The sequence below is a fragment of the Coregonus clupeaformis genome, unplaced genomic scaffold (assembly GCF_020615455.1).
Source record: "Coregonus clupeaformis isolate EN_2021a unplaced genomic scaffold, ASM2061545v1 scaf0421, whole genome shotgun sequence".
Lineage (NCBI taxonomy): Eukaryota > Metazoa > Chordata > Actinopteri > Salmoniformes > Salmonidae > Coregonus > Coregonus clupeaformis.
In genome coordinates this window covers 281,341-353,429 of record NW_025533876.1, presented here as the reverse complement: position 1 = coordinate 353,429, position 72,089 = coordinate 281,341, and the positions used below count along the sequence as shown (strand labels likewise).

Below are 72,089 nucleotides of genomic sequence, written 5' to 3'. Positions count from 1 at the left end.
CCAGAGCGCTCAGGACCTCAGACTGGGGCGAACGTTCACCTTCCAACAGGACAATGACCCTAAGCACACAGCCAAGACGACGCAGGAGTGGCTTCGGGATAAGTCTCTGAATGTCCTTGAGTGGCCCAGCCAGAGCCCAGACTTGAACCCGATCGAACATCTCTGGAGAGACCTGAAAATAACTGTGCAGCAACGCTCCCCAACACCTGACAGAGCTTGAGAGGATCTGCAGAGAAGAATGGGAGAAACTCCCCAAATACAGGCATGCCAAGCTTCATACCCAAGAAGACTCTAGGCTGTAATCACTGCCAAAGGTGCTTCAACAAAGTACTGAGTAAAGGGTCTGAATACTTGTGTAAATGTAATATTTCAGTGCAAACATTTCTAAAAACCTGCTTTTGCTTTGTCATTATGGGGATTTATTTATCCATTTAAGAATAAGGCTGTAACAACAAAATTTTGAAAAAGTCAAGGGGTCTGAATACTTTCTGAATGCACTGTACCTCATGTACTAGTGTTTCCTTTTATTTGGGCAGTTACCTGTGCGCGTCCTAAATATACCTACACACACATACACACACACACTAACAAACACTGTCGGGTTTGTCTGATGATGACTATTGACTTATCATAGCTGACTCATATTTACCCACAACATCATTTATGTCCACCATGATGGGTTTAACAACAATGAAGTCATTGTGTAACTACAGTATAGGACTCAAACGTAGTGGGGATGGTTAAACACTCCATGTTGAAAGTGTGTTTATTATCTGTGTGTGTACGTACCCGAGGGGGTGTATGTCTGTGTAATCTGTATCACCTGTCTCTTCCAGGAGGAGGAGGTTCCAGAGGTGCTGCTGGTGAAGGAGGAGGGGTGTGAGGGGGGTCTGGGGAACCCTGAGGGGACCATGGTCATGGAGGACAACCAGACTACACCTCCTCCTGAACCCACAGAGGAACCAGCTGAGCAGCACAGGACCACACACAGTCTCACTGAGGTGAGTCCACTGTAAACTACTGTCTGAATGGGATTAGGTCAGGGCCCGTATCAACAATGCCTCTCAGAGCAGGAGTGCTGATCTAGGAACTGTTTTGCCTTTTAGATAATGAATAAGATTATGTAGACAGGTGGGGACCTGATCCTCTTTGTGGAAACGGGCCCAGGTCTTGATTCATTTTGTCTTAAGTGTGAGACCATGCCTTTCAATTATCAAACCATTAAAGAGTGTCAAGTAATCAAATCAACTAACATGTTTTCATAGAACCTGTAGTTACAGAATGACTTCCACTCGTGGGAAATTGGCCTATATGGATAGGGCCAAATTGAAATGTTTTTAAGATAAGAATTATAAAACGCATATGCAAATTTACAATAACGCTAATCAAGCTAATGAATGACCATAGTAGCAATTGAAAGATAACAATTTAGAGATTATGGGGAAATTATCAGACCAAAGATGAGGACACAACAGTTCACCTGACACAAGACTGAATCCAAACATTACACTGTTGATTTTATGTGCATTTAACATTTACTGTACTTTTCTCAGCATTTTGCAATTGAGGAACTGAAGCAAGCACACTCGTAGTTTGTTGTTGTTTGGAACACAGCCCTGCGTCCCCACCATCACACAATTACTGCTGTTGTTTACGCAATCCAAAAACGTTCCATTATAAATCGCAATCTGGGTCAGGTGGGCATCATTTGAAAGCTTATTCTATTGCCAACATGGCTAGCTAAGTTGTAACATATGATCATACAGTGTTAGGCTTTCAAAAGGTACTTCAGACAAACAGATTGTAATTTTGGTGCACATAGAATGGAGTCATGAGTACATTCAAGTAAGTGCGTGTTCCACAGCTAATTTTCTTCACAATACGACAAACATATGCTCATTCTGTTCAGGACAACCCAGGGTATAACGGGAGGGATGGGGGAATCTTGTCGCGCATGGTGCTCAAATTTATACCGTCTGTCAGTCAAAACCCATACAGTGATGGGAAGCAGAGAAACTGAGCTCTGAAGTCATGTACAGCATGTTACTGTACAGCCACTGTGTTCTAATTTAGGCGCTTATCAATGACAGAATCTGCCATTTTCAATCAGTATATGGGATGACAGGGGCTGTGAGTGGAAAGGGCTACACGTATCATCATTAAACCCATCATGGTGGACATAAATACGATGTTGTGGGTAAATATAAGTCAGCTATGATAAGTCAAGTCATCATCAGACAAACCTGACTAAACTATTGTGACGTGTACAGTAGGTGTTTGTTAGTGTGTGGGTATGTGTAGATATATTTAGTAAGTGTATATTTGTTATAAAGCGCCGTCAGGTGTTGTCATGTGAATTTCTATCTCTAATTCAACCTAAGCTTGAATCATTACCAGAGGTTGTAAGGCTCTGGTTTTAATCATCAATGATTCAAGGTCCACAACCAACAAGTATTATCTGTATATTTATTCATGGAGAGAGCTCTCCCGCCAAAAACACAAACATACTGTTTTTATACCCCTTGACAAACAAAGGCACTATGCTCCTCCCACCTTTAGGTGGCTTTTTTAACAGTTCCCGCCTTCCCCCTTGAATGGTTAGTACCGCCCCCTCTGTTAGTGGGTTGACACTACATGATAATTCTAACATTTATACTGTGTTTGGGGTGAAATCCTTTAGTCATTATTCTTAAAATCCAAATTAATCTAACAATCCACCCCTTTGACTAAATATTCCCACATTCAGGATAAATGTATTTTACAAGCATGATTAATCTCAGAGATCACATCAGAACTAATAAACATTTCATCCAATTGCGGTCTTTCAGGGTCCAAATCCTCGTCATCCACCAAGCCTGGAGGATCGTTTTTCACATTCCCCTGGTCAGAGTCCAGAATCAGTCCATCTCTCATCATTGTTTAGATACTGCATTTCACCAACGCCTGACTCACCAATCCTCGGACACAGGGAACAAGACAACAACCACATAATACAAGAATACCCATACAAACACTGATCGCTCCTAAGATGGTGGCTGCTAGGGTTTTCCATTTACCAAATATTTCATCAAACCACCCTATCCACAATGTACTAACTTCTGAGTTCAGTTCATCCTTCACTTAGTGCAGTTAATTCTGTAAGAGCTCTGGTGACTGTCCCATCCAGTGTGGTGTTGTTAGGGATAAATGTGCAACAATGGCTTATCTTTCTATAGACACCGGCCCTTTCTGCCTGATCTAGAACCAACCTCTACTAAGTTATGAGCGGGATGGCGGATAATCGCTCAGAGATCCCCTTTACTGCATCTCTAGTCTGGTCAATAAATCGTTGTTGGTTGTAATAGATATAATTTATCCAATCCATATTTTTGTTTATTGTCACCCACCAGAAAAATGTTGTAGTAAAACTCTCCCATATTTGATTTATAGCTTTGTATTCGTCTGGAACACCCCTGGGGATGCCTATACCATCTATCCAAATTGGGCTATTTCCTTCCTGACTTATTTCTTTTTCTCCTAATTATTCTTCCTGTCACTGGTCTTTGATGACCAATTCTTACATGTTGGACCAACAATACTGGTGCACAAGTACCCACCCATCCCTCTGGTACTGTCTGCCGAATGCTCCCTTTGTTAGTGCATGCCCACCACACATTAGTCTAGGGGATGGTTAGCTCCTAATTTTTTCCCTCCCTTCCTTATCTAAATCAGTCACATTAATTATCTCCTTACAGCCATCAAAATCACCCAAGTTACGGGTGCCATTTCTATGTCTGTAACACTGTTATTCGCCAGGAGTTAAAGTGAATCTAGGTGGGCTGGCCCAGTATGTCAATTTTGCCAGCCCAATCCCTGTGCAATTTGGCTCTTTTTGATTGGACCCCAGGTCTAATACACAGGGAAACATTGCCTTTGGCATTGGGGCGGTCAACATTGTCGGTCGCCCAATGGAGCATGCATAACAATTGGTCTCCCCCAAGGCCCTAGCGGTGTATTTCATCCACTTTAACCAGAGATTCTCATCAGGGACCCCTTCCATTTCCCCTTGGTTCCATTCTTGGAGGAGAAAATCTTTCATAGTGGACGGGTTAGTCGAATTGACTCCGTCATCCCTTGACTGATCTACTCGGTCTATTGCTGTTAGTGGATTAATGACAGTACCTGTGCTTTCCATATCTTTTGACTCCATCAAATGTAATCTTAGACAAGTATCCCATCCGTATTTGTCCGCGCAAGCCCAGTAAGTTGAATCTTACTCCCCACCCTTCTCTGACTCCTATTTTGTAGATCACTCGCCCTTGACGGTCAGTATGTCGGGTCGCTTCCCTTTTATTTCTTAATAATGGTAAGGCCATAGCGTAATTGGTGCGAGGTGGTGGTGGATCTTGACCTACCATGACTATTGCCGAGACTATGATGCAGCTCAGGGTCACCCATATTCCCAAAAACCGCCAACCCTCTCCTGTCTTGAGTCCTTCTGCTCGGTACCACCCCATACTCACACCCTAGGAACACACTACAGTGATGATAGGTCTGGGTAGGAGATCTTCGTTGACAGAGGTGAACCCCGGACCCTGTGGCCCAGTTCTGCTCGTCAACTCTTCGTGTGCTAAGCGGTGCTTGTATGTGGTCTTACCTTCTTGCAGTGGGTAACATGGACCCAGGTTCCTCTCTCTGCTATTCTAATGGCCAAGGTGGTGACCAACATAACCTGATAGGGCCCTTCCCAACAGGCCTGCTTCCAGTTTTCCTTCTAGTGACTGGATGCTCACCAGTCACCTGGTTAGATAGTGGGTCACCTTCTCCTTTAGTTCACCTGTGGGACACAAAACCTCTGACATACGGGTGTGGTTAATAAACTATCTTCACACATGTTCAGATTAATCTAACAATTTCTGACTGCATTCTCTTTTTAGACTGTATCTAAAAAATAAAAATAAAAAATATATATATTTTGTCCTCTCCTTCGTATATTATTTAATCCTACAATTAGCCTCTTCCCCCCTCTTGACACATAGTTCTGCTTATGTGTCAATTTGTACCACCTTCCTAAACATTCCCTTCGGTTATTTATCAACCAATTGCCATGCCTTTCATTTTTGAGATTGTCTTTTGCTTCTTTATTGCTCCTCCCACTTTCTTTGTCTTTATGGCGGCTAAATTCGACTTTCATTCAGTTCAGAATCAATTAGTAATCCAATCAAACAATCTCTTATCTTGTAAAAACACTTATGTTGAGTTCAAACTCTGTTCTACCATTTCCGCTCATGATGGATTGCATATCTCTTGACCTCGGCTAACGAAGTAGTTCCCCATCCCACTAAAGTCCTCTTAATATTCCAGCTTATTTCTGGTCTCATTCCACTAAGGAATGCTATTTTTTAGCTGCTGATGGTACGGAGTATCATTTCTCTGTCCCTGGGGAGGCTCAGGTATGCCACTTGGCTGATGGTCTCACTGTCTTCCTGTTTACATTCACGTACTTTGGAGAAGTCAGCATGTCGATGGTAAGGTTCCCTTAAATTATTACACAACTCAGTTATTTTCCCAACATATTGCCCATCATTTGCCCATGGTAGGACTGCTCCATTGGCATCCCCTGAAACCCACTGCCCCCGAACAGCTGCCCAATCTTTCCCAACTAGGGTTCTAACTGTCCTCTCAATTTCCCCTGTGTTTAGCTTAAAGCTTGCTGCTAAACTCTCCAAATTCCTCCTGAACCCCTCTGTTCCTGTCTTAGGGTGCACTACACCCTCTATAGCTCTTACTACCTCTTTCTCTCTATCTAACTCTACCCTTAACCTGCCTCTCTGGCTTATTGTAGTTTTCTAATCTTTTTAACTCCCTGTTTTTAAACTCTCTGTGTTTACTCTCTCTAGCTTTTATTCTCTCCCTCTCTAACTTCCTCTCTCTAAGTCTGTCTCTGCCTCTCCTTTTTCCCGCCAACCAGAGCCACAAATCATTCTCCTTGTCCTCAACTCAACCCTCACAGCTCTATCGCTACTTCCCTCCTATCATTACTGAATCAATGATAATACATTTATATTCTAGTCACCCAGCAGACGCTCCTATCCAGAGCGACCTACAGTTAGTGAATACATTTTTATTTTTGTTATTTTTTTTACTGGCCCCCCCTGTGGGAATCGAACCCACAATCCTGGCATTGCAAACACCATGCTCTATCAACTGAGCTACATCCCTGCCGGCCATACCCCCCTCCCCTGGACGACGCTGGGCCAATTGTGCGCCGCCCATGAGTCTCCCGGTCGTGGCCGGCTGCGACAGAGCCTGGATCCGAACCAGGATCTCTAGTGGCACAGTTAGCACTGCGATGCAGTTCCTTAGACCACTGCGCCACTCAGGATAATAATAACTGCAATAATCATCAATAATAATTATAATAACTATTACGAATTATATTGTCCTTTTTCTGATGTTATAATTGTAGTCTCTTCCATCACTTTAGTTTAAAATATAAAGTTATTTATAACAAATCCAGAACCCACCACAGGCTGGCGCTATTCCCCCAGCACAACATCCAATGCCACTCGCTTCCCTGTAACGAAAATAAATTATCTATTTGTATTTTCCCGCTAACCCATTTCAGTTCGCTATTCAATATCTTTAACAGTTCTCTCTGATTCGGCCCCAATCAATAAAACAAATGCTTGATATCGTTGATCAGCATATATGACATTCCTACCATCTGAACTTATTTACTGTCTCTCACCCCCCCCCCCCCACCTCTCAAATAATCGCTTTGTGGTGTTTTTAGCCAATTCTTAATTGACACGAATCATTTTTTCAAACATTTTACCCGTTGAACCAAAAAATTGACTGTCCTATTCCTTTTCCCCTGCAGTCACGATGGTTAAATATTCCTTTGTTCCCGTTAAAGCACTTTCGCGCTTAAAAAAAAACACTCGCTGTCTCTAGCCCCTCCTTTCGCTGTTTTTTTCAAATTAGTTCCACAGTGTACATGCATCTGTTTGATCATAAATTCTAATTTTTCTACTTCGAGATGCCCAATAAATTCATACCTCTTCTCCCAAATGGATCCATAAAACATATTTCTTCGATCTCTTTCTAACATATATCTTTCATCCCCCGTTAATTCTCGGACTTGTTTAGAAGATGTCTTTCCCATGGTGGAACAATAAGAAATCCCCCCCCCCTTTTTGTTTTTTTTATAATTCACTCCCGAATTATTTTCGTAGGAGCTAATATCTTAGTGCGCCTCTTGCTTTTGTAATTAACCATTTAAAATTATTTAACCCCTAACCCAGAGTTTCTATTTAAAACTCCGGTTTCGTGAAAAGAGTAAGTTACCCAATTTTTCTCACGCGACCTATTTTTTCCTCCTTCCTTGAAATAATGATCACGTCTCCCGATGGATTAAGTCTCACACATATACGACCTTATACAATCATTTGCTAAACTTGTTTGCAAAGTTCTAGAAAATCCCCAGTCGTATATGCTACTCCCGACACATCCATCTCACACGATGATAATTATTTCCCTGTTTATACTGTCATACTGCAATTCGTACAATGACAATATTAACTAGTTTACATTTGTGATTGCAATTCACTCCATGTCATTTCGGACTAGTTTATTTTTGTAATAGCTATTTACCTAGAATCAATTTCGGACCCTCCCCAGTCGTAATAATTATTACCTTCTTTGAGATTTTGGTAACCTGTCTGCCCTTTACAAGAATTCCTATTCTTATACAAGTTCAAATCATTTCACCAAAAATCCATGAATAAAATTACTGACCTTTTCCTTGTAGTTTGGATTCAAATAATTTTTCAAACTCGTTAACGTCTTTATCGTTCATAAAGAGTAATCACCGGCCTGTTTATAACCTTAACGTCGAAGGCCAGGACTCTCTCACGGATGCTATCACCCGCCCGTGCACGGGTTTCGGTGTCTTCAGAACGATAAAGATGTATTTAAGCTCCGCTCAGAAGGACCAATCTGTCATGTGAATTTCTATCTCTAATTCAACCTAAGCTTGAATCATTACCAGAGGTTGTAAGGCTCTGGTTTTAATCATCAATGATTCAAGGTCCACAACCAACAAGTATTATCTGTATATTTATTCATGGAGAGAGCTCTCCCGCCAAAAACACAAACATACTGTTTTTATACCCCTTGACAAACAAAGGCACTATGCTCCTCCCACCTTTAGGTGGCTTTTTTAACAGTTCCCGCCTTCCCCCTTGAATGGTTAGTACCGCCCCCTCTGTTAGTGGGTTGACACTACATGATAATTCTAACATTTATACTGTGTTTGGGGTGAAATCCTTTAGTCATTATTCTTAAAATCCAAATTAATCTAACAGGTGTATGGAGAATAGGGTGAGATCAGAAGTGATATATCCTAAAGAGAGTCTGAATGAAAGTCTTAGAATGAAAAGTCCCATTTTGTGTTTATTACACATAAACAAGTTTTAAATAAACCATATGAAAACCACACATACACATGTCTCAACTATAAATCTGCATGAACTTGATAAACTGCATTATCTTTCTCATTAAGAGTGTCTTGGGGAAAAAAGTAGTTGAACAGAAGTAATGAAATAGGCATTTGTGAACATCATATAGCCTACACAGTACAAACACAATATGTAACTTTTTAGGCTTATATGCCTTATACATCACATAATGTCTTGATGCAATATTCTACCCAGGAATATTCAACACTGAAATCTGTTACTCTCGTTATTCCAAATGCATCTGTGGATCTTTTATATTGACAACAAAGAAAATGCATCTTTGTCTTTAATGCAGGGTCTTTAATGCAGGGTCAGAATACCTTTCTCCAATGTGGACCTTCAGGTGCATCTTAAGGTTGCCAGCCTGGGCGAAGCGCATGTGACACTGGGTACAGCTGTAAGGTTTCTCCCCTGTGTGGACCCTCTGGTGCCTCTTCAGGGTGCCAGCCTGGGCGAAGCGCATGTGACACTGTTTACAGCTGAAGGGTTTCTCCCCTGTGTGGACCCTCTGGTGGATCTCCACCTTCTGTGGGCAGCTGAAGCCTTTGTTACAGAACATGCAGAGGAACCGTTTCTCTTTACTATTGCCTGATGTGTCTCCCCCTCCCCGAGCCTGGGCTCTAGCCCTGTTGTTTGAGTTCAATACCTGATCGAAAAGGATGCGGCCGTGTGAATCGGAAGGTGCCATCGACGGGGACACTGGGTCACGATCCTTGAGCACGTGTAAAGGGGAGTGGGTTGCAACATTTGGATTTGTCTCGAAGCTTTCCCTGTAGTCTAAGAAGTCACTGGTGTTGCCCTGCAAGTGTCCTTCTGTTAAGTGAGTCTCGTCTGCATTCCATGTCAGAGGAGCATCGCCCTCCACTTTCACAGTCACCTCATCTACGACCAGACCCTCCCCTTTCTTATCTAGGCACCCTTCAGAGTATACACTACTACTGTACTGGTTCCAGTCCCCTCTCATTGGATTAGTCTGTGTATCTAAGCCCACAGGCACGTCACCAGGTATCATCTCTGTCTCTGTAGCGTATGAACAGGACAGATCATTGCCAGTCTGTAACGTGTCACCTGAGTCCCGATGGGACAGAACCGTCCTCGGGCTACTGTAAAGTAAATACTCTGAGCGGGGAGCAGGAGAACAGCCCAGTCTCTCTGTGTGTAAAAGCCTTTGTGTTACAGTTAAAGTCTCTGTGTCTGTCTCCGACTTGAGGGCGGCGTTCGGCGTTCCACTGACCTCCGTCATGCTGCGTCGGGTCCTGGGCGACGCTGGGGCGGCGGTGGGGTCCTCCGTGGCTACAGGGGGCGCTCCAGTCACTCCAGTCTGGATGTCTCTGCTGTGCCGTGGGTCCTCCTCTCCTTCAGACCTCTCCAGCTTGACCCCAGGACCTGCAGCCTCTGCATCTGCAGACTGACACAAGAAGAGAGGAGGTTATTGGATAACAACGTTGTAGGGAAGTCTCACAAGCTCCCCTATGGCAGATAAATGAAGATGTACAGTACCAGTCAAAAGTTTGGACACACCTACTCATTCAAGGGTTTTTCATAATTTTTTACTATTTTCTACATTGTACAATATTAGTGTATAAATAAACTATGAAATAACACATATGGACTCATGTAGTAACCACAAAAAATATATATTTTCTATTTGAGATTCTTCAAATAGCCACCCTTTGCCTTGATGACAGCTTTGCACACTCTTGGCATTCTCTCAACCAGCTTGACCAGCAAACCATCTCAATTGTGTTGAGGTCGGGGGATTGTGGAGGCCAGGTCATCTGATGCAGCACTCCATCACTCTCCTTCTTGGTAAAATAGCCCTTACACAGCCTTGGAGGTGTGTTGGGTCATTCTCCTGTTGAAAAACAAATGCCGGCCACGACCGGGAGACCCATAGGCCGGCACATAATTGGCCCAGCGTCGTCCAGGGTAGGGAAGGGAATGGCCAGCAGCGATGTAGCTCAGTTGGTAGAGCATGGCGTTTGCAACGCCAGGGTTGTGGGTTCGATGCCCACGGGGGGCCAGTATGAAAAATATATTTTAAAAATAGTAATGTATGCACTCACTAACTGTAAGTCGCTCTGGATAAGAGCATCTGCTAAATGACTAAAATGTAGTCCCACTAAGCCCAAACCAGATGGGATAGCGTATCGCTGCAGAATGCTGTGGTAGCCATGCTGGTTAAGTGTCCATTGAATTCTAAATAAATCACAGACCGTGTCACCAGCAAAGCACCCCTACACCATAACACCACCTCCTCCATGCTTTACAGTGGGAACTACACATGCAGAGCTCATCCGTTCACCCACACCGCGTCACACAAAGACACGGCGGTTGGAACCAAAAATCTCACATTTGGACTCCAGACCAAAAGGACAAATTTCCACCGATCTAATGTCCATTGCTTGTGTTTCTTGGCCCAAGCCGGTCTCTTCTTCGTCCTTTAGTAGTGGTTTCTTTGCAGCAATTCAACCATGAAGGCCTGATTCACGCAGTCTCCTCTGAACAGTTGATGTTGAGATGTGTCTGTGACTTGAACTCTGTGAAGCATTTAATTGGGTTGCAATTTCTGAGGCTGGTAACTCTAACGAACTTATCCTCTGCAGCAGAGGTAGCTCTGGGTCTTCCATTCCTGTGGCGGTCCTCATGAGAGCCAGTTTCATCATAGCGCTTGATGGTTTTTGCGACTGCACTTGAAGATTATCCGTATTGACTGACCTTCATGTCTTAAAGTAATGATGGACTGTCTTTTCTCTTTGCTTATTTGAGCTGTTCTTGCCATAATATGGACTTGGCCTTTTACCAAATAGGGCTATCTTTTGTATACCCCCCTACCTTGTCACAACACAACTGATTGGCTCAAACGCATTAAGAAGGAAATAAATTCCACTAATTAACTTAAGAAGGCACACCTGTTAATTGAAATGCATTCCTGGTGACTACCTCATGAAGCTGGTTGAGAGAATGCCAAGAGTGTGCAAAGCTGTCATCAAGGCAAAGGGTGGCTATTTGAATAATCTCAAATATAAAATATTTTTTGATTTGTTTAACACTTTTTTGGATACTACATGATTCCATATGTGTTATTTCATAGTTTTGATGTCTTTACTATTATTCTACAATGTAAAAAATAGTACAAATAAAGAAAAACCCTTGAATGAGTAGGTGTGTCCAAACTTTTGACTGGTAGTGTACATTTAAGCAAATTAACAGCTGAGGGGAGCCTTTCTGAAACTGGCCACATTTGATGTACTGTAATTTTTATGTAATTTTTATTTTTTATTTTTTTATTTCACCTTTATTTAACCAGGTAAGCCAGTTGAGAACAGGTTCTCATTTACAACTGCGACCTGGCCAAGATAAAGCAAAGTAGTGCAATAAAAACAACACAGAGTTACATATGGGGTAAAGAAAAAAAAACATAAAGTCAGAAAATACAACAGAAAATATATATACAGTGTGTGCAAATGTAGCAAGTTATGGAGGTAAGGCAATAAATGGGCTATAGTGCAGAATAATTACAATAGTATTAACACTGGAATGCTAGATGTGCAAGAGATTATGTGCAAATAGAGATACTGGGGTGCAAAAGAGCAAATTAAATAACAATATAGGGATGAGGTAGTTGGGTGGGCTAATTTCAGATGGGCTGTGTACAGGTGCAGTGATCGGTAAGGTGCTCTGACAACTGATGCTTAAAGTTATTGGGGGAGATAAGAGTCTCCAGCTTCAGAGATTTTTGCAATTTGTTCCAGTCATTGGCAGCAGAGAACTGGAAGGAATGGCGGCCAAAGGAGGTGTTGGCTTTGGGAATGACCAGTGAGATATACCTGCTGGAGCGCAGACTACGGGTGGGTGCTGCTATGGTGACCAATGAGCTAAGATAGGGCGGGGATTTGCCTAGCAGTGATTTATAGATGGCCTGGAGCCAGTGGGTTTGACTGACGAACATGTAGTGAGGACCAGCCAACAAGAGCGTACAGGTCACAGTGGTGGGTAGTGTATGGGGCTTTGGAGACAAAACGGATGGCACTGTGATAGACTACATCCAATTTGCTGAGTAGAGTGTTGGAGGCTATTTTGTAAATGACATCGCCGAAGTCAAGGATCGGTAGGATAGTCAGTTTTACGAGGGCATGTTTGGCAGCATGAGTGAAGGAGGCTTTGTTGCGAAATAGGAAGCCGATTCTAGATTTAACTTTGGATTGGAGATTCTTTATGTGAGTCTGGAAGTTGAGTTTACAGTCTAACCAGACACCTAGATATTTGTAGTTGTCCACATACTCTAGGTCAGACCCGTCGAGAGTGGTGATTCTAGTCGGGTGGGCGGGTGCTAGCAGCGTTCGATTGAAAAGCATGCATTTAGTTTTACTAGTGTTTAAGAGCAGTTGAAGGCTACTGAAGGATTGTTGTATGGCATTGAAGCTCGTTTGGAGGTTTGTTAACACAGTGTCCAATGAAGGGCCAGATGTATACAAAATGGTGTCGTCTGCGTAGAGGTGGATCTGAGAGTCACCAGCAGCAAGAGCGACATCATTGATATACACGGAGAAAAGTGTCGGCCCAAGAATTAAACCCTGTGGCACCCCCATAGAGACTGCCATAGGTCCAGACAACAGGCCCTCCGATTTGACACACTGAACTCTATCTGAGAAGTAGTTGGTGAACCAGGCGAGGCAGTCATTTGAGAAACCAAGGCTATTTAGTCTGCCAATAAGAATGCGGTGGTTGACAGAGTCGAAAGCCTTGGCCAGGTCGATGAAGACGGCTGCACAGTACTGTCTATTATCAATCGCGGTTATAATATCGTTTAACTCCAAAAAGTTTTGGGACACTGTAAAGTCCATGGAGAATAAGAGCACTTCCTCCCAGCTGCCCACTGCACTGAGGCTAGGAAACACTATCACCACCGATAAATCTACAATAATCGAGAATTTCAACAAGCATGTGTTAACAAACCTCCAAACGAGCTTCAATGCCATACAACAATCCTTCAGTAGCCTTCAACTGCTCTTAAACACTAGTAAAACTAAATGCATGCTTTTCAATCGAACGCTGCTAGCACCCGCCCACCCGACTAGAATCACCACTCTCGACGGGTCTGACCTAGAGTATGTGGACAACTACAAATATCTAGGTGTCTGGTTAGACTGTAAACTCAACTTCCAGACTCACATAAGAATCTCCAATCCAAAGTTAAATCTAGAATCGGCTTCCTATTTCGCAACAAAGCCTCCTTCACTCATGCTGCCAAACATGCCCTCGTAAAACTGACTATCCTACCGATCCTTGACTTCGGCGATGTCATTTATAAAATAGCCTCCAACACTCTACTCAGCAAATTGGATGTAGTCTATCACAGTGCCATCCGTTTTGTCTCCAAAGCCCCATACACTACCCACCACTGTGACCTGTACGCTCTTGTTGGCTGGTCCTCACTACATGTTCGCCAAACCCACTGCTCCAGGCTCTAAACTGCTAGGCAAATCCCCGCCTTATCTTAGCTCATTGGTCACCATAGCAGCACCCACCCGTAGTCTGCGCTCCAGCAGGTATATCTCACTGGTCATTCCCAAAGCCAACACCTCCTTTGGCCGCCATTCCTTCCAGTTCTCTGCTGCCAATGACTGGACGAATTGCAAAAATCTCTGAAGCTGGAGACTCTTATCTCCCTCAATAACTTTAAGCATCAGTTGTCAGAGCACCTTACCGATCACTGCACCTGTACACAGCCCATCTGAAATTAGCCCACCCAACTACCTCATCCCTATATTGTTATTTAATTTGCTCTTTTGCACCCCAGTATCTCTATTTGCACATAATCTCTTGCACATCTAGCATTCCAGTGTTAATACTATTGTAATTATTCTGCACTATAGCCTATTTATTGCCTTACCTCCATAACTTGCTACATTTGCACACACTGTATATATATTTTCTGTTGTATTTCTGACTTTGTTTTTTTTACCCCATATGTAACTCTGTGTTGTTTTTGTTGCACTACTTTGCTTTGTCTTGGCCAGGTCGCAGTTGTAAATGAGAACCTGTTCTCAACTGGCTTACCTGGTTAAATAAAGGTGAAATAAAAAATAAAAATAAAAATAAAAAGTGGCTATAAATGCTACAAAATCCACCTTATTCACAATAAGTGTATCCAGATCACTTGATGGACGTATAACATTTGCAACTGGTTGAGGTGCATCCACCGCCATATCTTCTTCAGAACTGTGGCCTCTTTCCCCTTCAACTCTCTTCACTGCATCCACATAGGAGATTTGCTGTACAGCCCTGATCCTTGACACCTCAAACTCTTTCACCCTAACAGGGCACTCAGAGAATTCTGAAATTTTATCCCCACCACAGTTGCAACATTTTACATTCACAGACTCTTCAAAAACATATTCCTTCGGTCTGCAAACACTTGACACATGGCCAAACTTTTTACACTTCTTGCATTGCATCCGGTTTTGCACTAATGCTCTTATGGCATATCTTATATATCCCAACTTTACATAGGGTGGTAAATACTCTTCATCAAACATCAATAATACAGATCAACTTTGCTCCTTTTTCCCATTCTCCATACGGGTGAAGCGACGTACATTAACTACTCCTGGAATTGTTTGCCTAAGATATTGATTATCAATGTCCAACGGGACACAAGAGATAACACCTTTGCCGGTGCCCTGCTCCGAAAATCAAAGCTGTCCACTTCATGCGTCCATAATTTCGCGAGCCACAATGCACGCTCCTTTTCCTCTTTAGATACACACGATATCAACACCATACCACTCCTGGTTACTTTGACTGCATCCACTTTTCCCAATACCGCTTTCACCATCCTCGTGACTTCAAAAGGGTTTCCCAAATAAACATCCTTATCCAAAAAACGTACTCCAACAAGCAACGATTCATCAGACTCATTTTCCACAACAATTTTAGCCATTCTTGGACTTCCCTGTTGTCCACTCATCTTTCTCGCTAACTGTACTCGACACGCTTTCAGCTCTCAGCTTCAAACGACACTTCTGCTTCCTCCATCTCACGGTCCTTCACCCCTCATTGACCGGTCATTGTTTACTTCCGTTTACACTGAAGATAAGTTGTTATTGGTTGGCGTCATAGCTCAAAGGGTGTGGCTAAATTAAAAGGGTATTCGCGCTGTTCTTTAAAATATGCAGTGGTGGAAAAAGTAAAGATACCTCCCGGCTCTCTTCACTTGTTTGTTCTTCTTCTGTGGGTTAATGACAGACTACAACCCAAAAAGGTGAATTGCCGCCACCAACTGGACAGGTTGAAAAAACAAGTTAAAAAGAAAATCCATATGTGATAGGGAAAACTAACTTAATCCACCCAAATAAAAAAGAGTACATTCACAAATCCAAAACTGCGATTATGGCTTGTCTGCATCCATCCTAACACCAGAGGCGGTAGAAGCAGGAGCCACCACCCTCAGGTGGTTAGTCTTTGAGCTCCCTTCTTGACCTCTAGCCATTGTTTGGGTGTTGTTGGCATTGTGTGCTGTGTTATAGGCTAGGTACCTTGTGGTGAACGCCCATCCTGACCCTGTCTGTATTGGTGGGGTAACCATGAGGTAACTGAGGAAGTCTAGACCCAGGTCCAGAACTTCTATGAACCCATTTACCAGGCATTAGACGAGATCCTGAAAGACTACCACCAGGGGGGTCTCCCACCACTCTCTGTGAAGGCTGAAGCCCAGGGTGACCTGCTCTGTTCATCATGGATACTGTGGTGTTTGTATCATAGGAACAGGAGGGTCTATCTCTATCAGCCCCAGGCCCTGCTTCATCCCTGCACTGAGACTGTGAAGAGAAGTGTCTGGGCTGCAGACTGGATCACTGACTGGAGTCTCTGTCTCTCTGATGACCACCAGGACTGAAGTACAGTGCTTTTATTGCACAAAACAATAGAACACATTTTCTCAGTGTGGTAACACTACCTTTTCTGTAATTCTGGTACCCTCGCTTTGATAACATTAATTTTAGAATACTTTGGAAAAGGTTGAACATTACATTACACACAGCTTCACTATTTCATGTCAAGTAAACATGAATTAAGGCACTATCCTTATCTCACTATAAAACATTATCAACCTAAAGGGACAAAGCATTTTTACAGACACCATCACCATATCATCTACTCCTCATCATATTCATTCTTTCCTCAGTTCACCTCATCCAGTTCCCTATACATCCTAAATCAAAATAATTAACTACAAACAATCTAACTAGTTCTACATTACATGTTACTTACTATACACGGCCTGTGTGCATTTTCTGAATGTTCAGTGCGTACAGGCAAACGGCCTCTCTCTTGTGTGGACCTTCAGGTGTCTCTTCAGGTGGTGCTGGTGTGAGAACCTCTTGTCACACTGGGGGCAGCTGTAGGGTTTCTCCCCTGTGTGGACCCTCTGGTGCCTCTTCAGCTTGGACGAGTGGGTGAAACTGGCCCGACACAGGTGGCAGCCGAACCGCTTCTCCCCCGTGTGCATCCTCTGGTGGATCTCCACCTGTTTGGGGAAACTGAAGGCTTTCCCACAGAACGAACACGGGAAGCGCTTCTCTTTGCCACCGGATCTACTGATAGCATTACTACTACTGTCATTTGTCAATGGGCTTGTGTAGCCATTTAGTGTTGAGGAACTGGCATTGTTTGAGGTCTGGTTTAACATAAGGAGATTGTGAGGAGGACGAAGGCCAGGGAGTGTCTGTGTTGTCACAGGGTCCATGTTCCAATTGATAGATCCTATAGAAGGCAGGCTGAAGGCAGCACTTGTTATGGGGTTAACCTGAGGCCCCATCAGTCTCTCTGAATCACAACTATAGGAGCAGGACGGAGCATCGCTAGTCAAGTCTGTGTCTGTTCTCTCCAGCTGCATACGGACACCTCCCCATCCCCGCAGACCAAATCTAAGTCTCGCCCTGGTCTCAGCCAGTCTGTTGTCATGGAGACAAAGTTCAGATGTTGTTTTGTGTTCCACTGTCTGTTTCTGGTAGTGGTCAACAGTGTTGTTCCCCAGTCCAGAGTTGAGGACGCTGTCCCATCCACTGACCTCCACTATGTCGCCTTTGGTCCTGGCCTGCTCAGTAATGTTGTCCCCTGGGCCCTTGGTTGCACCAGTCTGGGTCTGGGAATCCAAGATGGCCGCCCAGTCTCCTCTGTTAGCTTCCAGCCAACCACCTTCAGGAAGAGGTTACAAAATAAACTTTACAAACATGGCAGAGACAACTCTACATATGGCATATTTTGTAAATTACCTGGTGAAGTTAATACATTATAATGTTTGTTTGTGTGTGTGTTTTTGTATGTAAACATAAGTTGTTTAATTTTATGAATGAAGAAAAAATTATAGCCAGGTGCATCACTATTCCCATTGAAGATCTATTACTGTATGTAGGCTATATGTATTTCTCGCTTACCTTGCTCCCCCATCTTTAGTCCACTCAGCAGGTCAATGCTCTCTGGTCCATCTTCTATTGTCTCCTCTTTGACCAGCAGCAGATCAGGCTTCCCATCCTCCATGTCTACTGACTGTAAGAGATACAGAGTGAGAGGATGTTGGATCAAGAAACCTGCTATGGAGCATCTTCTGATTTGGCAATGAAAGATTGCTAAGAGTACTATGCAAACGTTAGTTGATTTGATTACTTGACACTTCAGACAAATCAAAAATAAAATCTCATTTTATTGGTCGCGTACACATATTTTGCAGATGTTATCGCAGGTGCAGCAAAATGCTTATGTTTCTAGCTCCAACAGTACCTAACAATAAAAAAAACAATACACAGAATTATATATATATATATATAAATAATTAAGAAGGATCAGAATACGTAATGTCAGAGTCCGGAATATAAATACAGTGGTGTGAAAAAGTGTTTGCCCCCTTCCTGATTTGTTATTTGTTTGCATGTTTGTCACACTTAAATGTTTCAGATCATCAAACAAATTTAAATATTAGTAAAAGATAACAGAAGTAAACACAAAACGCAGTTTTGAAATGAAGGTTGTTATTATTAAGGGAAAACAAAATCCAAACCTACATGGCCCTGTGTGAAAAAGTGTTTGCCCCCCCTGTTATAACACAACTCAACTGTGGTTTATCACACCTGAGTTCAATTCCTCTAGCCACACCCAGGCCTGATTACTGCCACACCTGTTCTCAATCAAGGAATCACTTAAATAGGACCTGCCTGACAAAGTGAAGTAGACCAAAAGATCCTCAAAAGCTAGACATCATGCCGAGATCCAAAGAAATTCAGGAACAAATGAGAAAGAAAGTAATTGAGATCCATCAGTCTGGAAAAGGTTATAAAGCCATTTCTAAAGCTTTGGGACTCCAGCGAACCACAGTGAGAGCCATTATCCACAAATGACGAAAACATGGAACAGTGGTGAACCTTCCCAGGAGTGGCCGGCCGACCAAATTTACCCCAAGAGCGCAGCGACGACTCATCCAAGAGGTCACAAAAGACCCCACAACAACATCCAAAGAGCTGCAGGCCTCACTTGCCTCAGTTAAGGTCAGTGTTCATGACTCCACCATAAGAAAGAGACTGGGCAAAAATGGCCTGCATGGCAGAGTTCCAAGACGAAAACCACTGCTGAGCAAAAAGAACATTAAGGCTCGTCTAATTTTTGGCAGAAAACATCTTGATGATCCCCAAGACCTTTGGGAAAATACTCTGTGGACTGACGAGACAAAAGTTGAACTTTTTGGAAGGTGTGTGTCCCATTACATCTGGCGTAAAAGTAACACCGCATTTCAGAAAAAGAACATCATACCAACAGTAAAATATGGTGGTGGTAGTGTGATGGTCTGGGCCTGTTTTGCTGCTTCAGGACCTGGAAGACTTGCTGTGATAAATGGAACCATGAATTCTGCTGTCTACCAAAAAATCCTGAAGGAGAATGTCCGGCCATCTGTTCGTGACCTCAAGCTGAAGCGAACTTGGGTTCTGCAGCAGGACAATGATCCAAAACACACCAGCAAGTCCACCTCTGAATGGCTGAAGAAAAACAAAATGAAGACTTTGGAGTGGCCTAGTCAAAGTCCTGACCTGAATCCTATTGAGATGTTGTGGCATGACCTTAAAAAGGCAGTTCATGCTCGAAAATCCTCCAATGTGGCTGAATTACAACAATTCTGCAAAGATGAGTGGCCCAAAATTCCTCCACAGCGCTGTAAAAGACTCATTGCAAGTTATCGCAAACGCTTGATTGCAGTTGTTGCTGCTAAGGGTGGCCCAACCAGTTATTAGGTTGTAGGGGGCAATCACTTTTTCACACAGGGCCATGTGGGTTTGGATTTTGTTTTCCCTTAATAATAACAAAACTGCATTTTGTGTTTACTTGTGTTATCTTTGACTAATATTTAAATTTGTTTGATCTGAAACATTTAAGTGTGACAAACATGCAAACAAATAAGAAATCAGGAAGGGGGCAAACACTTTTTCACACCACTGTATATATATACTGAACAAAAATATAAACACAACATGTATAAACACAACACATTTGTTTTCTTTTAAAAAATTACGAAATATCAAAACGTGTAATGTCAGAGTCCGGAATATAGTGTGATGGTTTGGGGATGCTTTGCTGCCTCTGGACCTGGACGACTTGCCTTAATAGAAGGAACCATGAATTCTGCTCTGTATCAGAGAATTCTACAGGAGAATGTCAGGCCATTCGTCTGTGAGCTGAAGCTGAAGCACAGCTGGGTCATGCAGCAAGACAATGATCCAAAACACACAATCAAGTCTACATGAAAATGGCTAAAGAATCTGGAGTTTTGGAATGGCCTAATCCAGACCTAATCCCAATTGAGATGTTGTGGCCGGACTTGAAACGAGCAGTTCATGTTTGAAAACCCATTCATGTTGCTGAGTTAAAGCAGTTCTGCATGCAAGAGTGGGCGAAAGTTCCTCCACAGCGATGTGAGAGACTGATCAACAACTACAGGAAGCATTTGGTTGCAGTTATTGCAGCTAAAGGTGGCACAACCAGTTATTGAATGTAAGGGGGCAATTACTTTTTCACACAGGGGAATTGGGTGTTGCATAAATGTGTTAATTAAATAAGCATATTTGTTTTGTTATTTGTAAACTCAGGTTCTAATATTAGGTTTTGGTTGAAGATCTGATGACATTCAGTATCAAAGATATGCTAAAATAGAGAAAATCCGAAAGAGCACATAAGTGTAACGCCAGCCAAGGACCTGCGGGATCGTCTGAGACTAGCCACCCAGACAGCTGATGAAACTGGGGGTTTGCTCAACTGAACAATTTCTGCACAAACTGTCAGAAACCACCAACTGTCAGAAACTGTCTCAGGGAAGCTCATCTGCATGCTCGTCATCCTTACCAGGATCGAAAACCGACTTATCGTCGTCGTAACCGACTTCAGTGGGCAAATGCTCACCGGCACGCTGGAGAAGTGTGCTCTTCACGGATGAATTCCGATTTCAACTGTACCGGGCAGATGGCAGACATCGTCGTGTGGGCGAGCGGTTTGCTGACGTCAACATTGTGAACAGAATGCCCCATGGTGGCGCAGGGGTTATGGTATGGTCAGGTATAAGGTACGGATAATAAACACAATTGCATTTTATCGATGGCAATTTGAATGCACAGCGATACCGTGACGAGATCCTGAGGCCCATTGTCGTGCCATTCATCCGTCACCATCACCTCATGTTTCAGCATGATAATGCACGGCCCCATGTCGCAAGGATCTGTACACAATTCCTGGAAGCTGAAAATGTCCCAGTTCTTCCATGACCTGCATACTCACCAGACACCATTGAGCATGTTTGGGATGCTCTAGATCGATGTGTACGACCGCGTGTTCCAGTTCCCGCCAATATCCAGCAACTTTGCACAGCCATTGAAGAGGAGTGGGACAACATTCCACAGGCCACAATCAACAGCCTGATCAACTCTATGTGAAGGAGATGTGTCGCGCTGCATGAGGCAAATGGTGGTCACACCAGATACTGACTGGTTTTCTGATCCACACCCCTACCTTTTTTAAAGGTATCTGTGACCAACAGAAGCATATCTGTATTCCCAGTCATGTGAAATACATAGATTAGGACCTAATGAATTGATTTCAATTGACTGATTTCCTTATATGAACTGTAACTCAGTAAAATCTTTGAAATTGTTGCATGTTGCGTTTATATTTTAGTTCAGTATATGATCCCTTATTGTGGTCCTCTGTAGCTCAGCTGGTAGAGCACGGCGCTTGTAACGCCAAGGTAGTGGGTTCGATCCCCGGGACCACCCATACACAAAAAGAAAATGTATGCACGCATGACTGTAAGTCGCTTTGGATAAAAGCGTCTGCTAAATGGCATATTATTATATTATCTATATTATATGTCACTTGTTAAATCCACTTAAATCAGTGTAGATGAAGGTGAGGAGACAGGCCTGTTCATCCCACTACCATCTAGACGGCAGAGACAGTACAGGTCCATCAAAGCTGGGACAGAGAGACTGAAAAACAGCTTCTATCTCCATCAGACTATTAAATAATCACCACAAGCCGGCCTTCGCCTGGGACCCTGCCCTGAACCTTAGTTATTGTTCCACCTGGCAACCACCTGGTACTCTATCCTGCACCATCGACTGCTGCCCTATGTACATAATCATTGAACACTGGTCACTTTAATAATATATATATACACAGTGGGGGAAAAAAGTATTTAGTCAGACACCAATTGTGCAAGTTCTCCCACTTAAAAAGATGAGAGAGGCCTGTAATTTTCATCATAGGTACACGTCAACTATGACAGACAAATTGAGAGAAAAAAATCCAGAAAATCACATTATAGGATTTTTAATGAATTTATTTGCTAATTATGGTGGAAAATAAGTATTTGGTCACCTACAAACAAGCAAGATTTCTGGCTCTCACAGACCTGTAACTTCTTCTTTAAGAGGCTCCTCTGTCCTCCACTCGTTACTTGTATTAATGGCACCTGTTTGAACTTGTTATCAGTATAAAAGACACCTGTCCACAACCTCAAACAGTCACACTCCAAACTCCACTATGGCCAAGACCAAAGAGCTGTCAAAGGACACCAGAAACAAAATTGTAGACCTGCACCAGGCTGGGAAGACTGAATCTGCAATAGGTAAGCAGCTTGGTTTGAAGAAATCAACTGTGGGAGCAATTATTAGGAAATGGAAGACATACAAGACCACTGATAATCTCCCTCGATCTGGGGCTCCACGCAAGATCTCACCCCGTGGGGTCAAAATGATCACAAGAACGGTGAGCAAAAATCCCAGAACCACACGGGGGGGACCTAGTGAATGACCTGCAGAGAGCTGGGACCAAAGTAACAAAGCCTACCATCAGTAACACACTACGCCGCCAGGGACTCAAATCCTGCAGTGCCAGACCTGTCCCCCTGCTTAAGCCAGTACATGTCCAGGCCCGTCTGAAGTTTGCTAGAGTGCATTTGGATGATCCAGAAGAGGATTGGGAGAATGTCATATGGTCAGATGAAACCAAAATAGAACGTTTTGGTAAAAACTCAACTCATCGTGTTTGGAGGACAAAGAATGCTGAGTTGCATCCAAAGAACACCATAGATCCACCTTTCCAGAAATAAGTCTCTCACTGTTGCCGCTTGCTACAGACCCCCCTCAGCCCCCAGCTGTGCCCTGGACACCATATGTGAATTGATCGCCCCCCATTTATCCTCTGAGTTTGTACTGCTTGGTGACCTAAATTGGGATATGCTTAATACCCCAGCCATCCTACAATCCAAGCTAGATGCCCTCAACCTCACGCAAATTATCAACGAACCTACCAGGTACAACCCTAAATCCTTAAACATGGGTACCCTCATAGATATCATCCTGACTAACATACCCTCTAAATACACCTCAGCTGTCTTCAACCAGGATCTCAGCGATCACTGCCTTATTGCCTGCGTCCGTAACGGGTCCGCGGTCAAACGACCACCCCTCATCACTGTCAAACGCTCCCTAAAACACTTTAGCGAGGAGGCCTTCCTAATTGACCTGGCCCAGGTATCCTGGATGGATATAGATCTCATTCCGTCAGTAGAGGATGCCTGGTTGTTCCTTAAAAGTAATTTCCTCTCAATCTTAAATAAACATGCCCCATTCAAAAATACAGAACTAAGAACCGATATAGCCCCTGGTTCTCCTCAGACTTGACTGCCCTTGACCAGCACAAAAACATCCTGTGGCGTACAGCATTAGCATCAAATAGCCCCCGCGATATGCAACTTTTCAGGGAAGTTAGGAACCAATATACACAAGCAGTCAGGAAAGCAAAGGCTAACTTTTTCAAACAGAAATTTGCATCCTGTAGCACTAACTCCAAAAAGTTTTGGGACACTGTAAAGTCCATGGAGAATAAGAGCACTTCCTCCCAGCTGCCCACTGCACTGAGGCAAGGAAACACTATCACCACCGATAAATCTACAATAATCGAGAATTTCAACAAGCATTTTGCTACAGCTGGCCATGCTTTCCATCTGGCTACCACTAACCCGGCCACCAACTCTGCACCCTCTGCTGCAACTTGCCCATGCCCCCCCGCTTCTCCTTCACACAAATTCAGACAGCTGATGTTTTGAAAGCGCTGCAAAATCTGGACCCCTACAAATCAGCTGGGCTAGACAATCTGGACCCTTTCTTTCTAAAACTAGCCGCCGAAATTGTCGCAACCCCCTATTACTAGTCTGTTCAACCTCTCTTTCATAACGTCTGAGATCCCCAGAGATTGGAAAGCTGCCGCGGTCATCCCCCTCTTCAAAGGGGGTGACACTCTAGATCCAAACTGCTACAGACCTATATCCATCCTGCCCTGCCTTTCGAAAGTATTCGAAAGCCAAGTTAACAAACAGATCATCGACCATTTCGAATACCACCGTACCTTCTCCGCTATGCAATCCGGTTTCCGAGCTGGTCACGGGTGCACTTCAGCCACGCTCAAGGTCCTAAACGATATTATAACCACGATTGATAATAGACAGTACTGTGCAGCCGTCTTCATCGACCTGGCCAAGGCTTTCGACTCTGTCAACCACCGCATTCTTATTGGCAGACTAAATAGCCTTGGTTTCTCAAATGACTGCCTCGCCTGGTTCACCAACTACTTCTCAGATAGAGTTCAGTGTGTCAAATCGGAGGGCCTGTTGTCTGGACCTATGGCAGTCTCTATGGGGGTGCCACAGGGTTCAATTCTTGGGCCGACACTTTTCTCCGTGTATATCAATGATGTCGCTCTTGCTGCTGGTGACTCTCAGATCCACCTCTACGCAGACGACACCATTTTGTATACATCTGGCCCTTCATTGGACACTGTGTTAACAAACCTCCAAACGAGCTTCAATGCCATACAACAATCCTTCAGTAGCCTTCAACTGCTCTTAAACACTAGTAAAACTAAATGCATGCTTTTCAATCGAACGCTGCTAGCACCCGCCCACCCGACTAGAATCACCACTCTTGACGGGTCTGACCTAGAGTATGTGGACAACTACAAATATCTAGGTGTCTGGTTAGACTGTAAACTCAACTTCCAGACTCACATAAAGAATCTCCAATCCAAAGTTAAATCTAGAATCGGCTTCCTATTTCGCAACAAAGCCTCCTTCACTCATGCTGCCAAACATGCCCTCGTAAAACTGACTATCCTACCGATCCTTGACTTCGGCGATGTCATTTACAAAATAGCCTCCAACACTCTACTCAGCAAATTGGATGTAGTCTATCACAGTGCCATCCGTTTTGTCTCCAAAGCCCCATACACTACCCACCACTGTGACCTGTACGCTCTTGTTGGCTGGTCCTCACTACATGTTCGTCGTCAAACCCACTGGCTCCAGGCCATCTATAAATCACTGCTAGGCAAATCCCCGCCTTATCTTAGCTCATTGGTCACCATAGCAGCACCCACCCGTAGTCTGCGCTCCAGCAGGTATATCTCACTGGTCATTCCCAAAGCCAACACCTCCTTTGGCCGCCATTCCTTCCAGTTCTCTGCTGCCAATGACTGGAACGAATTGCAAAAATCTCTGAAGCTGGAGACTCTTATCTCCCTCAATAACTTTAAGCATCAGTTGTCAGAGCACCTTACCGATCACTGCACCTGTACACAGCCCATCTGAAATTAGCCCACCCAACTACCTCATCCCTATATTGTTATTTATTTTGCTCTTTTGCACCCCAGTATCTCTATTTGCACATCATCTCTTGCACATCTAGCATTCCAGTGTTAATACTATTGTAATTATTCTGCACTATAGCCTATTTATTGCCTTACCTCCATAACTTGCTACATTTGCACACACTGTATATATATTTTCTGTTGTATTTCTGACTTTATGTTTTTTTTACCCCATATGTAACTCTGTGTTGTTTTTATTGCACTACTTTGCTTTATCTTGGCCAGGTCGCAGTTGTAAATGAGAACCTGTTCTCAACTGGCTTACCTGGTTAAATAAAGGTGAAAAATAAAAATAAAAAATAAATACCTACTGTGAAGCATGGGGGTGGAAACATCATGCTTTGGGGCTGTTTTTCTGCAAAGGGATCAGGACGACTGATCCGTGTAAAGGAAAGAATGAATGGGGCCATGTATCGTGAGATTTTGAGTGAAAACCTCCTTCCATCAGCAAGGGCATTGAAGATTAAACGTGGCTGGATCTTTCAGCATGACAATGATCCCAAACACACCGCCCGGGCAACGAAGGAGTGGCTTCGTAAGAAGCATTTCAAGGTCCTGGAGTGGCCTAGCCAGTCTCCAGATCTCAACCCCATAGAAAATCTTTGGAGGGAGTTGAAAGTCTGTGTTGCCCAGCGACAGCCCCAAAACATCACTGCTCTAGAGGATATCTGCATGGAGGAATGGGCCAAAATACCAGCAACAGTGTGTGAAAACCTTGTGAAGACTTACAGAAAACGTTTGACCTGTGTCATTGCCAACAACGGGTATATAACAAAGTATTGAGAAACTTTTGTTATTGACCAAATACTTATTTTCCACCATAATATGCAAATAAATTCATTAAAAATCCTACAATGTGATTTTCTGGAATGTTTTTTCTCATTTTGTCTGTCATAGTTGACGTGTACCTATGATGAAAATTACAGGCCTCTCTCATCTTTTTAAGTGGGAGAACTTGCACAATTGGTGGCTGACTAAATACTTTTTTCCCCCACTGTATACACACAGTGCTTCAGACCCTTTCCCTTTTTCCACATTTTGTTACGTTACAGCCTTATTCAAAAATGGATTACATAATTTTTTCCCCTCATCAAGCTACACACAATACCCGATACTGACAAACCGAAAACAGGTTGTTAGAATCTTTTGCAAATTAAAAAAACAGAAATACCTTATTTATATTTTATAAGTATTCAGACCCTTTGCTATGAGACTCGAAATTGAGTTCAAGTGCATCCTGTTTCCATTGATCATCCTTGAGATGTTTCTACAACTGTGGTAAATTCAAATGATTGGACATGATTTGGAAAGGCACACACCTGTCTATATAAGGTCCCACAGTTGACAGTGCTTGTCAGAGCAAAATCCAAGCCACGAGGTCGAAGGAATTGTGGAGATGGGAGAACCTTCAAGACGGACAACCATCCACCAATCAGGCCTTTATGGTAGAGTGGACAGACGGAAGCCATGCCTCAGGAAAAGGCACATGACAGCCCGCTTGGAGTTTGCCAAAAGGCACCTAAAGGATCATGACAAACAAGATACTCTGGTCTGATGAAACCAAGATTGAACTCTTTGGCCTGAATGCCAAGCGTTACATCTGGAGGAAACCTGGCACGATCCCTACGGTGAAGCATGGTGGTGGCAGCATCATGCTGTGGAGATGTTTTTCAGCGGCAGGGACTGGGAGACTAGTCAGGATCAAGGGAAATATGAACGGAGCAAAGTACAGAGAGATCCTTGATGAAAACCTGCTCCAGACGCTCAGGACCTCAGACTGGGGCGAAGGTTCTCCTTCCAACAGGACAACGACCCTAAGCACACAGCCAAGACGATGCAGGAGTGGCTTCGGGACAAGTCTCTGAATGTCCTTGAGTGGCCCAGCCGGAGCCCGGACTTGAACCCGATCTAACATCTCTGGAGAGACCTGAAAATAGCTGTGCAGCGACGCTCCCCATCCAACCTGACAGAGCTTGAGAGGATCTGCAGAGAAGAATAGGAGAAACTCCCCAAATACAGGTGTGCCAAGCTTGTTGTGTCCTACAAAAGAAGACTCGAGGCTGTAATCAGTGCTTCAACAAAGTAATGAGTAAAGGGTCTGAATACTTATATAAATGTAATATTTCAGTTTTTCAAATTTGATACATTTGCAAACATTTCTAAAAACCTGTTTTTGCTTTGTCATTATGGGGTGAGGAAAAAAAATAATTTAATAAATTTTAGAAAAAGGCTGTAACGTAAAAAAATGTCAAGGGGTCTGAATACCTTCAGAATGCACTGTATATACACACACAGAGTATACCAAACATTAGGAACCATTTCTAATATTGAGTTGCACCCCTCCCTTTTACCCTCAGAACAGCCTCAATTTGTCGGAGCATGGACTCCACAGGGATGCTGGCATATGTTGACTCCAATGCTTCCCACAGTTGTGTCAAGTTGGCTGGATGTCCTTTGAGTGGTGGACCATTCTTGATACACACAGGAAACTTCAGCGTGAAAAACCCAGCAGCATTGCAGTTCTTGACACACTCAAACCGGTGCGCCTGGCACCTACTACCATACCCCGTTCAAAGGCACTTAAATATTTTGTCTTGCCCATTCACCCTCTGAATGGCACACATTTGTCTCAAGGCTTAAAAATACTTATTTAACCCATCTCCTCCCCTTCATCTACACTGATTGAAGTGGACTTAGCAAGTGACATCAATAAGGGATCATAACTTTCACCTGGACTCACCTGGTCAGTCTACGCCATGGAAAGAGCAGTGTAAAGGGGATTGGGTTGCGACATTTGGATGTCTCTAAGCTTCCCTGTAGTTTAAGAAGTCACTGGTGTTGCCCTGCAAGTGTCCTTGTCGTCAGTGAGTCTCGTCTGAATTCCATGTCAGAACAGTATCGCCCTCCACTTTCACAGCCACCTCATCTACGACCCTCCCCTTCTTATCTAGGCACCCTTCAGAGTATACAGTCCTACTGTACTGGTTCCAGTCCCCTCTCATTGGATAAGTCTACAGTGCCTTCAGAAAGTATTCATACCCCTTGACTTATTCCACATTTTGTTGTGTTACAGCCTGAATTCAAAATTGATTAAATTGATATTTTTTCCTCACCCATCTACACACAATACCCCATAATGACAAAGTGAAAACATGTTTTTATTTTATTGAAAATGAAATACAGAAATCTCTCATTTACACAAGTATTCACACCCGTGCCAATACTTTGTAGAAGCACCTTTGGCAGCGATTACAGCTGTGAGTCTTCCTGGGTAAGTCTCAAAGAGCTTTCCACACCTGGATTGTTCAACATTTGCCCATTATTCTTTTTAAACTTCATCAAGCTCTGGCAAATTGATTGTTGATCAATGCAAAACAACCATTTTCAGGTCTGGCCATAGATTCTCAAGTAGATGTAAGTCAAAACTGTAACTTGGCCACTCAGGAAAATTAATTGTCTTCCTGGTAAGCAACTCCAGTGTAGATTTGGCCTTGTGTTTTAGGTTACTGTCCTGCTAAAAGGTGAATTCATCTCGCAGTGTCTGGTGGAAAGCAGACTGAACCAGGCTTTCCTCTAGGATTTTGCTTAGCTCCATTCAGTTTCTCAATGGTGACTCCCTGTTTAAATAAAGGTAAAATCTAAAGTATATTTTCTGCTGACAACAATTCATGTTTGTCTTTAATACAGGGTTTGATCTAAACGTCAGAAGCTATTGAGTGGAATGGTTACTTTCTATGTTATTGAGTGGAATGGTTTTTCTGCTGGTGTATCCTGAGGTAGCTCCTCTCTGAGAACCTCTTCCTGCAGTGTGTACAGGCGAACAGCCTCTCTCCCGTGTGGACCTTCAGGTGCATCTTCAGCTGGTGCTGGCAGGAGAATCTCTTCTCACACTGGGGTCAGCTGTATTATTTCTCCCCTGTGTGGACCCTCTGGTGTCTCTTCAGGTTGCCAGCATGGGCAAAGCGCATGTTACACTGGGTACAGCTGAAGGGTTTCTCCCCTGTGTGGACTCTTTGGTGCCTATTCAGGCTGGACGATTGGGAGAAAGTGGCCCGGCACAGGTGGCAGCCATACGGTTTCTCCCCCGTGTGCATCCTCTGGTGGATCTCCACCTGTTGGGGGAAACTGAAGGCTTTCCCACAGAACGAACACGTGAAGCGCTTCTCTATTGCGCTGCCAACTTTACTGATTCCGTCTCTACTACTGTCATTTGTCAATGGGCTTGTGTAGCCATTTAGTGTTGAGGCACTGGCATTGTCTGAGGTCTGGTTTAACATTAGGAGAGTGTGAGGAGGTCGAAGGCCAGGGAGTGTCTGTGTTGTCGCAGGGTCCATGTTCCAGTTGATAGATCCTATAGAAGGCAGGCTGAAAGCAGCATCTGTTAGGGGGTTCACCTGAGGTGCCATCAATCTCTCTGAATCACAACTATAGGAGCAGGACGGATCATCGCTAGCCGAGTCTGTGTGTGTTCTCTCCCGCCGCATACCGACACCTTCCCGTCCCCGCAGACCAAAGCTATGCCTCGCCCTGGTCGTAGCCAGTCTGTTGTCATGGAAACCGTGTTCAGATGTTGTTTTGGGTTCGCTTGTCTGTTTCTGGTTGTGGTTAACAGTGTTGTTCCCCAGCCCAGAGTTGAGGACGCTGTCCCATCCACTGACCTCCACTATGTCGCCTCTGGTCCTGGCCTGCTCAGTGATGTTGTCCCTTAGGCCCTTGGCTGCACCCATCTGGGTCTGGGAATCCAAGATGGTCGCCCAGTCTCCTCTGTTAGCCTCCAGCCAACCACCTACAAGAAGAGGTTAGAAAATAGACTTTACAAACATGGAAGAGAACTCTACATATCAAGTTATTTTTTGTCAATTACCTGGTCAAGTTCATACATTATAATGTGTGTTTGTATATGTAAAGTTGTATTGAATGAAGAAAATAGGCTATATGTATTTCTCCCTTACCATGCTCCCCCATATTTAGTCCACTCAGCAGGTCAATGCTCTCTGGTCCGTCTTCTATTGTCTCCTCTTTGACCAGCAGCAGATCAGGCTTCCCATCCTCCATGTCTACTGACTGTAAGAGATACAGAGTGAGAGGATGTTGGATCAAGAAATCTGATATGAGCACCCTGCTATGGAGCATGTTGTGATTGGGCAATGAGGGATTGCTATGAGTACTATGCAAACCTTAGTTGATTTGATTACTTGACACTATTTAATGGTTTAAAGGCATGGTTCCACACAAAATTAATCAAGACCTGGGCCCGTATCCACAAAGAGTCTCAGAGTAGAAGTGCTGATCGAGGATCAGGTCCCCACCTGTCTGCATAGTCATTCACTATGATCTAAAAGGAAAAACTGATCCTCGATCAGCTTTCCTGCTCTGAGAGGCTTTGTGGATACGGGCCCTGACCTAATCCCATTCAGATAGTAGTTCACAGTGGGCTCACCTCAGTGAGACTGTGTGTGGTCCTGTGCTGCTCAGCTGGTTCCTCTGTGGGTTCAGGAGGAGGTGTAGTCTGGTTGTCCTCCATGACCATGGGCCCCTCAGGGTTCCCCAGACCCTCTTCAAACCCCTCCTCCTTCACCAGCAGCACCTCTGGATCCTCCTCCTCCTGGAAGAGACAGGTGATACAGATTACACAGACATACAGTGAGGGAAAAAAGTATTTGATCACCTGCTGATTTTGTACGTTTGCCCACTGACAAAGAAATTATCAGTCTATAATTTTAATGGTAGGTTTATTTGAACAGTGAGAGACAGAATAACAACAACAAAATCCAGAAAAACGCATGTCAAAAATGTTATAAATTGATTTGCAATTTAATAAGGGAAATAAGTATTTGACCCCCTCTCAATCAGAAAGATTTCTGGCTCCCAGGTGTCTTTTATACAGGTAACGAGCTGAGATTAGGAGCACACTCTTAAAGGGAGTGCTCCTAATCTCAGTTTGTTACCTGTATAAAAGACACCTGTCCACAGAAGCAATCAATCAATCAGATTCCAAACTCTCCGCCATGGCCAAGACCAAAGAGCTCTCCAAGGATGTCAGGGACAAGATTGTAGACCTACACAAGGCTGGAATGGGCTACAAGACCATCGCCAAGCAGCTTGGTGAGAAGGTGACAACAGTTGGTGCAATTATTCACAAATGGAAGAAACATAAAATAACTGTCAATCTCCCTCGGCCTGGAGTTCCATGAAAGATCTCACCTCGTGGAGTTGCAATGATGATGAGACCGGTGAGGAATCAGCCCAGAACTACACGGGAGGATCTTGTCAATGATCTCAAGGCAGCTGGGACCATAGTCACCAAGAAAACAATTGGTAACACACTACGCCGTGAAGGACTGAAATCCTGCAGCGCCCGCAAGGTCCCCCTGCTCAAGAAAGCACATATACATGCCCGTCTGAAGTTGCCAATGAACATCTGAATGATTCAGAGGAGAACTGGGTGAAAGTGTTGTGGTCAGATGAGACCAAAATGGAGCTCTTTGGCATCAACTCAACTCGCCGTGTTTGGTGGAGGAGGAATGCTGCCTATGACCCCACGAACACCATCCCCACCGTCAAACATGGAGGTGGAAACATTATGCTTTGGGGCTGTTTTTCTGCTAAGGGGACAGGACAACTTCACTGCATCAAAGGGACGATGGACGGGGCCATTTACTGTCAAATCTTGGGTGAGAACCTCCTTCCCTCAGCCAGGGCATTGAAAATGGGTCGTGGATAGGTATTCCAGCATGACAATGACCCAAAACACACGGCCAAGTCAACAAAGGAGTGGCTCAAGAAGAAGAACATTAAGGTCCTGGAGTGGCCTAGCCAGTCTCCAGACCTTAATGCCATAGAAAATCTGTGGAGGGAGCTGAAGGTTCAAGTTGCCAAACGTCAGCCTCGAAACCTTAATGACTTGGAGAAGATCTGCAAAGAGGAGTGGGACAAAATCCCTCCTGAGATGTGTGCAAACCTGGTGGCCAACTACAAGAAACGTCTGACCTCTGTGATTGCCAACGAGGGTTTTGCCACCAAGTACTAAGTCATGTTTTGCAGAGGGGTCAAATACTTATTTCCCTCATTAAAATGCAAATCAATTTATAACATTTTTGACATGCGTTTTTCTGGATTTTTTTGTTGTTATTCTGTCTCTCTCTGTTCAAATAAACCTACCATTAAAATTATAGACTGATCTTTTCTTTGTCAGTGGGCAAACGTACAAAATCAGCAGGGGATCAAATACTTTTTTCCCTCACTGTACACTCCCTCAGGTACGTGTTTACCCATCACCACTATGTTTGAGTCCTATACTGTAGTTACAGAATTACTTCATTGTTGTTAAACCCATCATGGTGGACATAAATATGATGTTGTGGGTAAATATGAGTTGCCTATGATAAGTCAAAAGTCGTCATCAGCCAAACCCAACTAAACTATACTGGACAAAAATATAAAACGCATGCAACATTTTCAAAGATTTTACAGAGTTACAGTTCATATAAGCAAATCTGTCAACTGAAATAAATAAATTAGGCCCTAATCTATGGATTTCAAATGACTGGGAATACAGATATGCTTCTGTTGGTCACAGATACCTTTAAAAAAAGGTAGGGGTGTGGATCAGAAAACCAGCCAGTATCTGGTGTGACCACCATTTTACTCATGCAGCGCGACACATCTCCTTCACATAGAGTTGATCAGGCTGTTGATTAGGTGCAGCCATGGGAGGGCCACTTGGCAGCCAGGCCCAGCCAATCAGAATGACTTTTTCCCGACAAAAGGGCTTTATTACAGACAGAAATACTCCTTAGCGCATGCCAATTGCACGCTCCCTCAAAACTTGAGACATCTGTGGCATTGTGTTGTGTGACACAACTGCACATTTTAGAGTGGCCTTTTATTTCCCCCAGCACAAGGTGCACCTGTGTAATGATCATGCTGTTTAATCAGCTTCTTGATATGCCACACCTGTCAGGTGGATGGATTATCTTCGCAAAGATTAAATGCTCACTAACAGGGATGTAAACAAAATTGTGCATATGGAACATTTCTGGGATTTTATTTTTCAGCTCATGAAACATGGGACCAACACTTTACATGTTGCGTTTATATGTTTTGTGGTGTACAGTAGGTGTTTGTTAGTGTGTGGGTTTTTGTAGGTATATTTTGTAAGTCAATAATGGTTATAAAGCGCTGTTGTGTGTATGCAGAATAGGGTGAGATCAGATGTGATGTGTCCTAAAGAAAGTCTCAATGAAAGTCTTAGAATAAAAAGTCCCATTTTGTTTTTATTAAACATAAACAAGTTTTAATGCTGCAATATGTAACTTTTTGGGCGATCTGACCAACTTCACATAGACATGTGAGTTATAGATCTGTCTAAAGTCTAAGAAGTGGTAGATCTGTTCTATGTGTGCTATTTCTATGGTTCCCCTTCTTAAGTTTCATTTTTGAGTCTTTTACTTTCGGTTTTGTACACCAGCTTAAAAACAGCTGAAAATACTATATTTTTGGTTATGGAAAATATATTTCACAGCAGTTTAGATGGTACAATGATTCTCTACACAATGACTGCTTGTTTTGTCACAAATTGAAATTAGGCAAACTATTCTAATTTTAGCAACCAGGAAATGGCAGAATGATTTCTGCATATTGCATCTGTAAAATACACCATATGAAAACCACACATACACAAAATCTGCATGAACTTGATAAACTGCATTAATTTCCGCATTAAAAGTGTCTTGGGAAAAAAATTTAGTCGTTGAATGGAAGTAATAAAAAAGGCATTAGTGAACATCATATAGCCTACACAGTACAAACACAATATGTAACAGTATTTTTAGGCTTACAGTGGCTTGCGAAAGTATTCACCCCACTTGGCATTTTTTCTATTTTGTTGCCTTTCAACCTGGAATTAAAATTGATTTTTGGGGGGTTTGTATCATTTGATTTACACAACATGCCTACCACTTTGAAGATGCAAAATATTTTTTCTTGTGAAACAAACAAGGAATAAGACAAAAAAAACAGAAAACAAAGTCAATACTTTGTAGAGCCACCTTTTGCAGCAATTACAGCTGCAAGTCTCTTGGGGTATGTCTCTATACGCTTGGCACATCTAGCCACTGGGATTTTTGCCCATTCTTCAAGGCAAAACTGCTCCAGCTCCTTCAAGTTGGATGGGTTCCGCTGGTGTACAGCAATCTTTAAGTCATACCAAAGATTCTCAATTGGATTGAGGTCTGGGCTTTGACTAGGCCATTCTAATACATTTAAATGTTTCCCCTTAATCCACTCAAGTGTTGCTTTAGCAGTATGCTTAGGGTCATTGTCCTGCTGGAAGGTGAACCTTCGTCCAAGTCTCAAATCTCTGGAAGACAAACAGGTTTCCCTCAAGAATTTCCCTGTATTTAGTGCCATCCATCATTCCTTCAATTCTGACCAGTTTCCCAGTCCCTGCTGATGAAAAACATCCCCACAGCATGATGCCGTCACCACCATGCTTCACTGTGGGGATGGTGTTCTCGGGGTGTTGGGTTTGCGCCAGACATAGCGTTTTCCTTGATGGCCAAAAAGCTCAATTTTAGTCTCATCTGACCAGAGTACCTTCTTCCATATGTTTGGGGAGTCTCCCACATGGCTTTTGGCGAACACCAAATGTGTTTGCTTATTTTTTTCTTTAAGCAATGGCTTTTTTCTGGCCACTCTTCCGTAAAGCCCAGCTCTGTGGAGTGTACGGCTTAAAGTGGTCCTATAGACAGACACTCCAATCTCCGCTGTGGAGCTTTGCAGCTCCTTCAGGGTTATCTTTGGTCTCTTTGTTGCCTCTCTGATTAATGCCCTCCTTGACCGGTCCGTGAGTTTTGGTGGGCGGCCCTCTCTTGGCAGGTTTGTTGTGGTGCCATATTCTTTCCATTTTTTAATAATGGATTTAATGGTGCTCCGTGGGATGTTCAAAGTTTCAGATATTTTTTTATATCCCAACCCTGATCTGTACTTCTCCACAACTTTGTCCCTGAACTGTTTGGAGAGCTCCTTGGTCTTCATGGTGCCGCTTGCTTGGTGGTGCCCCTTGCTTAGTGGTGTTTCAGACTCTGGGGCCTTTCAGAACAGGTGTATATATACTGAGATCATGTGACAGATCATGTGACACTTAAATAAAGTCCACCTGTGTGCAATCTAACTAATTATGTGACTTTAGAAGGTAATTGGTTGCACCAGATCTTATTTAGGGGCTTCATAGCAAAGGGGGTGAATACATATGCAGTTTTCCGTTATTAATATTTTTGAAAGAAGTTATTTTTTTCATTTCACTTCACCAATTTGGACTATTTTGTGTATGTCCATTACATGAAATCCAAATAAAAATCAATTTAAATTACAGGTTGTAATGCAACAAAATAGGAAAATTGCCAAGGGGGATGAATACTTTTGCAAGGCACTTATATATGCCTTATAAAGTGCCTAGTGAACGTCTACACACCTCTTGCACAGTTTATACATTTTTCTGCCTTAAAATTAAATAAATAAAATTATTAAATTGAACGTTTTTCCTACCGATCTACACAACCTACTCCACATTTTCAAAGTGAAAGAAAGATTATAGAACATAGTGTGGCAGCATTATGTTATGGGTATGCTTGTCACCGGCAGGGATTGTGGACTTTGTCAGGATCAAAATAAATATGAAAGGAGCAAAGCCCAGGTAAAAAGTTAGAGGAAATCCCCCTTCAGTTCTGAAAACCTAACCCTGGGATAATGTTTTATTGTTCAGCAGTACAATTACACACATTTAATGCCAAAGACACACCAGAATAACTTTCCAAGAGGTGTTGAGTATTGCTGAGTGGTCCAGTCTCAGTCCTGACCTAATTTGCTTGAAAAGCAGAGACAAGGTTTGAATATTGCTCGCCATCAATGATTCCCAACCAAATTTAGTGAGCTTGAGAAATTTTGATAAAAACAATGGATATAATTTATGTTGTCCTAAAAGTTGTGCAAAGTTGGTAGAATCTTATTCCAAATTATTCACAGCTGTACTGGCTGCCAAAGGTGCTTCCACCAAGTATTAACTCTGGGGTGTGAAGACATACACAATCAAGACATGGTCGTTATTTTATTTGTTATACATTTGGAAAATGTTCTATAATTGTTCTTTCACTTTGAAAATGTGGAGTAGGTTGTGTAGATGAGTAGGAAAGAAACTCATTTAATCCCTTTTTAGATTTAATTTGAAGGCAGCAAAATGTGAAGACTGTGCAAGGGGTGTGTAGACTTTCACTAGCGACTGTATATCCCACAAAGTCTGGATGCAATATTCCACCCAGGAATATTCAACACTGAAATCTGTTAAGTTCACATACATAATATGAGACGTGACGGTTTTAAGGAGCTAGCCAAGCAGAGAGCTAGCTAGCTATGTTGCTGCACATAGCTAGCCTATCTTGTTGATATTTATCTTACAAGTCACTTTGGCCCCAATTCCGACCCGATTTAAGCACGCGTAAATGGAACTAATACGTATTCTGACCTTGAACTTAAGCATGAGAATAGCATGCTATTCACCCACTATTTGTTTGTGGAGCTCAAATAAATGAAGTTGTGGCGGAGCTGTGTCCAGATAGGCCGTATTCTGAACTTCACTTAATTCCACCACTTTACGCGGGAGGAAACAATGAATAAGGTCGAGTGAACCTGCCATATTCCAAGTGGAAAAAGCATCGACATTCTTTTTTTCTGATAGAAATAACAGCATTCTCCATGCACTGCAATTTATAAATTGATAAGCGCTATTGATAAGAGCTAGGTAAATTAGTAATCCGTTTGAAGGGGATTGTAAATACACATAGAAATTGTTTTAGATTATTTTTCCTTATGATCCCTGGAGACTAATGTGAAACCAGCCATATGGAAGCAAATTAAAAATCATAACATCACATGTATTTCAGCCCCTTTTCCACAGTGAAATAAGATAAGATAATAATAAGATATAAATAGCGCTACCGTTATTCAGAATTTTAATTGTGTGCCCTCATAATTTGCGTGGATGAAATTTGGAGACCCAAACTATAGGCTTCTGTAGGGCTGAACCTGCCGAGTAGATGCATGCGCTTTAGAATGTTTAGATTATATGCCCGGGCTTTTCTCTGTTTTATTTTACAATTTGTATCATGTTAAATATCAGCCACTATCGGGATCACCGTCAGTAATACCCACATACATTTATTTTTGCATCATTTCATTCCGTTTACCATTCTGTCCTCTGTAACATCCTTGTAAATTGTTTGTGAGGGTCGCTAGCATTAGTGGCTCATAATAGGCTAATGTTGTGCAATAATTTGGGACATGTAGCCTATTTGAATCATTATGGAACTCAGACCACACGTAGCAGTTTAATTAAATTTTTTATTTAACCTTTATTTAACTAGGCAAGTCAGTAAAGAACAAATTCTTATTTACAAATTCCTATTTATTTAAACCTGGAGCACGGTTCACGACGACTGGACTGTTGTCATACAGTTCCATGATTAGTGAGAATTAGGGTAAATTTACAGGATTATTGTTCAATCCCTATTGTACACTTTTTTCCCACCTTCCTATATTTTATAGATTGAACTTTCAGGATGAATCAAACCACCATTTTTTATTCATCAATATATTTTGTGCATAAAGGCTGTCCAAACCGTTTATTTTTATTCATACATACTGTCCTAACCCAAAAATGTGCCTAAATATTCTACAAGATCAGAGTATTTTTAAATCTACCAGTTGGTGCTAAAACAGAGACGAGTATGCATATATTTAAATGGAGTTTCTGATGAATATGCATAGATGGCTTTCTTTCAATGATCCCTATATTCTGACCACATTCTCTCAATGTATTCGATTGAGCCTGTCGACAAAATTCTAATTCAAAAGGTACACCATATTTAAAGGGATGGCTTAGGCGGAAAAAGGTCCTGTGTGGCTCAGTTGGTAGAGCATGGCACTTGCAACGCCAGGGTTGTGGGTTCGATTCCCACGGGGTACCAGTAAGAAAAATTATGAAAATGGATAAGAGTGTCTGCTAAATGACTAAAAATGTTAATGTAAGATGAATGTATTCAGAGCGCGCAAGGTAGCCACGCCTGCAGAGTGCATTACGCGACTGAATAAGGTAAGTCTGAATACCAAATACTGACAAGTTCGTAGGAAAGGCATAAATTCCTAAATTGGGATTGGGCCCAAAGTGTACCCTGTTTCTGGTGCATGTATTTCATGCCGCTCACTTGCTACAAGTGCCAACTTTGTTTCATCATGTCATTGTAAAGTGGCACCGTTACCGTGGAAACAGTCTCAACTGCACTTCTCATCTTCTTGATCTGAATGCCTTGTCTTTGGTCAGCTGTTGTATAACATTCTAAAACTAGCTAGTTTTATCTCGTCTCATGTCGGCTGTTGTATCTGAACTGGGCTTAACTCTCGTTATTCCAAATGCATCTGTGGATCTTTTCTGCTGCAAACAAATAAAATTAATCTTTGTCTTTAATGCAAGGTTTGTTCTAAGCTATCCAGTGGAATGGTTAACTTCTATGTTATAGAGTGGAATGGTTTTTCTGCTGGTGTATCCTGAGGTATCTCCTCTCTGAGAACCTCTTCCCGCAGTGAGTACAGGCGAACGGCCTCTCTCCTGTGTGGACCTTCAGGTGCATCTTCAGATGATCCTGGCGGGAGAACCGCTTCTCACACTGGGGGCAGCTGTAGGGTTTCACCCCTGTGTGGACCCTCTGGTGCCTCTTCAGGTCACGAGCCTGGGCGAAGCGCATATGACACTGGGTACAGCTGAAGGGTTTCTCCCCTGTGTGGACCCTCTGGTGGATCTCCATCTTTTGGGGGCAGCTGAAGCCTTTGTTACAGAACGTGCAGAGGAACCGTTTTTCTTTACTACCGCCTGATGTTGCTCCCCCTCCCTGAGCCTGGGCTCTAGCCCTGTCATTTGAGTTCAATACCTGATCGAAAAGGACGCGGCCTTGGGAATCGGAAGGTGCCATCGATGTGGACACTGGGTCGCGATCCCTGAACGCGTGCAAAGGGGAGTGGGTCACGACATTTCCATTTGTTTCTATGCTTTCCCTGTAGTCTAAAAAGTCACTGGTGTTGCCCTGAGAGTGTCCTTCTCCTAAGTGAGTCTCGTCTGCATTCCATGTCAGAGGAGCGTCGCCCTCCACTTTCACAGTCACATCGCCCTCCACTTTCACAGTCACATCATCTACAACTATAACCTCCCCTTTCTTATCTAGGCACCCTTCAGAGTGTAGACTACTACTGTACTGGTTCCAGTCCCCTCTAGACAGATCAGTCTGTGTCTCTAAACCCAAGTGCATGCTGCCAGGGTTCATCTCTGTAGTGTAAGAACAAGACGGATCATCACTGCCAGTGTCTAACGCGTCACCATAGCCATCCCCATGGGAATGAACCATCCTCTGGCTCTTGTGAAATACCGGTAAATACTCTGAGCCTGGAGCAGGAGGACAGCCCAGTGGCCCCAGCCCCAGTCTCTCTGGGTCTGATCTGTGGTCAGATCCTGTGTGTAAGAGCCTGTGTGTAACAGTTAAAGTCTCAGTGTCTGTCTCTGACTTGAGGATGGCGTCGGGCCTTCCACTGACCTCCGTGATGCTGCATCGGGTCCTGGGCTGGGGCGCAGCGGTGGTGGGGTCCTCCATGGCTTTATAGGGCGCTCCAACCACTCCAGTCTGGATGTCTCTGCTTTGCCTTGGGTCCTCCTCTCCTTCAGACCTGTCCTGCTTGACCCCAGGACCTGCAGCCTCTGCATCTGCAGACTGACACAAGCATCGGATAACATTGTTGTAGGGAAGTCTCACAAGCTCCCCTATGGCAGATCAATTAGAATGTAAGCAAATTAATAGCTGAGGGGAGCCTTTCTGAAATAAACTGGTCACATTTGATGTACTGTAACTTTAATGCAACACTATTACCCTAACCTCTATCACAATAACGTGCTGGGTTGAGGTTCCACTCCCCTCATCAACAGTGATTGGTTGGTCATCTCTCCATGTATTGTGTCCCGCTGTCTTCACAAAGCTCCTGTGGCCTCCAGTGAGATGTCCTTCACCTGAGAGAGTGATTGGGGTAAAAGAGGTGGTAAGGTTAGGTACTGTCAATGGTAAATGCTATATTGTACATTATTGACAGTTTTGACAATGTCTAGAATTTGCAAGGATGTAAGGTAACAATTTGCATAACTTATTGATATACTATTTATAGATGGATTGATTATGTTCCATGCATCACATTGTTTTTATTGAGTACATAATAGGAAATGCAGTAAATCAAGAATATGGTTAGAATATAATAGTGTATTTGTGCAAGACAGCTAAGTAATCAGGGGAATTATTGCATATTATCCAAAAACTGACCATGACCCAATTCTGGGTAACACATCTGAACACAGGCGACAGGCACTGAGCTATATATGAACAGCGACAGGCCGTGCAGCCTTGGCCTTCTGCTAAATGTACCTCTTGCCATTCCTCTGTAGCGGTCGAGGATCTTGACACTACTGGGTCGACTTGCGAGGACGCGCTCCCGTGCCACCTTCAGTTCGAGTAGCTGTAATTTCCTCCGCAATGCCCTGTTTTCTTTTTGGCTTTGAGAAATTTCCAAACGAAACACTGCATAGTCGTCGTCTACGAGTTTACATATGTCAGCTACGGCTGCATTCGCTAGCACCTCCATAATGGAGGCTATTTGAGTGTGAAAAACCATACAGTTAGCCATTGTTAGCAGCTAGGTAGCTAACGTTACCTAGATAACATCTATCAACCAAGTCCTGTCTCCAACGCGAATTAAACACTACCTGGGGTAAGTATGTGATGCTGCGCAGTTAAATGAGTCATAGTTTGAGTTCAAGGGGTTGAATAAATGTCTAAATAACAACAATAAAAATGATAACGTTGAAATTGTTCTTGGTCACTTTTCATTTCCGTTTACATTGAAGAGAAAGGATGTCATTGGGTGGCGTCATAGCTCATAGGGTGTGGCTAAATAAAAAATGGTATGTGCGCTGTTCATTGAAATACAGTACTACAGTAATCCCTCGTTTATCGCGGGGGTTACGTTCCGAAAATGACCCGCGATAAGTGAAATCCGCGAAATAGAAAACTTTTTTTTTTTTACAATTAGCAACTATTACATGTATACAAATACAGTGACTCACGTGTAGGCCGTTTCACTGCTCTTCAGACTGGGCCGCTGCATCCTGACTGCGCTCTGCAGTGTTCTCTTCTTCTGAAGCCCGCGGTGCAGGTGTGTTTGTTCGGGAGAAGAACATAGTGATAGGCAGCTGTTGTCGCTCTTTTTTCTTCTTTGCAAAAAGATCCTTGTACACCGACATGCCACCATCGATTACGTTGGAGAACTGTAACGAACGGCTCATCAAAGGGTCCCATTTCATTAGGAGATGTTCGAAATTACAAGATAATTTGGCCAACTTAATGTAAATTTGCCAAGCTGTTTTATGTACGTACACATAACTGCACGAGACGACAAAATGATAGCACAATTCGTAGCATGTTTTGATACAAGAAGCGGGAGTGAGTTTTTAGCGAATCAGAATGCAGAGCACAATGCACAAAAAAAAAAATGCATTATGAAAATCCGCGAAATAGCGAATCCGCGATAAGTGAACCGCGAAGTGGCGAGGGATCACTGTATCTGTATATTTTAAGCTGAGAGCAGATTTGTTTAGAAATAAGTGTGTTAGCAAGAACAGAGTAGAATCAAATAGAATACAATATAGTGACTTTATTCCATCTACATCACCTCAGTAAGGTCAACCATCTTAGCCAATTTTTGGGGCATCTAAAGCTCATTTCCTGCATTTCTATACAATCTAATATGACCCTTTTGGGGTCACTTACTGTAAATAAGAATATATGTTTCTTAACACTTCTACATTAATGTGGATGCTACCATGATTACGGATAATTCTGAATGAATCGTGAATAATGATGATGAGTGAGAAAGTTATAGACGCACAAATATCATACACCCCCCCAAAAAAAAATGCTAGCTAACCTCCCCTGTTAGTGTAATGGTGAGAGGTTAGTATGTCTTGGGGGTATGATATTTGTGGGTGTAACTTTCTCACTCATCATTATTCACAGTTCATTCGGAATTATCCGTAATCATGGTAGCATCCACATTAATGTAGAAGTGTTTAGAAACATATTCTATTATTATTTACAATAAAAGTGACTCCAAAATGACACAATACATTATTTACCATTCATTTCTATTGGGCAAAAAAGTATCTGAAACACAACCAAAACAAACAGCAAATGCATCCAACAAATAAGTATAGTCACAAGCTTGATGTAGTCATGGCGTGCTATAAATGTGGGACCAAATACTTAACCTTTTACAACTTTAATGAGTGCATTTGTCCCAATACTTTTGCTCCCCTAAAATGGGGGGACTATGTACAAAAAGTGCTGTAATTTCTAAACGGTTCACCCGATATTGATGAAAAATACCCTCAAATTAAAGCTGACAGTCAGCACTTTAACTTCATAGTGATTGTTTGATTTAAAATCCAAACCTTTGGAGTATAGAGCCCAAAAAAAATGCTTCCCTGTCCAAATAATTATGGAGGGCACTGTAATTCATATCATAGGCATAATAGTACTGTAGAGCTCTTTTTACTTGCACACAATATAGCTGGATCGCCCCCTGTCCTGCCCCTAGGGGTCCACAACCCAACACACCCCACTCAGCTTTAGGATCTTAGTGAAAGATTCATTATTGGTTTCAGGTGTGTTAGGCCAAGGCCAGAGTGACAACCAACAGTGAGGCAGACCCCCAGGGCCAGGACTGAGCAGCCCAGCAGCTAGGGATTGCCTAAATAGGTATCTCCCCTGACTTGGGCATGTTTTCAATACAGACTCCTTTTGTCGTACAGTATTCCATATAAGGCATCCAGACCTTATGAAATTTGCACAGTATACCTTGAAACGTGTAATAAATCAAATCTAGTGATATATAACTTGACATTTCTGCCATCATTGTGACATTGTGGGAGGACAATCAACCTTCCAATTAATGGCATGGCATTTCTTAGCTGCTATAAATGCTAGGTTACACAGTTTCTTATGATAAGTCTCTAGTGTCTACATTTCCAAGCAAAAAAAAAACAGGTAGAAAAGAGAATCTGTAGACATGCTGCGATAAAACTACATACTCTTTGCCAGAATTCAGCCAGCCTTCACAACATATGCAAATATGTCCCCTTTTGTGTTTTACACCTCCAGCAGAGGAATTACATTTCTGAGTGCATGATATTCAGTTTCTCTGTCATATAGTATGTTCTATGGATGGTCTTAAACTGCAGTAGTTTATGTCTGAGATTATATGAACATGAATGGGCATTCAAACATATCTGTATCCATTCATTATCATCATTGTTTTACATGTTTTGTGTCATCGGGAAAAGCCTCTATCAACCCTTGATACAGTTTGGAAATCAACTAAGGTTTGTCAGCCTACCTTACAATATACTGAACAAAAATATAAAAATATAAATGCAACATGCAATAATTTCAACGGTTTTACTGAGTTACAGTTCATTTAAGGAAATCAGTCAATTGAAATAAATTCATTAGGCCCTAATCTATGGATTTCACATGACTGGGGTTCTCTGCCTCTAACCCTGTTGCAGGGGCTGAGTCACTGGCTTGCTGGTGCTCTTTCATGCCGTCCCTGGGAGGGGTGCGTCACTTGAGTGGGTTGAGTTACTGACGTGATCTTCCTGTCTGGGTTGGCGCCCCCCCCTTGGTTTGTGCTGTGGTGGAGACCTCTGTGGGCTATACTCGGCCTTGTCTCAGGATTGTAAGTTGGTGGTTGGGGATATCCCTCTAGTGGTGCGGGGGCTGTGCTTTGGCGGAGTGGGTGGGGTTATATCCTTCCTGTTTGGCCCTGTCCGGGGGTTTCTTCGGATGGGGCCACAGTGTCTCCGGACCGCTCCTGTCTCAGCCTCCAGTATTTATGCTGCAGTAGTTTATGTGTCGGGGGCTGGGGTTAGTTGGTTATACCTGGAGTACTTCTCCTGTCTTATCCAGTGTCCTGTGTGAATTTAAGTATGCTCTCTCTAATTCTCTCGTTCTCTCTTTCTCTCTGAGAACCTGAGCCCTAGGACCATACGTCAGGACTACCGGGCATGATGACACCTTGCTGTCCCCAGTCCGCCTGGCCTTGCTGCTATTCCAGTTTCAACTGTTCTGCCTGCGGCTACGAAACCCCTACCTGTCCCAGACCTGCTGTTTTCAACTCTAAATGATCGGCTATGAAAAGCCAACTGAGAGACCTGAGCCCTAGGACCATACGTCGGGACTACCGGCCGTGGTGACTCCTTGCTGTCCCCAGTCCGCCTGGCCTTGCTGCTATTCCAGTTTAAACTGTTCTGCCTGCGGTTATGGAACCCCTACCTGTCCCAGACCTGCTGTTTTAAACTCTAATGATCGGCTATGAAAAGCCAACTGAGATTTATTCCTGATTATTATTTGACCATGCTTGTCACTTATGAACATTTTTGAACATCTTGGCATGGTTCTGTTATAATCTCCACCCGGCACAGCCAGAAGAGGACTGGCCACCCCTCATAGCCTGGTTCCTCTCTAGGTTTCTTCCTAGGTTTTGCCTTTCTAGGGAGTTTTTCCTAGCCACCGTGCTTCTACACCTGCATTACTAGCTGTTTGGGGTTTTAGGCTGGGTTTCTGTACAGCACTTCGAGATATTAGCTGATGTAAGAAGGGCTATATAAAATAAAATTGATTGATTGATTGACTGGGCAGGGGCGCAGCCATGGGAGGGCCTGGGAGGGCATAGGCCCACCCACTTGCTAGCCAGGCCCACCCACTGGGAAGCCAGGCCCAGCCAATCAGAATGAGCTTTTCCCCCACAAAAGGGCATTATTACAGACAGAAATACTCCTCAGTTACATCAGCTGTCCGGGTGGCTGGTCTCAGACGATCCCGCAGGTGAAGAAGCCGAATGTGGAGGTCCTGGGCTGGCGTGGTTAAACATGGTCTGCGGTTGTGAGGCCGGTTGGACATACTGCCAAATTCTCTAAAACAACGTTTCTTATGGTAGAGAAATTAACATTATATTATCTGGCAACAGCTCTGGTGGACATTCCTTCAGTCAGCATGCCAAGTGCACGCTTGAGACATCTGTGGCATTGTGTTGTGTGACAAAACTGCACATTTTAGAGTGTATTTTTTATTGTTCCCAGCACAAGGTGCACCTGTGTAATGATAATGCTGTTTAATCAGCTTCTTGATATGCCACACCTGTCAGGTGGATGGATTATCTTGCCAAAGGAAAAATGCTCACTAACAGGGATGTAAACAAATTTGTGCACAACATTTGAGAGAAATAATATTTTTGTGCGTATGGAACATTTCTGGGATCTTTTATTTCAGCTCATGAAACATGGGACCAACACTTTACATGTTGCGTTTATATTTTTGTTCAGTATAGTTTCAATCTTTGAAGCTTCTGGCTTGTCTAGTGTTTGCTGCACAGAGTGAATAAAGTGTTGCATCTGTAAAAGTTCACCTTCGTGCCGTCACAGACTGGTCTTCACTGGTTGTCTGACCTTGCTGAGACCGCGGTCACCATCTGATCCTGTTCAGATGAGGCATGACAAAGAATTAAGAATTACCTTGATGTACATTTATACATCCAAGAATAGAATCAATGGTTCAATAATTTAAATGACCATTATTCCCAGATCCCAGACTGTAGCCTAACCACCAACTCAAGATAGAATTTTGTATCCATTCACTGGCTGTTATAATATACTGCAAAATTCACCTGAGCTCCGTAGACTGGTCTTCCCTGGCTGTCTGACCCTGTTGGGACGCCTGTCACCATCTTATCCTGCTAAGAGACATGATGAGCATAGTGCTGTGTACTGACTGTGCACCATGACAGTGAAGCCTGTAATGATGTTTATACCGTGTCAGTGTGAAAAGCAGGGAATTAGCTAGGGAAACTGACAGATCAATAACGTTACATTGCTATACTGACTAATAAAAACTCACACTACGCTGAAGAAACGTCAGAATATATCGGTCTTCAATCGTTTGGCCGCTGGTTTCATCGTTTGATTCAGGTCTAGTGTGATATAGGCAAAAATAATAGCTAAAGTTAGTGAGATAGCTAGCTAACGTTAGCCAACTTTTGGCTAGCTCTAGCTTATGGTACATCATCAAATTTACTTCTGTTGAAATGGGACAAAACAAAGGCTACAGCTAGCTAGAGCTGAACTGGCTGTGGTTGCTACTAGCTAACTAGCTGCTAGTAGTTCATTCATTTCAGTCGAGTGGGGATGAAACATTTGCTAACATAACATGTCAGTTACACTACTAGCTCAGCACTGGGAATAAATACTTTCCCCCTGTCAAACAGCATACCTTGCAAGCTAGATCAGTCAACTAAAAAGTAGCCAGTTTCTGCTCTGCTTACTTTTACAACTCTGAGAAAAAGCACAACACGGACAGCAGCTGCCTCTGATCATCTCTCCTGTGCTGGTCCTATAGGCCAGCCTTCCAGAAGCTTTGCCTTCACACAGCTTGTCTGCATGCTCTGTGGTGTCTGTGCAGCCCTAAATCCAGCCGGTTTAAACCGGAAAACAGCCTGCCCGACTGCTCTGAGGCGTCTACATGGTCCTAAAGCACACCGGCGACGCGTTTTGTATCACAGTGCAATTATAAAACTGTGGGGGACAAAAATGCAATTTCAGAATGTTGGAGGGTCATGTCCCCCCCGTCCCTAGTGAAAGTTACACCCCTGGTCCTAGCCTAGGTTTACTGTCTCTCTAAAAACAGGTATTTACAAGCCTGTTTCAAATGACATGTTAACAAAGGGTCAATGAGGGGTAAGTGGTTAATAACCCTCCTAAACAGAAGTAAACAAGTCGTACACTGACCCAGTTTGTAGAGACCAGTCAGTCTGGAATATCAAGTACAGGTTCACTTTAGTGCATGTTTAATATTTCACTTCAGTCATCACACAACCTGAAGGTATCTTATAGGCCATTTACTGCAAACAGCTTGAGGTCAAGGACTGTAGACTAAACACAGTGACATGGTGATGTACACTCCCCTACGTAGTTATTTGGACAGTAAAGTTAAAACTTTTAATTTGGCGACAGACAGATTATGTTGTGCCCAATTGAAATTAATGGTAAATAATGTAGTGTCATTTTGGAGTCACTTTTATTGTAAATAAGAATATGTTTCTGAACACTTATACATTAATTTGGATGCTACCATGATTACGGATAATCATGGATTAATCATGAGTAATGATGAGTGAGAAAGTTAAGAGGCATAAATATCACCAACAACCAAAACAAACTGCAAATGCATCCAACAAGTTCGTAGAGTCACAAGCTTGATGTAGTCATTGCGTGTTAGGAATATGGGACCAAATACAAAACGCTTGACTAATTTAATAGAAATATAAGCATAGCCGCAGCAAGTAGGGGTGCTGAGGGTGTTGCAGCACCTCAACAAAACATTCTCAGCACCCCCTGGTGCACGTGAGCCTGAGTGTGCACAGGAGGCTGGACGTGCACATGACTTTGAGTACTCACAGCCGGTTGGACAGGAGGTTTAGTCTGAATAGGAGGTTTAGTCTGAATAGGAGGTTTAGACTGGAGAGGAGGCTTAGGCTGGACAATAGGTTTAGACTGATAAGGCACAGACAGTTGTCTTGGTGGTAGCACTTGAGAGTGGAGAATGTGCATATTGGGGCTGAGGCACTGTTGGATGGTTGCCTTGAGAGGAGCTGGTAGGGAAGAAGCTTGTGAGGAGGATAAATGTTCAGGCTGAGCGGTTGGTAACATGGAACCTGTAGGGAAGGGAAGAGACTCCTGTCAACTCTGTGGGGGTTGTTGTGGCAATGGTGAACTTTCCATCTGGGCCGCCACATTACTCTTCCTCCACTCCTCCATCTGGTCACATAGCTCCTGAACTATAGAGGGAGCAGCCTCTGCTGGCTGCACCAGTGAGTGAAGGATAGCTACTGCTGCGGGAAAGAAAGCCATTCTGATAGTCATCGCTTTGATAAAATGAATTTTAGAATACTTTGGAAAAGTTTAAACATTACACACATCTTCACTACTTTATATGTCACATAAACATTCATGTAGGCACTATCATTTCCTCATTATAAAACACCAGCATCAAACAACAGGACAAGGTTGTCACTTGTCATCAGTGAAAAGAATGTTCAGACACCATCACATCAACCATCACCATATCATCTACTCATCATACTCATTCTTTCCTCAGTTCACCTCATCCAGTTCCCAGAAAAAGTATTTGCCCCCTTTCTAATTTTCTCTACTTTTGCATATTTTTAATACTGAATGTTATCAGATCTTCAACCAAAACCTAATATTAGATAAAGGGAGCCTGAGTGAACAAATAACACAACAATTACATACTTATTTCATTTATTTCATAAACAAAGTTATGCAACACCCAATGCTCCTGTGTGAAAATGTAATTGCCCCCTTACATTCAATAACTGGTTGTGCCACCTTTAGCTGCAATGACTCCAACCAAACGCTTCCTGTAGTTGATGATCAGTCTCTCATGTTGCTGTGGAGGAATCTTGGCCCACTCTTGCATGCAGAACTGCTGTTACTCAGTGACATTTGTGGATTTTCAAGCATGAACTGCTCGTTTCAAGTCCTGCCTCAACATCTCAATTGGGATTAGGTCTGGACTTTGACTAGGCTATTAAAAAACTTCAAATTTGTTGCTCTTTAGACATTTTCATGTAGACTTGATTGTGTGTTTTGGATCACTGTCTTGCTGCATGACCCAGCTGCGCTTCAGCTTCAGCTCACAGACAGATGGCCTGACATTCTCCTGTAGAATTCTCTAATACAGAGCAGAATTCATGGTTCCTTCTATTAAGGCAAGTCGTCCAGGTCCTGAGGCAGCAAAGCATCCCCAAACCATCACACTACCACACTTGACCGTTGGTATGAGGTTCTTACTGTGGAATGCAGTGTTTAGTTTTTGCCAGGCATAATGACAGCCATTTTGTCCAAAAAGTTGTACTTTTGAATCATCTGTCCATAGAACATTCTTCCAAGAGTCTTGATGATCTTCCAGGTGCTTTTTGGCAAACTTGAGTAAATTTTTGTCCTGAATACAAAGTGTTATGTTTGGGGCAAATCCAACACAACACATCACTGAGTACTACTCTCCATATTTTCAAGCATAGTGGTGGCTGCATCATGTTATAGGTATGCTTGTAATTGTTAAGGACTGGGGAGTTTTTCAGGATAAAAAAGAAACAGAATGGAGCTAAGCACAGGCAAAATTCTAGAGGAAAACCTGGTCCAGACTGCTTTCCACCAGACACTGGGAGATGAATTCCCCTTTCAGCAGGTCCATTTCCTAAAAAACAAGGCCAAATCTACAATGGAATTGCTTAACAAGATAACAGTGAATGCTCCTGAGTGGCCGAATTACAGTTTTGACTTAAATCTACTTGAAAATCTATGGCAAGACCTGAAAATGGTTGTCTAGCAATGATCAACAACCAATTTGACAGAGCTTGAAGAATTTTGAAAAGAATAATGGACAAATGTTGAACAATCCAGGTGTGAAAAGCTCTTACAGGCTTTCCCAGAAAGACTCACAGCTGAGATATTTTATTTTTCTTCTGTATTTCATTTTCAGTACATTTGCAAACATTTCTAAAAACATGTTTTCACTTTGTCATTATGGGGTATTGTGTGTAGATGGGTGAAAAACTATTTAATCCATTTGGAATTCAGGCTGTAACAACAAAATGTGGACTAAGTCAAGGGCTATGAATACTTTCTGAAGGCACTGTATTTGGTTACAAGCAAATGATTTACGGAACTACCTCACAATCTCACCTTTCCGTTGATGGTTTAGAAATGTGGCCACATGGACGAGAAGGGGGTAGCTGCATCCCAATATTCACCCAGCTCAATGTAACATCGATAGGTTTAGGCTACTACGTGATACTAGAATTTTTCCTATACCCATCATGAGGTTGCTACAACTTAGCCTACAAATAAAAGTTGATAACGTAGATGCACACGTCGAGAGACAAATTGGCGTAATCAAGGTGACACAGTGACACATTCAATACCACCTTGAACACTCTTGCCTGCATCTAGCTGATCTAGAGTGTAATCATTAGTCCAAGCAGTTGCAAACGAGTTTCTATTGGACAAATTCAGGTAGGTTTATCCCTGTTTCGTTCCGTTTGCTTCTGTTTAAACAACGTTTTTCAACTAAATTGGCAGAATTAATATACCCCTGATCACCCGCACACACAGTTCACCTTCATAGCAGCCACATACAAACAGCATAACCATTTAGGTCATTGTATAATTCCTTCTCGCATCTATGCGCTCTCCTCCTCTCACCTTTTCCCTTCACTTGTGGACTTCAGTGCACAACACAACAGCTGTCTGTGACCAGGTGAAAAAACCATTCCAAGCCAAACCATCATACCATAACAGCTACACACAGCCCACATCGTTGTCAATGTCACAATATTAGCGAACGTCATAGTCAACATAGCTAATATAACTAACATGTTAGTAAACCTGCTACAATCACGCAGTACAGTGTACAGCAAGCAGATTAGCAGTTACACCAGCGGGCCACGGTGGCAATAAATTAATACAACCGAAGCTTACCTTGACTCGGAAGAGTTCTGTTGCATAGCCTTAGCCAGCTAGCTAACATAAATAGCATTCTTCTCTGTTCGAGCCGGGTGTGAGTAAATCAAATTGTATTTGTCACATGCGCTGAATACAACAGGTGTAGACCTTACAGTGAAATGCTTACTTACAAGCCCTTAACCAACAATGCAGTTTTAAGAAAAATAAGTGTTAAGTAAAAAATAAATAAGTAAAAAACAATAATACAAAAATAATTAAAGAGCAGCAGTAAACAGTAGCGAGGCTATATACAGGGGGTACCGGTACAGGGTCAATGTACGGGGTCACAGGTTAGTCGAGGTAATTGAGGTAACGTACATGTAGGTAGAGTTAAAGTGACTATGCATAGATAATAAACAGAGTAGCAGCAGCGTAAAATAGGGGGTGGGGTGGGAACAATTCAAATAGTCCAGGTAGCCATTTGATTAGCTGTTCAGGAGTCTTATGGCTTGGGGGTAGAAGCTTTTAAGAAGCCTTTTGGACCTAGACTTGGCGCTCCGGTACCGCTTGCCGTGCGGTAGCAGAGAGAACAGTATATGACTAGGGTGGCTGGAGTCTTTGACAATTTTTAGGGCCTTCCTCTGACACCGCCTGGTGTAGAGGTCCTGGATGGCAGGAAGCTTGGCCCCAGTGATGTACTGATGCCATCCGAGCAGTTGCCATACCAGGCAGTTGCCATACCAGGCAGGATGCTCTCGATGGTGCAGCTGTAGAATTTTTTGAGGATCTGAGGACCCATGCCAAATCTTTTCAGTCTCCTGAGGGGGAATAGGCTTTGTCGTGCCCTCTTCACAACTGTCTTGGTGTGTTTGGACCATGATAGTTTGTTGGTGATGTGGACACCAAGGAACTTGAAGCTCTCAACCTGCTCCACTACAGCCCCGTTGATAAGAATGGGGGCGTGCTCGGTCCTCTTCTTTTTCCTGTAGTCCACAATCGTCTCCTTTATCTTGATCACGTTGAGGGAGAGGTTGTTATCCTGGCACCACACGGCCAGGTCTCTGACCTCCTCCCTATAGGATGTCTCATCGTTGTCGGTGATCAGGCCTACAACTGTTGTGTCGTCTGCAAACTTAATGATGGTGTTGGAGTCGTGCCTGTTCATGCAGTCATGGGTGAACAGGGAGTACAGGAGGGGAATGAGCACGCACCCCTGAGGGGCCCCCGTGTTGAGGATTAGTGTGGTAGATGTGTTGTTACCTACCCTTACCACCTGGGGGTGGCCCGTCAGGAAGTCCAGGATCCAGTTGCAGAGGGAGGTGTTTAGTCCCAGGGTCCTTAGCTTAGTGATGAGCTTTGAGGGCACTATGGTGTTGAACGCTGAGCTGTAGCCAATGAGTAGCATTCTCACGTAGGAGTGTGCAATAGAGATTGCATCATCTGTGGATCTGTTGGGGTGGTATGCAAATTGGAGTGGGTCTAGGGTTTCTGGGATAATGGTGTTGATGTGAGCCATGACCAGCCTTTCAAAGCACTTCATGGCTACAGACGTGAGTGCTACAGGTCGGTAGTCATTTAGGCAGGTTACCTTAGTGTTCTTGGGCACAGGGACTATGGTGTTCTGCTTGAAACATGTTGGTATTACAGACTCAGTCAGGGAAAGGTTAAAAATGTCAGTGAAGACACTTGCCAGTTGGTCAGCACATGCTCGGAGTACACGTCCTGGTAATCTGTCTGTCCCTGTGGCCTTGTGAATGTTGACCTGTTTAAAGGTCTTACTCACATCGGCTACGGAGAGTGTGATCACACAGTCATCCGGAACAGCTGATGCTCTCATGCATGCTTCAGTGTTGCTTGCATAGAAGTAATTTAGCTCATTTGGTAGGCTCGTGTCAAAAGGGCAGCTCGCGGCTGTGCTTCCCTTTGTAGTCCGTAATAGTTTGCAAGCCCTGCCACATCCAACGAGCGTCGGAGCCGGTGTAGTACAATTCAATCTTAGTCCTGTATTGACGCTTTTTAACGTTTTTTAAGTTCCTCTTTGTTATGACACAAGGCTTAGATTTTTGTATTCACACATCTTTAACACAAACAACTGGACAATGGTCACTAATGTCTTGGGCGAAGACACCAGTAGAAACAAATTTCTCTAGTGTATTCGTTAAGATAAGATCAATCAGAGTTGACTTTGAAGGATCTCTAGGGTTGGGCCGTGTAGGCTTAGTCACCAGCTGGGTAAGATGAATATCATTACATGTCTTTTAGATTGTCTGAAGCCTGCATTTCCCAATCATAATTTAGGTCACCCAGGATAATAACTTCTGATTTAATAAAAGAAGACAACAAACTAGTTGACTCCTCGTGTGCACATAGGTTAGCCGAGGTAGGACGGTAGACCCCTATAACAGTTACTGATACATTTTTCCCCGGACAAAGGCTCAAATGTTTGGGCAAGGGAAATGGATTTCAGTAAAGAAACAGATAAATTATTTTTAATAAGAGCTGCCTTTCAGCTCTGAACACATTACAACCAATATTAATCAGAGTCCAGAATGACCCCAGAGGTCCAAGTTTCAGTCAATACCAGAATGTCCGGATTCGTCTGCATAGCCCAGATCTTGATGTAATCCAGTTTAGGAAGTAAGCTCCTAATGTTCAGATGCATCAACCCAAGTCCTTTATGATTTTTTAAGTCACAGAGTCTCCAACTCAAACAACCTACGTTCAAGAGGCGGTTGCAGGCCCTGTCTGATGGTTGATATTGATCTACACTGAACAAAAATATAATCGCAACATGTAAAGTGTTGGTCCCATGTTTCATGAGCGGAAATAAAAGATCCCAGAAATGTTCCATACGCACAAAAAAATTATTTATCTCAAATGTTGTTCCCATCCCTGTTAGTGAGCATTACTCCTTTGCCAAAATAATCCATGCACCTGATCAAATCACCGCCTAGAGTCGATTGACGCACCTGTGCGCCAATGTAATTAACATAATACAACAATTCCTATCAAAATCAGTCTGTTTAAGCTAGAGATATCTGTTTTTGCATTGGATGCGTGTCAATCCGTCTATGTCGGCCTTCCGCATCTGCGGTGTAAAGTGGCAAAGCTACAGCGCTGTTTGTCAGACCAGGAGACATCCCGAAAATCGGTCTTCTCATGAAAACGGTTTGTCCGACAAACTAATATGACCACTCTATGGAAAGATGAGGCTCTGATGACGTTTTGCCTATGGGACTCGTCTGAAGTCGGTACCGCCGATATGCCAACTTCTGTCTGTAGCGTCCAAATCATTTGGGCTACAAACTAATATGACCCCACTGTAGAAAGGGGAGATTCGTTTTGTTCTACGACCCCCACAAGTGTCATGGGACTCGTCTGAAGGTAACCCGGTACCCGTAAAGAATAAATAATGGAAGTAGTTTTGTGTCCGCAAAAAAGGGTTAAATATGTGTAAAAAAAAACGTATATCTCCTAGCTATAGGACAGACACTTTAAAACCTTAACACGGAGGAGAAGGGATCTTATTGGTTTCCGTCATAGCTCAAAGGGTGTGGTTAAATTAAATAGGGATGCGCGCTATTCTTTGAAATACGGTACTACTTATTACATTACACATCAAATCTCCTATAAGTATCTTTCAAGCTGTGAGCAGACTTGTTAGGAAAGAACAGTGTTAGTAAGAATAGAGTAGAAAAGTATAGAATTACTTTATTCCATCTACATCACCTCAGTAAGGTAAATATTCAACTGTCCTTGTTCTAGCCTCTAAAAACAGGTATTTACACAAGCCTGTTTCAAATGACAAGTTAACAAAGGGTTAATGAGGGGTATGTGGTTAATTACCCTCTTACCCCAAGACACTTCACATGATAACTATAATATGTCAGCTAAAGAATGGTTCCCAGATATCCCCTGTGTACATCTCAAGCCACACTGCTACACATTTTTCCCGTTGTGGACACTCTTATGTCTAGTAAGGTTAGTCAGGAAGGAGAAGCTCTTGTAACATAGTTTGCACTTGAAGGGCCTCTCCTTGGTGTGAACGGTCTGGTGCTCCTTTAAATAGTTTGCCCTAGCGAAGCACTTCCCACACGTGGGGCAGGAATAGGGCTTGTCGGCGTCCGTACTAATGCTCGGCCTCTCACGTTGTGATCCAATGACACCAGAGGAGATAGAAGCATGAGCCACCGCCCTCAGGTGATTAGTCTTTGAGCTCCCTCCTAGACCTCTAGCCATTGTTTGGGTGTTGTTGGGATTGTGTGCTGTGTTATAGGCTAGGTACCTCTTCTGATGAACGCCCATCCTGACCCTGTCTGTACTCATGGGGTAACCATGACCAGGAAAGCTAGACCCAGGTTGAGGCCGTCGATGAACCCAGTCACCAGGCTTTAGAAGAGACTCTGAAGGAGAAGACAGACTTGCTGATAGACTACCACCAGGGGGTTCTCCCACTGCTCTCTGTGAAGGCTGAAGCCCAGGGTAACCTGCTCTGTTCATCATGGATACTGTGGTGTTTGTATCATAGGAACAGGAGGATCTATCTCTATCAGCCCCAGGTCCTGCTCCATCCCTGCACTGAGACTGTGAAGAGAAGGGTCTGGGCTGCTGACTGGAGCCTCTGTCTCTCTGATGACCACCAGGACTGAGGTTGTTCAGTCCACCTGTCCACAGGTTGTTTTCTGTGTGGTGGTGGAGTCTTTGTCCCTCGCGGTTGGGTCTTGGTTCCAACTCAAGAAGGAACCGCGACGGCTCCTGATCCAGTGTCCTGATCCGGGGCCAGGGTTTCTGACCAGCCACTTCAGTGATCCAGTCTCTCCCGCCAGCAACACCGGAAATCAGCAGGTCCTCATAGACTGCAGACTGTAAACACAAATTGTACAGAAGAGCATATAAAGATTTATATAAGAACATCTTTGCTGTACACACAGAAACATTATAGAAGGTTAACCACAGTCAAACCCATCTATAACACTGTGATTCAAGTACCTAACAATATGGCACCATTGGAGTATTATTATTATTTTTAATCCATATGTGTTGATTCAAGAATTAAGTATAATGTTTTGGTTCGACTGAGATAAGGGAAACTCAGTCCCTGCAATGATACAAAAATAACCAAGTCATTCAGCACAGAGTCAATTTTGGTATTGTGTTGGTCTTCACAAAGTTCGCTGCTTCAGTGTTATGAGATATTTTTGTCAGATGTTATTATGGTATACTGAAGTATAATTACAAGCATTCCATAAGTGTCAAAGGCTTTTATTGACAATTACATTAAGTTTATGCAAAGAGTCAATATTTGCAGTGTTGACACTTCTTTTTCAAGACCTCTGCAATCCGCCCTGGCATGCTGTCAATTAACTTCTGGGCCACATCCTGACTGATGGCAGCCCATTCTTGCATAATCAATGCTTGGAGTTTGTCCGAATTTGTGGTTTTTTTTTTGTCCACCCACCTCTTGAGGATTGACCACAAGTTCTCAATGGGATTAAGGTCTGGGGAGTTTCCTGGCCATGGACCCAAAATGTTGATGTTTTGTTCCCCGAGCCACTTAGTTATCACTTTTGCCTTATAGCAAGGTGCTCCATCATGCTGGAAAAGGCATTGGTCGTCACCAAACTGTTCTTGGATGGTTGAGAGAAGTTGCTCTCGGAGGATGTGTTGGTACCATTCTTTATTCATGGCTGTGTTCTTAGGCAAAATTGTGAGTGAGCCCACTCCCTTGGCTGAGAAGCAACCCCACACATGAATGGTCTCAGGATGCTTTACTGTCGGCATGACACAGGACTGATGGTAGCGCTCACCTTGTCTTCTCCGGACAAGGTGTTTTCCGGATGCCCCAAACATTCGAAAAGGGGATTCATCAGAGAAAATGACTTTACCCCAGTCCTCAGCAGTCCAATCCCTGTACCTTTTGCAGAATATCAGTCTGTCCCTGATGTTTTTCCTGGAGAGAAGTGGCTTCTTTGCTGCCCTTCTTGACACCAGGCCATCCTCCAAAAGTATTCACCTCACTGTGCGTGCAAATGCACTCACACCTGCCTGCTGCCATTCCTGAGCAAGCTCTGCACTGGTGGTGCCCCGATCCCGCAGCTGAATCAACTTTAGGAGACGGTCCTGGCACTTGCTGGACTTTCTTGGGCGCCTTGACGCCTTCTTCACAACAGTTGAACCTCTCTCCTTGAAGTTCTTGATGATCCGATAAATGGTTGATTTAGGTGCAATCTTACAAGCAGCAATATCCTTGCCTGTGAAGCCCTTTTTGTGCAAAGCAATGATGACGGCACGTATTTCCTTGCAGGTAACCATGGTTAACAGAGGAAGAACAATGATTTCAAGCACCACCCTCCTTTTAAAGCTTCCAGTCTGTTATTCTAACTCAATCTGCATGACAGAGTGATCTCCAGCCTTGTCCTCGTCAACACTCTCACCTGTGTTAACGAGAGAATCACTGACATGATGGCAGCTGGTCCTTTTGTGGCAGGGCTGAAATGCAGTGGAAATGTTTTTTGGAGATTAAGTTCATTTTCATGGCAAAGAGGGACAATGGAATTAATTGCAATTCATCTGATCACTCTTCATGACATTCTGGAGTATATGCAAATTGCCATCATCAAAACTGAGGCAGCAGACTTCGTGAAAATTAGTATTTGTGTCATTCTCAAAACTTTTGACCACGACTGTACAGTACTTTTATTATACAAAATATGTGTAGAATAATGTTTCTGACTATGGTAACACTTTACATTTCTGTAAATCTTGTGCCCTCACTTTAGAAAAGGTTCAACATTACATTACACACTACTTCCAGTCAAGTAAACATGAATTAAGGCACTATAATTTCCTCATTATAAAACACCAGCATCAAACAACAGGATAAGTTTTTCACTTTTCATCAGTGAAGCATTTTTACAGACACCATCACACCAACAATCACCATATCATCTACTCTAACTCATCATACTCATTCTTTCCTCAGTTCATCTCATCCAGTTCCCTACTACATCCAAAACAAACAAAATTAACTACAAACAAACTAACTAGTACTACATTACATGTCACTATACACCAGGGTTTCAGTTAGGAAAATGTGGCGCTGGACATTTGACCGGCAGCATTTTACCTGACATTTTAGAAATGTACCAGACCCATATGCATTGGCTGCATAACCTGATTAGGGCATCCAACCACGGTGCTCAGAATGACAGAACATGCAACGAGGATGCAACTGCGTGCATCCTTCTTACTGAATTCCGATGCGCACTGTGAAGATTTACTTTTCCTCAGCCAACAAGACGAGTAACAAACAGCAAAAGTACTAGCCTATGTAAATCTTCGATCCCCCATTAGAAAGGTTTACCTATTCTAAACAGCATGGTCATTATACAGGTGCACCTTGTGCTGGGGACAATAAAAGGCCACTCTAAAATGTGCAACACAATGCCACAGATGTCTCAGGTTTTGTGGGAGCGTGCAATTGGCATGCTGACAGCAGGAATTTCCACCAGAGCTGTTTGCCAGAGAATTTAATGTTCATTTCTCTACCATAAGCCGCCTCCAACATCATTTTAGAGAATTTGGCAGTATGTCCAACCGGCCTCAAAACCGCAGACCACGCGTATGGCATCGTGTGGGCGAGCGGTTTACTGATGTCAGCGTTGTGAACAGAGTGCCCCATGGTGGCGGTGGGGTTATGGTATGGGCAGGCATAAGCTACGGACAACGAACACAATTGCATTTTATCGATGGCAATTTCAATGCACAAAGACACCGTGACGAGATCCTGAGGCCCATTGTTGTGCCATTCATCCGCCGCCATCACCTCATGTTTCAGATTGATAATGCACAGCCCCATGTCGCAAGGATCTGTTCAAATTTCCTGGAAGCTCTTCTCTGAGCAGAGCAGGAAGGCCTATTGCCCTAGTGATTCCAGACTCCACACAGACACAGTGTGTAGCCTACACATGCTGCTCCAGAAGCAATACTGTTCTTCCTTCAGACAAGCATGCGGCAAAACTTTGTTCATTTGCACAATGTGTCTCGTTCACATTCGCTTGTAAATAACCAAATTCACCAAAAATGACATTCGGTAGCTCCTACCTATACAGTGGGGAAAAAAAGTATTTAGTCAGCCACCAATTGTTGAAGTTCTCCCACTTAAAAAGATGAGAGAGGCCTGTAATTTTCATCATAGGTACATGTCAACTATGACAGACAAAATGAGAAAAAAAAATCCAGAAAATCACATTGTAGGATTTTTTATTTATTTATTTGCAAATTATGGTGGAAAATAAGTATTTGGTCAATAACAAAAGTTTCTCAATACTTTGTTATATACCCTTTGTTGGCAATGACACAGGTCAAACGTTTTCTGTAAGTCTTCACAAGGTTTTCACACACTGTTGCTGGTATTTTGGCCCATTCCTCCATGCAGATCTCCTCTAGAGCAGTGATGTTTTGGGGCTGTCGCTGGGCAACACGGACATTCAACTCCCTCCAAAGATTTTCTATGGGGTTGAGATCTGGAGACTGGCTAGGCCACTCTAGGACCTTGAAATGCTTCTTACGAAGCCACTCCTTCGTTGCCCGGGCGGTGTGTTTGGGATCATTGTCATGCTGAAAGACCCAGCCACGTTTCATCTTCAATGCCCTTGCTGATGGAAGGAGGTTTTCACTCAAAATCTCACGATACATGGCCCCATTCATTCTTTCCTTTACACGGATCAGTCGTCCTGGTCCCTTTGCAGAAAAACAGCCCCAAAGCTGTTTCCACCCCCATGCTTCACAGTAGGTATGGTGTTCTTTGGATGCAACTCAGCATTCTTTGTCCTCCAAACACGACGAGTTGAGTTTTTACCAAAAAGTTATATTTTGGTTTCATCTGACCATATGACATTCTCCCAATCCTCTTCTGGATCATCCAAATGCACTCTAGCAAACTTCAGACGGGCCTGGACATGTACTGGCTTAAGCAGGGGGACACGTCTGGCACTGCAGGATTTGAGTCCCTGGCGGCGTAGTGTGTTACTGATGGTAGGCTTTGTTACTTTGGTCCCAGCTCTCTGCAGGTCATTCACTAGGTCCCCCCGTGTGGTTCTGAGATTTTTGCTCACCGTTCTTCTGATCATTTTGACCCCACGGGGTGAGATCTTGCGTGGAGCCCCAGATCGAGGGAGATTATCAGTGGTCTTGTATGTCTTCCATTTCCTAATAATTGCTCCCACAGTTGATTTCTTCAAACCAAGCTGCTTACCTATTGCAGATTCAGTCTTCCCAGCCTGGTGCAGGTCTACAATTTTGTTTCTGGTGTCCTTTGACAGCTCTTTGGTCTTGGCCATAGTGGAGTTTGGAGTGTGACTGTTTGAGGTTGTGGACAGGTGTCTTTTATACTGATAACAAGTTCAAACAGGTGCCATTAATACAGGTAACGAGTGGAGGACAGAGGAGCCTCTTAAAGAAGAAGTTACAGGTCTGTGAGAGCCATAAATCTTGCTTGTTTGTAGGTGACCAAATACTTAATTTCCACCATAATTAGCAAATAAATTCATTAAAAATCCTACAATGTGATTTTATGGATTTCTTTTTCTCAATTTGTCTGTCATAGTTGACGTGTACCTATGATGACAATTACAGGCCTCTCTCATCTTTTTAAGTGGGAGAACTTGCACAATTGGTGGCTGACTAAATACTTTTTTCCCCCACTGTATATGTATAACTATCTTTGCAATTAGTTTATTTAGTTTGTGATCGTTAGCATATTTAGTTAGCAGCCTCCATTGAAATTCTGGAAAGACACCAATGGGCTTTTGGCACCCCCTTGTGTACTAAGCCAGTAGTAACCTATATCTATATGCTATGAGAGAACAGTATAACGATATGAAAATATGGATACCGCCCAACCCTACAAAACATGCATCCTGTTTGCAACAAGGCACTAAAGTAATACTGCAAAAAATGTGGCAAAGCAATTCACTTTTTGACCTGAATACAAAGTGTTGTATTGGATTTGCCCCCAACATAACACATTACTGAGTACCACTCTCCATATTTTCAAGCATAGTGGTGGCTGCATCATGTCATGGGTATGCTTGTAATAGTTAAGGACTGGGGAATGGAATGGAGCTAAGCACAGGCAAAATCCTAGAGGAAAACCTGGTTCTAGCAATGCAATAAAATGCAAATGAATTACTTTAGAATCATACAATGTGATTTTCTGGATTTTTGTTTTAGATTCCGTCTCTCACAGTTGAAGTGTACCTATGATAAAAATTACAGACCTCTACATGCTTTGTAAGTAGGAAAACCTGCAAAATCGGCAGTGTATCAAATACTTGTTCTCCCCACTGTATATATATAAAAAATGTATTCACTAACTGTAAGTCGCTCTGGATAAGAGCGTCTGCTAAATGACTAAAATGTAAATGTAAATGTATTGACTCAGGAGTGTGAATACTTATGTAAATTAGATATTTCATTTTTAATAAATTAGCAAAAATGTCTAAGAACATGTTTTCACTTTGTCATTATGGGGTTTTGTGTGTAGATGGGCGAGAGAGAAATCTATTTAATCCATTTTGAATTCAGGCTGTAACACAACAACGTTTTTCATAAGTATGAATACTTTCTGAAGGCACTGTATTTACATTGACTGGTATTTCAATCAATGAATAGGCAAAAGAAATCATGGTATATTTTTATTCTCCTGGACAATTTGCCCGCGCCAATTTTATTTAGCGGCTAAAGGTTGGCTATTACCGGCTAATGGAAACCCTGCTATTCACTATACATGGGCCGTGTGCATTTTCTGCTGGTGTATCTTGAGGTAGCTCCTCTCTGAGAACCTCTTCCCACAGTGCATACAGGTGAACAGCCTCTCTCCCATGTGCATCTTCAGGTGCATCTTCAGCTGGTGCTTGTGGGAGAACCTCTTCTCACACTGGGGGCAGCTGTAGGGTTTCTCCCGTGTAGACTCTCTGGTGCCTCTTCAGGCTGGACGATTGTGAAAAACTGGCCCCGCAAAGGTGGCAGCCCAACGGCTTCTCTCCCGTATGCATCCTCTGGTGGATCTCTGGTTGATATTACTTGCTAGATATTGCTGCACTGTCGGAACTAGAAGCACAAGCATTTCGCTACATTCGCAATAACATCTGCTAACCATGTGTATGTGACCAATACATTTGATTTGATTTGACCTGTTTGGGGAAACTGAAGGCTTTCCAACAGACCAAATCTACGCCTCACCCTGGTCTCAGCCAGTCTGTTGTCATGGAGACTAAGTTTGGTTGTTGTTTTGTGTTCGACTGTCTGTTTCTGGTTGTGGTTAACAGTGTTGTTCCCCAGCCCAGAGTTGAGGACGCTGTCCCATCCACTGACCTCCACTATGTCGCCTCTGGTCGTGGTCTGCTCGGTGACGTTGTCCCCTGGGCCCTTGGCTGCATCCGTCTGGGTCTGGGAATCCAAGATGGTCGCCCAGTCTCCTCTATTAGCCTCTAGCCAATCACCTGCAGGAGGAGGTTACAAAATAGACTATACAAACATGGCAGAGAACTCTACATATGGAGTTTAAAAAAAAAAGTATATTACTTGGTGAAGTTCATACATTGTGTGTTTTTGATTTCATTTTATGAATGAAGAAAAAACAATAGCCAGGAGTATCACTATTCCTATTGAATATCTATTACTGTATGTAGGCTATATGTATTTCTCCCTTACCTTGCTCCCCCATCTTTAGTTCACTCAGCAGATCAATGCTCTCTGGTCCATCCTCTATCGTCTCCACTTTGACTAGCAGCAGATCAGGCTTCCCATCCTCCATGTCTACTGACTGTAAGAGACACAGAGTGAGATGATGTTGGATCAAGAAATCTGATATGAGCACCCTGCTATGGAGCATCTTCTGATTGGGCAATGAGGGATTGCTATGAGAGCTATGCAAACATGTTAGTTGATTTGATTGATACCTGACACTTTAATGGTTTGATAATTCAAAGGCATGGTCCCACACTTAAGACAAAAGACCTGGGCCCGTATCCACAAAGAGTCGAGGATCAGGTCTTATTCATTATGATCTAAAAGGCAAAACTGATCCTATATCAGCACTCCTACTCTGAGAGGCTTTGTGGATACGGGCCCTGACCTAATACCATTCAGACAGTAGTTCACAGTGGGCTCACCTCAATGAGACTGTGTGTGGTCCTGTGCTGCTCAGCTGGTTCCTCTGTGGGTTCAGGAGGAGGTGTAGTCTGGTTGTCCTCCATGTCCTTGGTCCCCTCAGGGTTCCCCAGACCCTCCTCACACCCCTCTTTCACCAGCAGCACCTCTGGACCCTCCTCCTCCTGGAAGAGACCGGTGATACAGATTACACAGACACACACTCCCTCAGAGGTATGTACACACAGATAATAAACACACTTTAAACATGGAGTGTTTACCCATCCCCACTACATTTGAGTCCTATACTGTAGTTACAGAATTACTTCATCATTGTACACCCGTAATGGTGGATATGATTGATTGATTTTATTTGTCCGTTTAAAAAATACATGAATACACACAGTACAAAGATTAAAAATAAAAAATAAAAACGTGACCGGAATTGCAGAATAAAGTCAGAGAACTATTTCCATTGTGGTCTCAATTTTTTTGACATAAATACATATACAATTACATACATAGACACATTACAGAGATACAGACCAAAACAAAGTTATACTGTTCACTCATTAGCCAGCTTTTGACATTCTTTTAAAAAAGTGTTTATGGTTGGTATGGCTTTGAGTTGCCGTGGTAGTTTGTTCCATTCAACAGCACCAGTATATACAAATGTGTTCTACCAGATAGACTATATTTTTAAAACAGTTCAGGTATATACAAATGTGTTCTACCAGATAGACTATATATTTAAAACAGTTAATATTAGATTATCTGGCTCTGGTATTATGCTGGTGGACATTTCTAACAAATGAAAAATTGTTGGATAGGTACCTAGGGGCTGAGTCCATGATATCTCTGAGGACCAGACTAAGTTTAATTAATTCGACTATTCAAATGTTCGACCTCCAGATGAGTATGAGGGTGGAGTTTAAGTAACATTTTTACAAACTTATTTTGGCTGGTCTGTAGCTCATTCTTTAGATGTTTGGGGCTGCTGGTGAACCATGATGTGCAGGCATAATCAAAGTGACACTGGACTAGCGCACTTGCCAGAGCCTTTAGGGTGTCAATGTCATTTTGAGGTCTGAGCTAGGAATGACATTTTTTGGTTTATCTTTGTTAAGAAAGTATTCAGACCGCTTGACTTTTTCCACTTTGTTACATTACAGCCTTATTCTAAAGTGGATTAAATTGTTTTTTTTTCCTTCATCAATCTATACACAATACCCCATAATGACAAAGCAAAAACAGGTTTTTATAAATTCTCCCCCGATTGCGCAGTTTGGCCGGGCGTCCAGCTCTAGGAAGAGTCTAGGTGGTTCCAAACTTCTTCCATTAAAGAATGATGGAGGCCACTGTGTTCTTGGGGACCTTCAATGCTGCAGAAATGTTTTGGTACCCTTACCCAGATATGTGCCTCGACACAATCCTGTCTCGGAGCTCTACGGACAATTCCTTCAACCTCATGGCTTGGTTTTTGCTCTGACATGCACTGTCAACTGTGGGACCTTATATAGACAGGTGTGTGCCTTTCCAAATCATGTCCAATCAATTGAGTTTACCACAGGTGGACTCCAATCAAGTTGTAGCAACATCTAAAGGATGATCAATGGAAACAGGATGCACCTGAGCTCAATTTCGAGTCTCATAGCAAAGAGTCTGAATACATATGTAAATAAGGTATATGTTGTTGTTTTTTATTACATTTGAAAAAATGTCTAAAAATCTGTTTTTGCTTTGTCATTACGGGGTATAGTGTGTAGATTGATGAGGAAAACAATTCATTTAATCAATTTTAGAATAAGGCTGTAATGTAACAAAATGTGGAAAAGGGGAAGGGGTCTGAATACTTTCCGAAAGCGCTGTATACTAAATAGTCTCAATGAAAAGTCCAATTTTGTATTTATTAAACATAAACAAATACACCCTATGAAAACCAGAAATACACTATATATACTAAAGTATTTGGACTCCTCTTCAAATTAGTGGATAATGCTATTTCAGCCACACCCGTTGCTGACTGGTGTATAAAATCGAGCACACAGCCATGCAATTTCCATAGACAAACATTGGCAGTAGAATGGCCTTACTGAAGAGCTCAGTGACTTTCAACGTGGCACCGTCATAGGATGCCACCTTTCCAACAAGTCAGATTGTCAAATTTCTGCTCTGCTAGAGCTGCCCCGGTCAACTGTAAGTTCTGTAGGAGCAACAATGGCTCAGCCGCGAAGTGGTAGACCACACAAGCTCACAGAACGTGACCGGCGAGTGCTGAAGTGCGTAAAAATCGTCTATTCTCGGTTGCAACACTCACTACAGAGTTCCAAACTGCCTCTGGAAGCAACGTCAGCACAATAACTGTTCATCGGGAGCTTCATGAAATGGGTTTCCATGGCCAAGCAGCCGCACACAAGCCTAAGATCACCATGCGCAATGCCAAGCGTTGGCTGGAGTGTTGTAAAGCTTGCCGCCATTGGACTCTGGAGCAGTGGAAACGCGTTCTCTGGAGTGATGAATCACGCTCCACCATCTGGCAGTCCGACGGACAAATCTGGGTTTGGCGGATGCCAGGAGTTTGGGGAAGGCCCTTTCCTGTTTAAGCATGACAATGCCCCAGTGCACAAAGCGAGGTCCATACAGAAATGGTTTGTCGAGATCGGTGTGGAAGAACTTGACTGGCCTGCACAGAGCCCTGACCTCAACTCCATCGAACCCGTGGGATGAATTGGAATGCCCAACATCGGTGCCCGACCTCACTAATGCATCTGGCTGAATGGAAGCAAGTCCCCGCAGCAATGTTCCAACATCTAGTGGAATGCCTTCCCAGAAGAGTGGAGGCTGTTATAGCAGCAAAGGGGGGACCAACTCCATATAAATGCCCATGATTGTGGAATGAGATGTTCGATGAGCAGGTGTCCACATACTTTTGGTAATGTAGTGTAAGTCTCAACAAAAAATCTGCATAATAAACTACACTGTACAAAAATATAAAATAAACATGTAAAGTGTTGGTCCTATGTTTCATGAGCTGAAATAAAGGATCTCAGAAATGTTCCATATGCGCAAAAAGCTTATTTCCCTCAAATGTTGTGCACAAATGTGTTTACATCCCTGTTTGTGAGCATTTCTCCTTTGCCAAGATAATCCATCCACCTGACAGGTGTGGCATATCAAGAAGATGATTAAACAGCATCATTACACAGGTGCAACTTGTGCTGGTGTCAATAAAAGGCCACTCTAAAATGTGCAGTTTTGTCACACAACACAATGCCACAGATGCCGCATGTTTTGTGGGAGCATGCAACTGGCATGCTGATTGCAGGAATGTCCACCAGAGCTGTTGCCATGGAATTGAATGTTCATTTCTCTACCATAAGCCGCCTCCAACGTCGTTTTAGAGAATTTGGCAGTACGTCCAACCGGCCTCTCAACCGCTGACCACATGTAACCACGCCAGCCCAGGACCTCCACATCCGGCTTCTTCACCTGCGGCATCGTCTGAGACCAGCCACCGGACAACTGATGAAACTTTGGGTTTGCACAAACTGTATCAGGGAAGCTCATCTGCATGCTTGTCGTCTTCACCAGGGTCTTGACCTGACTGCAGTTCGGCGTCGTAACCGACTTCAGTGGGCAAATGCTCACCTTCGATGGACACTGGCACGCTGGAGGTGTGCTTTTCACGGATGAATCCCGGTTTCAACTGTACCAGGCAGATGGCAGACAGCATGTACGGCGCCGTGTGGGCGAGTGTTTTGCTGATGTCAACGTTGTGAACAGAGTGCCTCATGGTGGCGGTGGGGTTATAGTATGGGCAGGGATAAGCTACGGACAACGAACACAATTGCATTTTATCGATGGCAATTTGAATGCACAGAGATACCTTGACGAGACCCTGAGGCCCATTGTCGTGCCATTCATTCGCCGCCATCACCACATTTCATTTCGCAAGGATCTGTACACAATTCCTGGAAGCTGAAAATGTCCAAGTTTTTCCATGGCCTGCATACTCTCCAGATGCATCACCCAATGAGCATGTATGTTTGGGATGCTCTGGATCGACGTGTACGACAGCGTATTCGAATTCCCGCCAATATCCAGCAACTTCGCACAGCCATTGAAGAGGAGTGGGTTCACAGGCCACAATCAATAGCCTGATCAACGAAGGAGATGTGTCGCGCTGCATGAGGCAAATGGTGGTCACACCAGATACTGACTGGTTTCTGATCCACGCCCCTACTTTTTTTTTTTTTAAGGTATCTGTTACCAACAGATGCATATCTGTATTCCCAGTCATGTGAAATCCATATTTTAGGGCCTCATTTATTTATTTCAATTGACTGATTTGATTATATGAACTGTAACTCAGTAAACATTTTGAAATTGTTGCATGTTGTGTTCATATTTTTATTCAGTGTACAATACCTTTCTCATAAAAAGTGTCTTGGGGAAAAAAAAATAAGTAGTTGAATGAAAGTAATATGAAATAGGCAATATGTAACAGATGTTTTATGTCTGGATGCAAAAATCTGTGTTTAAATAGATTTCACCTGCGTTCTAAATAAACAAACTGACATTTAATACATGGGTCCACTCAGTCTTCTAGTCTAGAATGCAGGAAGATACGGGTCAGTTCAAGAGGATGCTATGTTAAAACATATGTCATTATAAATCACATACAATTATTATATTAATCTGAACAATAGTATAGCCTTAATTAATATGCTTGTACTGGACAGTGTTGATGAAATACGAACGCAATAATAGGTGTGTTGGATAAATGACCAGCTCCTGACACTAATCATTAATTAATTCTGAATGAAATGTATTTGATGTCATTCTTCATTAGTGTAACCGCAATGTTCAGTTGATATGACAGATGCACTCACATTTGCACACACCAACAGTAGGGACATCTTATTGATCAAATATATGAAATATGGATTTGGGCTAATTCACCATCTGAGGAAAAGGAAATCTCAAATGCATTAGCTAGAACGCTAATAAAATATGCTGCTAGTTAGCAGTGTATTTGTTAATCTAACAGATAACCACTGTAAGTCTAAACCAAGCGGGTTCTAAGCTAACATATGGAATCGTTTTAAGATGATCATACTATGGATAATTTACCTATTTTAGGACCCCTTATAGGTATCAAAGAAAGAAAAAAATGTTTTTTTAAATATTGAATTTGGCCTTTACTACTATAGCCCATATAAATGCATTGAATAACACATTCATAAATGGCAAAAAAGACAGTCAAAAAATAAATCATAAGAAACAAGGTTTTGAAGTGTCTGTCCTATATCTAGGAGATGTAAGAAAGTTCAGGAAATATATATATTTTTACACATACAGTACCAGTCAAAAGTTTGGACACACCTACTCATTCAAGGGTTTTTCTTTATTATTTTTTTTTTTTACACTGTAGAATAATAGTGAAGACATGAAAACTATGAAATAACACATACAGTGGGGAAAAAAAGTATTTAATCAGCCACCAATTGTGCATGTTCTCCCACTTAAAAAGATGAGAGAGGTCTGTAATTTTCATCATAGGTACACGTCAACTATGACAGACAAAATGAGAAAAAAAAATCCAGAAAGTCACATTGTAGGATTTTTAATGAATTTATTTGCAAATTATGGTGGAAAATAAGTATTTGGTCAATAACAAAAGTTTCTCAATACTTTGTTATATACCCTTTGTTGGCAATGACACAAGTCAAACGTTTTCTGTAAGTCTTCACAAGGTTTTCACACACTGTTGCTGGTATTTTGGCCCATTCCTCCATGCAGATCTCCTCTAGAGCAGTGATGTTTTGGGGCTGTCGCTGGGCAACACAGACTTTCAACTCCCTCCAAAGATTTTCTATGGGGTTGAGATCTGGAGACTGGCTAGGCCACTCCAGGACCTTGAAATGCTTCTTACGAAGCCACTCCTTCGTTGCCCGGGCGGTGTGTTTGGGATCATTGTCATGCTGAAAGACCCAGCCACGTTTCATCTTCAATGCCCTTGCTGATGGAAGGAGGTTTTCACTCAAAATCTCACGATACATGGCCCCATTCATTCTTTCCTTTACACGGATCAGTCGTCCTGGTCCCTTTGCAGAAAAACAGCCCCAAAGCATGATGTTTCCACCCCCATGCTTCACAGTAGGTATGGTGTTCTTTGGATGCAACTCAGCATTCTTTGTCCTCCAAACACGACGAGTTGAGTTTTTACCAAAAAGTTCTATTTTGGTTTCATCTGACCATATGACATTCTCCCAATCCTCTTCCGGATCATCCAAATGCACTCTAGCAGACTTCAGACGGGCCTGGACATGTACTGGCTTAAGCAGGGGGACACGTCTGGCACTGCAGGATTTGAGTCCCTGGCGGCGTAGTGTGTTACTGATGGTAGGCTTTGTTACTTTGGTCCCAGCTCTCTGCAGGTCATTCACTAGGTCCCCCCGTGTGGTTCTGGGATTTTTGCTCACCGTTCTTGTGATCATTTTGACCCCACGGGGTGAGATCTTGCGTGGAGCCCCAGATCGAGGGAGATTATCAGTGGTCTTGTATGTCTTCCATTTCCTAATAATTGCTCCCACAGTTGATTTCTTCAAACCAAGCTGCTTACCTATTGCAGATTCAGTCTTCCCAGCCTGGTGCAGGTCTACAATTTTGTTTCTGGTGTCCTTTGACAGCTCTTTGGTCTTGGCCATAGTGGAGTTTGGAGTGTGACTGTTTGAGGTTGTGGACAGGTGTCTTTTATACTGATAACAAGTTCAAAGAGGTGCCATTAATACAGGTAACGAGTGGAGGACAGAGGAGCCTCTTAAAGAAGAAGTTACAGGTCTGTGAGAGCCAGAAATATTGCTTGTTTGTAGGTGACCAAATACTTATTTTCCACCATAATTTGCAAATAAATTCATTAAAAATCCTACAATGTGATTTTCTGGAAAAAAAATTCTCAATTTGTCTGTCATAGTTGACGTGTACCTATGATGAAAATTACAGGCCTCTCTCAGTGGGAGAACTTGCACAATTGGTGGCTGACTAAATACTTTTTCCCCCCACTGTATGCCACCTTTCACTGCAGATGAGGTAGTGCGACATAGGCGGATGCGGTGGATTGAGACGCATCCAATGCAAAAAAACATAAAAACTGACAGATTTTGATGGGGATTTTTTAAAAATGCTACTTAGATTGACGCACAGGTGTGCCAATCAACTCTAGGGGGTGATTTGATCATCTGAAGGCATGGTCCCACACTTAAAACAACATTTATCAATACCAGGGGCTGTATCCACAAAGCGTCCCAGAGTAGAAAATGAGTCGTAAGTTCTGAGAAGCTACATTTTACTCCTACTCTTATGGGTAGAAATAAAACCTATGCATGAAGCTTCTTTAGTAATAGAAGTCCCACCTAGTCGACAGATACTTAGGAGAGACCTCATGAGCTGTCCTTAGCAGTTAACCCCCTAGAGTCGATGTCCACGCCCCGCGAAAACCTAATTAGCATTATAACAAATTCCCCATCAAAAATCTGTCTGTTTAAGCTAGATATATATATATATATTTTTGAATGGGCTGCATCTCAATCGACTCTAGGTTGTTAATGTAATGTCCTAAAAACTTTGCAGCATACCCAATGAATGAATTAAATTAAATATGAAAAAGTGGAACTTGAAATTGAATGTCATGGTCAATACACCTGCGTTTTCAGAATGCAACACGTTTTTTTTGTTGCTATTGCGAACTCTGCATATTATTCAAGTTAAATCATGAAGTGTTTGATGCAATTTTTGATTGCATTTCTGTCAGCGGGATTTGAGGGACACTAGAGCGCTGAGTACCAGGCCATTAGCAACTTAACGGCAGTAAGCAAGTTTGGTAGGCTACTAACGCTCATCAGCGCCATTCATTTACAGAGCTCAGTTTTGGAGTAGCCTAGATACCGTGACTCAACGGTCATGTGGAATTTGACTGCGGTCATGACTCATAACCGCCGGTGTGGCGGTAAAAAGATCACCGTAACAGCCCTAAGTACAGGCGAACAGCCTCTCTTCCGTGTGGACCTTCAGGTGCATCTTCAGCTGGTGCTGGTGGGAGAACCTCTTCTCACACTGGGGGGCAGCTGTAGGATTTCTCTCCTGTGTGGACCCTCTGGTGCCTCTTTAGGTTGCAAGCCTGGGCGAAGCGCATGTGACACTGGGTACAGCTGTAGGGTTTCTCCCCTGTGTGGACTCTCTGGTGGATCTCCACCTTCTGGAGGCAGCTGAAGCCTTTGTTACAGAACATGCAGAGGAACCGTTTCTCTTTACTATTGCCTGACGTGGCTCCCCCTCCCTGAGCCTGGGCTCTAGCCCTGTCGTTTGAGTTCAATACCTGATCAAAAAGGACACGGCCGTGTGAATCGGAAGGTGCCATAGTCGTGGACACTGGGTGGCGATCCCTAAGCGTGTGTAAAGGGGAGTGGGTTGCGACA

General features: G+C 43.0%; 3 protein-coding genes across 3 annotated transcripts; all 3 read right to left on the bottom strand.

Annotated features, from left to right (window-relative positions):
- Positions 1–16,398: 16,398 nt before the first annotated feature.
- LOC121556652 (oocyte zinc finger protein XlCOF8.4-like) lies at positions 16,399–17,976 on the bottom strand. The gene is made up of 2 exons (XM_045215314.1): positions 17,942–17,976; positions 16,399–17,702 (listed from the first exon to the last, which is right to left on the bottom strand). The coding sequence occupies exons 1-2, from the start codon at positions 17,952–17,954 to the stop codon at positions 16,807–16,809; spliced, it is 909 nt and encodes a 302-aa protein (XP_045071249.1). The 5' UTR covers positions 17,955–17,976; the 3' UTR covers positions 16,399–16,806.
- An 11,333-nt stretch (positions 17,977–29,309) lies between these two features.
- Positions 29,310–40,726, bottom strand: LOC121556658 (oocyte zinc finger protein XlCOF7.2-like). Its single transcript, XM_041870542.2, is given in 5 exon segments — positions 29,310–30,528; positions 30,695–30,806; positions 31,183–31,347; positions 40,379–40,552; positions 40,715–40,726. Coding segments are annotated over 4 exon segments (1,383 nt in total). The 5' UTR covers positions 40,436–40,552; positions 40,715–40,726; the 3' UTR covers positions 29,310–29,479.
- A 13,882-nt stretch (positions 40,727–54,608) lies between these two features.
- On the bottom strand, positions 54,609–63,675 carry LOC121556657 (B-cell CLL/lymphoma 6 member B protein-like). The gene is made up of 4 exons (XM_041870541.2): positions 63,636–63,675; positions 63,175–63,286; positions 62,836–62,963; positions 54,609–56,322 (listed from the first exon to the last, which is right to left on the bottom strand). Exons 2-4 carry the CDS (start codon positions 63,275–63,277, stop codon positions 55,399–55,401), a joined length of 1,155 nt encoding a protein of 384 aa, XP_041726475.2. The 5' UTR covers positions 63,278–63,286; positions 63,636–63,675; the 3' UTR covers positions 54,609–55,398.
- Between the last annotated feature and the right edge of the window lie 8,414 nt (positions 63,676–72,089).

Excerpts from the sequence above, each read along its gene's own strand:
- LOC121556657 (XM_041870541.2), bottom strand. The coding sequence starts at position 63,277 with ATGGAGGATGGGAAGCCTGATCTGCTGCTAGTCAAAGTGGAGACGATA. Across the intron at positions 62,964-63,174 it reads ACTAAAGATGGGGGAGCAAG|GTGATTGGCTAGAGGCTAAT; the intron begins GTAAGGGAGAAA and ends CTCCTCCTGCAG. Across the intron at positions 56,323-62,835 it reads CCAGAGGCGACATAGTGGAG|TCTGCAGTCTATGAGGACCT; the intron begins GTCAGTGGATGG and ends TTGTGTTTACAG.